This window comes from Electrona antarctica (genome assembly GCF_951216825.1).
Source record: "Electrona antarctica genome assembly, chromosome: 17".
Taxonomy (NCBI): Eukaryota; Metazoa; Chordata; class Actinopteri; order Myctophiformes; family Myctophidae; genus Electrona; species Electrona antarctica.
The window spans coordinates 41,204,814-41,265,761 of record NC_136798.1 but is presented as its reverse complement, the minus strand read 5'-3'; the positions used below and the strand labels follow the sequence as shown (position 1 = coordinate 41,265,761).

At 41.2% G+C, this 60,948-nt stretch overlaps 2 protein-coding genes and 1 long non-coding RNA gene across 4 annotated transcripts; all 3 read right to left on the bottom strand.

The window, feature by feature from the left end:
* Positions 1-1,053: 1,053 nt before the first annotated feature.
* On the bottom strand, positions 1,054-12,930 carry LOC306940904 (uncharacterized protein). Of its 2 annotated transcripts, none has more exons than XM_079526152.1 (3): positions 12,855-12,930; positions 5,819-5,941; positions 1,054-3,457 (listed from the first exon to the last, which is right to left on the bottom strand). In XM_079526152.1, exons 1-3 carry the CDS (start codon positions 12,865-12,867, stop codon positions 1,746-1,748), a joined length of 1,848 nt encoding a protein of 615 aa, XP_079382278.1. In that variant the 5' UTR covers positions 12,868-12,930; the 3' UTR covers positions 1,054-1,745. The 2 variants fall into 2 exon arrangements, with proteins under 2 accessions (XP_079382278.1, XP_079382277.1); XM_079526151.1 differs by lacking the exon at positions 12,855-12,930 and adding an exon at positions 11,440-11,505.
* A 2,036-nt stretch (positions 12,931-14,966) lies between these two features.
* LOC306941137 (interleukin-17C-like) lies at positions 14,967-16,590 on the bottom strand (the record flags this gene model as incomplete). The annotated part of the gene is made up of 2 exons (XM_079526450.1): positions 14,967-15,195; positions 16,394-16,590. 2 exons carry the CDS (start codon positions 16,588-16,590, stop codon positions 14,967-14,969), a joined length of 426 nt encoding a protein of 141 aa, XP_079382576.1.
* An 8,245-nt stretch (positions 16,591-24,835) lies between these two features.
* Positions 24,836-30,963, bottom strand: LOC306941231. The gene is made up of 3 exons (XR_013792111.1): positions 30,811-30,963; positions 29,414-29,536; positions 24,836-25,320 (listed from the first exon to the last, which is right to left on the bottom strand). It is a non-coding gene; the product is annotated as an uncharacterized lncRNA (long non-coding RNA).
* Positions 30,964-60,948: the final 29,985 nt, after the last annotated feature.

Genomic DNA, 60,948 nt, shown 5'->3' with positions numbered 1-60,948 from the left:
GTGTGAACTGGGTGACCATAGCAACCGTGCTCATTTTTTGTGCACAGACAGACAAACAAAGCCAGTTGTAGGAGTGGTTTACACCACTCAAAAAATAGTCTTGAGTTGATCTGAAATAAAATGTTAATAAAATAAAATCACACCCGTGTGAACCGAGTGGTGTAATATAGCCTGTCTGACGTAATGAAATCATGTCTGACGTAATGAAAGCACACCCGGGTGAACATAGCAACCATGCTCATTTTTTCTGCACAGAAAAAAAACCCTGTTCACCCGGGTGAACAGGGTGAACATAGCAACCATGCTCATTTTTGCTGCACAGACTAACAAAATCATGTCTGACGTAATGAAATCACACCCGGGTGAACAGGGTGAACATAGCAACCATGCTCATTTTTGCTGCACAGACTAACAAAATCATGTCTGACGTAATGAAATCACACCCGGGTGAACATAGCAACCATGCTCATTTTTTCTGCACAACAAAGCCAGTTGTAGGAGTGGTTTACACCACTCAAAAAAAGACAAGTACTGTAAAATCTTGTTTTGTTTTATTTGAAGAAAATGTCTCTTTCAATCAAGTACAGTAGCAAAAGAGTATAGATATTGTGAAATATGTGTTAAAGTGTGTCATTTATAAACAAAACTCAGTGCTACATTATGCCGTGTGAGTGAACTTCATCACCAAAGAAAAAGGTGCACAATATTCAGTGCTCAGCCCAGAGAAACCAATGTGTAATAAACAAACAATTAAACAAAATAAGTAAACAATTAAAAGCATGTGAGGCTTCATTAGTTAAGACGATGCAGCCCTCTGCACTAGGTTAGCATGCTTTAGCCCAGAGCCCAGTGATTTATTGCACAAGAGCAACAGGGAACCACAGCCGCTTGGCACAGACCGTGCTCAATCGGCCTATTCAAATGGTCAGAGATGCAGTTTAGAGCCCCAATAGCCTAGCCTGGCTTGGCCAGCCTCAAAGCAGGGATTCACTGAAGATTCCTCCGCGCATGTGAATCCCCGCTATGAGGCTGGCCAAGCCAGGCTACCAGTAGCCTCGATCAAAATTGAGGGGCCTCAAATATAAACATGTAGAAGCAACATCATTGGGCCATTTTAAACACTAATCATCGTGTCACCATGGCCATGTCTGCTGGACTGTGTCTATTGTTGCGTTATTGGTGCTTAGTCTCTGGCAGTGGAGAGCATGTGTTAAGACTCTGTTATTAATTATATCAACAAGGGTCACTGTGAACTGTCTTTTGAAAAACGAAAAATCTTAGGATCACAAACAAAACAATGTCAGAGGAGTGTCACATGAAGTCCCTAAAGGCTTTTATAGAGTAGGAAAGCAGGAAAATGTACGTCATATGTATAGACGAGGAAATCGGCTAACCAATCACATCAATTCAGTTGCATCATGAGATGATGTATAATGATAAGAGCGCCCGTCAACGTCACATGGGTGTGATTCTTTAGAGTTCAGACTGTCCTTTACAGCTCAAATGCAGAACGTGTGTGTGTGTACGTGTATGTGTGTGTGTGTGTGTGGAAAGTTAGAAATAACAGAGGATCTTTTACATTTGGTCAGTTATGCAAATTACTAGTCTATGTAAATGGAAATATTGGCAGCTTGGATCTGAGATAAAGAAACTGATTAGAAAAAAATTTACTGAAGTAAAGGTGGTCTTCAAGTTCCTCCTTTTGAATGGAGACAGATTCTTGGATTGGTCACAGTAGGAAGGCTTCACTCTCCAGGATGGATGCACAGATGAGTTTTTAATATTTTATACTGAGTAAAGAACTTTCCACATTTATCACACCCAAAAGGCTTCTCTCCTCTGTGAATTCTCTTGTGGGTCACAAGGTTATTCAGTTGAGTGAAGCTTTTCCCACATTGGTCACAGCTGTAAGGCCTCTCTCCAGTGTGAATTATCTTGTGGGTCACAAGGTTATTCAGTTGAGTGAAGCTTTTCCCACATTGGTCACAGCTGTAAGGCCTCTCTCCAGTGTGAATTCTCTTGTGTTTATCCAGGGTAGACATTTCAGCGAAGCTTTTCCCACATTGGTCACAGCTGTAAGGCCTCTCTCCAGTGTGCATTCTCTTGTGTCTCTTCAGTTTAGACATTGTGGTGAACTTTGTCCCACATTGGTCACAGCTGTAAGGCCTCTCTCCAGTGTGCAGTCTCTTGTGTGACTTGATGTGAGACATTTGAGTGAACTTCGCCCCACATTGGTCACAGCTGTAAGGCCTCTCTCCAGTGTGCATTCTCTTGTGTGTCTTCAGGGTAGACATTTCAGCGAAGCTATTCCCACATTGATCACAGCTGTAAGGCCTCTCTCCAGTGTGCATTCTCTTGTGTGTCTTGAGGTGAGACATTCGAGTGAAATGTGTCCCACATTGATCACAGCTGTAAGGCCTCTCTCCAGTGTGAATTATTTGGTGGATTTTGAGATTGTAAACTGAAGTGAAGCCTCTTCCACATTGGTCACAGCTGTAAGGCCTCTCTCCAGTGTGCATTCTCTTGTGTCTCTTCAGGGTAGACATTTCAGCGAAGCTTTTCCCACATTGGTAACAGCTGTAAGGCCTCTCTCCAGTGTGCATTCTCTTGTGTGTCTTGAGGTGAGACATTTGAGTGAACTTCGCCCCACATTGGTCACAGCTGTAAGGCCTCTCTCCAGTGTGCATTCTCTTGTGTGACTTGAGGTGAGACATTTGAGTGAACTTCGCCCCACATTGGTCACAGCTGTAAGGCCTCTCTCCAGTGTGAATTCTCTTGTGTTTATCCAGGGTAGACATTTCAGCGAAGCTTTTCCCACATTGGTCACAGCTGTAAGGCCTCTCTCCAGTGTGCATTCTCTTGTGTGTCTTCAGGTTAGACATTATGGCGAACTTTGTCCCACATTGATCACAGCTGTAAGGCCTCTCTCCAGTGTGCATTCTCTTGTGTGTCTTCAGGTTAGACATTGTGGTGAACTTCACCCCACATTGGTCACAGCTGTAAGGCCTCTCTCCAGTGTGCAGTCTCTTGTGTGTCTTGAAGTGAGACATTTGAATGAAGCTTTCCCCACATTGCTCACAGCTGTAAGGCCTCTCTCCAGTGTGCATTCTCTTGTGTCTCTTGAGGTTAGACATTCGAGTGAAATTTGTCCCACATTGGTCACAGCTGTAAGGCCTCTCTCCAGTGTGCATTCTCTTGTGTGTCTTGAGGTGAGACATTTGAGTGAACTTTGTCCCACATTGATCACAGCTGTAAGGCCTCTCTCCAGTGTGCATTCTCTTGTGTGTCTTGAGGTGAGACATTGTGGTGAACTTCACCCCACATTGGTCACAGCTGTAAGGCCTCTCTCCAGTGTGAATTATTTGGTGGATTTTGAGATTGTAAACTGAAGCGAAGCCTCTTCCACATTGGTCACAGCAGCGTCTTGGTTTAGGTAGGTCCTGGTCTGGACAGGTATCTGAGGTAGAAAACATAATCTGATTATGGATTCGTGCATCAATCTGCCTTCAAGTTCAGACCCAACTTTATACACTTCACACTAATGTATATATTTAGTTCACCAGGGTCCCCCAGGAGTCTATACTTTTTCCCTCTACGGAAAGTCTTTTGGCCAAAAATAGCCGATCTACAAGCTCAAATCGTGCGAGTATTGTGAGCTTGTAGATCTGCTGTTAGTCAAATGTTCACCCGTAGATAAACATGGTGAGGACCGAAACGGACCCGTGGATGAATGAAACCCAGAGGTTTTATTTATCTAAAACTAAAAACAGGTGGTCATGTCATGTCTTGGGTCAAAGTCAAAGTCGTACACGTTAGTCACACACGTTACCGCAGTGAAATTTGTTCTCCGCAATTGACTCAAAAAAGACTCCATTTGGGGTGGACCCATGCTACCCTCTAATCTGCGTGGCAATTCGTAACGTGGTGCTAGACTTCACTTTCAAACATGTTTGTAATTTCAAACTCCATTTTAACCATGATAGATTAATTGAAAACACACGTCATTGGTTCAAGTGAAGTTCTAATGATTATAAAAAAGAAAATCACACCTGTGTGAACTGAGCGGTGCACCTATGCCGTTATTGTTATAGGTACTGTACTGAACTCTAGTGCAAACCCAAGGTCACAGATATTTAAAATAAAAATCACACCCGTGTGAACTGAGTGGTGTAAGGTATTATATAGCCTGATCAGCTCTGATCTGACGTAATGTCTGACGTAATGAAATCACACCCGGGTGAACTGGGTGACCGTAGCAACCATGCTCATTTTTTGTAGCACAGACAGACAGACAGACACGTAAACTAACTAACCAGTCGTAGGAGTGGTTTACACCACTCAAAAATAGATGCCTCATTGGCCGCTGCAGTTCGTTGGACTGATGTGTGAAGGAGGGGCGCAATAATTTACACTGGGGGATGAAGTACGCCAGAAGTGTGGAAGGCACGTTACATCACGCTGCCACTCAAGTGATTACTGGTCAATCACAGGGCATCTTTTCCGGGACTAATCAGACCCGAACATGAGCTCTGTGACGCACGCTTATGCTTCCGCGGTGCTTCGCAAGGAATGTCGGGAAAGTTTTGCCCTCCCTTGAGCACATACGCTCCAGAGCCGGAAAGGGCATCTACCTTTATATGTCATATATCAGTATGACTACTCTGTGACGTTAGTGGCTCTCAACCTTTTCAGGCCACGACGCCACACAATAATCATATTTGAACTGTGTCTTAATTTCACACATCTATTTGCAACACCAACTGAAGCAATGCAAAAAAAAATTACCGACATACAATAATATTGCTTCAATAATATATAAACATAATATAAGTACAACGCCCACTCCAGAGTTAACTTTGTACACACCAATAAATAATTGAATTTCTTGTGGAGATTCAAAATCACACCCGTGTGAAGTGAGGGGCAGCAATATATTAAATTAAAGTCTAACTCATGTTGATTAGGTGATGTAATGGTAAAACAAACTGTGCCAAACATTTATGCCATTAACAATAAAGAGACAATATGACGTAATGAGTTACAAAATGACATAAGTTTTCCATTCATTGTCAATGGTGTTTATTAAACAAACATTGAACTAAAGACAAACATTAAAACTGTATATAGGAGCCCCTCAAAAATACGCCGGCAAAGTTCTTTCCCCCCGACTTTACAAGACTCAACTGGGTCTTTCAAAGCGATCGGCGGGTGGATAATATTCTATGAGCATTTGAAAACGCTCTGATCCTTGGCAAGGGCAGATTTTAACTCTGGCGGTTAACGCATTCTGAACGGGAACCCCTTTTGGTGTTTTAAGCATTATGTTATGCTTCAGCTATTGAAAAATAGCAGATCTACAAGCTCATTGACATAGTAGTGTAGGTTAGAGTATCAGGATCAGGATAGAGTAGACCAGCATACTCGCTGATACAGAAAACATTTTAGGCAGTATCGGCAGCTTTTCTGATACCGGGACAACTCTACCAATAAACAGTGATCAATAGTTTTATCCATAGTTTAGGAGAGTTGGTCCTCCACGTTTTCATGTCAAGGACGCCCAAGTTGAAACCCTGAAAACAGTGTGCTAGTACTGTAGGAACCCCAGAAGAGAACATTTGTGTTAAAATTGTACACATGACATCCAAGGTGTTGTGCAGTAATCCACCACACAGCTTTGTCACTTACCAAAAAGAACAGATCTACATGCTAATAATTGTAACAGTGAAACATAGTTAAATGTTTACAGTCACATAGTATTAAAACAGTACCTATTAGACTAAATGTTTACAGTAGCATACAGTAGTAAAACAGGTCATACCTATTCTGTGTAACTTGATCACTGGTAACATGGCGGCCTGCATCACTGCTGGTCTTCTCTTGAGATGTGATGATGAACCATCCAGACCTCTCAGGTCATCTGGGGAAGCTCTGCTTCCTGGCCCTGGAATCAAAACAGACATTTAGTTTATGCACCACCACATACCTGAACAAACTGAAGAAAACGGCAGGTCTGCTACAACTAAAGAATATGTACATATTGCCATGCTGTATTGATGTTGGTTAAAAAGGTTATCTTTGAAAAACAAAGAAGGGTCCCGCACACCGTCAGAAAACTTGCCAAAAATGTTGCTCTTTATTCAACGTTTCGGTCTATTCGACCTTCATCAGGACAGACAAATTGTTGATATTGATGTTGGTACCATAGGAGATAACAGCCAAACGTTGAAAAAAAAATCTTCTACATTCTCTAATTGTGTAGACTTCTTGGAAATTAACTTAAGTAATGCAGATGTTAAAACAATAATTTAACTTTTACCGAGCGTAAAATAAAAACCAAATGGTCCCTTTAAGTATTGGTTTCATTTTACAGTCTCAAGGGTCCATTTGGTTACCAACTCTCCATCATTTAGCTCGCTCAGGGGACCACCTGGAACCCCCTCAAGGACCACTGGTTGAGAACCACTGTTCTACATCTATGATTAATTAATTAAAAACATATGGCACTTCAATGGAGAAAATTAATTGGGGAACCCTGCTATAGTTTGTTCAGTTAAATTAACAGGGGTCTCCTCTTCCCTCCAGCTCTGTAACAGGAAATACATTTCCAGGTAGGCTTTTAGGTTGAATAATGTTCAGCCAGGAAAGAGTACCCACTTGTCAATGTTAAGTAGCCTCGGTCCCAGGCTTGATTTTATAGTGCTCACACTACACACACACACACACACACACACACACACACACACACACACACACACACACACACACACACACACACACACACACACACACACACACACACACACACACACACACACACACACAATTTTACTGACAGAACTACACCGTTTTCATTTTCAAACGAGCAATATTTCATACTCCAGCTTCCAGCATCATTCATAAAGTCTTACCATGTTGTCTGTGCATGGTCAGAGTTTAAAACACGCTAAAAGAGCAGGCTACTTCACTTATTACACTACTACACGTATTAAGGCTGCAATGGATCAACAGAGAGACTATCTGCACTTCTGCAGACGGCAGAAAGGGGGCTGACCAGAGGGGGGGCAGTATAAAGGGTATGCGCGTGACATCATCAAACACGGTTATGCGGGAATGCCTATAGATCCTACTCAGAGTGTAGAGTAGCGACACGCTTTGATCTCTGGAACTATCCTATGGAACTATCCCATTGAGATAGCATGAGCACTTCCGCATTCCATGTTACAATGGGAGTCAACGCTAGTGTCGCCACTCTCTTACTATATTACTCTGGGAATAATTTGATTCGAAGATGCTACTGAGTGGCAAAAACAACAACTTTCTGGCCTTGACAGCCCATACATCCAAACAGAAAGTTTATTTGATTGCATTAAACTGACTATGTCACTCATGATCACTTTGCCACTTGATTTGCCATTCACTGTATGCATCATGTGCATACCTAGCCGCAATTTGCAACTCTATATTTTTTTACAATGGGATGAATATAGAGTTGCAATACCCTCCATTAGGCACGTTTACATGTCACGTTCTAATCGGGTTAAAACAAGGTTTTAAATACACCCGATTTAAAATATCCATGTATACACCTAAATAAACCCGATCAAGTCCGACCCGATTTAAATTCTAATCGGGTGCAGAGGGGTGGTCTAGACTTTTTTTAAACCCGATCAAGAGGACATTTCTTCCATGTATACACCTTAACCCGATTAGAATCTGATATGTTCTTTCTGCACATCAAATCGTCGGTAATTTCTGTTGCTTAACCTCCTTGTTTTTGGCAGTGCGATGAGGCGGTATTCCTCTCTCGTTCCCTCTCCCCCCTCTCTCTCTGCAAGCGCACGTGCGCGCACACACGGCACTATTGCCGAAAATCTCCCATGCAAATAAAAAGTATAAATAAATAAAAGTGTTGCAGCCACTGAGATAATGGATGATGAGAATCACTCGTAGGCTACCTGAAGTTGCATGCGCTGCCCCCCCCCCCTGCCTCTGTGATCGCAGATCTGTTTCTGTTTGGCTGAAGAAAGTTATATCCAATACTATGCCTACATGCCATTATGGTTTAAACTTGAAGCCGTGCTGGTCAGTTTAGTGTGCTTCAAGTCAGAGTCGGACCAGCTCCGCTGCTTCAAGTCAGAGTTGGAACAGCTCCGCTGCAGCTACAGTAATTGATTTGACCTAGTTTCACGTCTTTTGCTAGTGCTGTAATCAATTCATCATTTGGAACCACCTGCGTAAAATTCCACATTAGCCTATTTGACATTTGAAATGGCTTGCATGCCATGTACTCTTAATATTTTTCATTGTATATAGATATTTAATATAATATTCTTTCCATTGCAACTATAGGGTAGGGTAAAATGTGAAAGCTGAATTAATAATAAATAGTATAAAGACGAGCCGACTCAGACCATAAGGGTTATTAATTACTAGCCACAAAATAAGCTGGAAATCAATCAACTCCGCTGAAGGCTCTATCATTCAGTAGCCTACCATTGCTAAACAGACACAGTCCAAGTAGGCTAGTTGCATTCTCGACAGAGATGAGAGATGTAACCCAGCCAGCACGCCCATGGGTCCCATGTGGTTTCAATGCGGGATACATGGGTACAAGTGGGAATGGGCTTGAACTGGGAACATGTTGTTCCAACATGGTCTACATGTGGGCTAACTTGCATGGGTTGGAAGTGGGCAAGCCTATATAGGTCCCACGTGGTCTACACAAGGGCTAACTGGCATGGGTTGGAAGTAGGCAAGCCCATATTGGTCCAACATGGTCTACATGTGGGCTAACTTGCATGGGTTGGAAGTGGGCAAGCCCATGTAGTTCCAACATGGTCTACATGTGGGCTAACTGGCATGGGTTGGAAGTGGGCAAGCCCATCTACAAGTAGGGCTGTAGCCTGTAGGCCTACACAAACAGCAGCGTTGTAACAGTAGGCCTATAGAGCGTCGCAGTCCCGCCCCCTACCATGGCCCAGGAAATGATTCTCCGTTCATTTTCCTCAGACATTTCAGAAAGTATTTATTTAAAGACGTTTACGCCGCGGACAAAGCCAACTCGAGTCGTGACAAATCATGACAACAAACACAATTTTTTGGGCCGAACAAATAATTAGAAAGAAGAAAAAAACAGCAGGTTACAACACTTTTTGTTGTTTTTCTTCTTTGTAATTATTTGTTTGGTCCAAAATATTGTTTGTGTTGTCATGAGTTGTCACGACTCGAGTTGGCTTTGTCCGCGGCGTAACCGACTTTAAATAAATACTTTTTGAAATGTCTATGGGAAAAATGCATTGGGATTCATTTCCTGGGCCATGGTAGGGGGCGGGACTGCGACGCTCTATAGCCTATAGGTATTAGGTAGGCCTACCATTACAATCCCTTTGTTCTTCATGCTCATCTTCTCCATTCATTTTCCCCATCAGAAAAGTTGAAGTCAAACTGCTCTGCTGCTTCATTAACAAAACAAATCCAAATACATCCAGTGGCGGCCTTATATATGTTTCAATCGTTTGAATTGTAAAGGCGGGAGGGAAGAATGGGTAAAAGTGGGAAAACACATGTGGTGACCCATTTTATAGTAATAATAAGCCTATTAATAATAATAGGGTTAGCTGTGTGTATAATAATAATAATGTATTATTGAGTGGTGCAGCCACTTAAGGAACGGCAATGTGTGTCCCTATGTCTGTCTGTATCTATGTCTGTCCGTCCGTTTAGGGTACCAACAGGTGACAAAGTGGCGCTGTCGAGCTTCACACCGTGCACAGGTGCATGATGGGAAGTTGAGATTTTTTTAGTGGAGTGTACTCGTAGCCTACTGTACTGTACTGTACTTTTACATAATAGGTAGTTAATCAACTAGTCGACTAGTAAACTAGGCAACTAGTCAACTAGTAAAAATGACTAGAAGTGAATGCCCTACAGTACAATGTAGTACAGTATGAGTACAGTATAGTACAAGTGCATTACAGTACAAGTAAAGTACAATGTAGTAGGCTACAGTACAAGTATGGTATCAGTACAGTACAGTACAATGTAGTAGGCTACAGTACAAGTACGGTATCAGTACAGTACAATGTAGTAGGCTACAGTACAAGTACAGTACAGTATTAGTACGAGTACAGAACGAGTACAGTACACCCAGTGGCGGCCTTATATATGTCTCAATCATTTCAATTGAATTTAAAAATTATGTAATTATTATTAGTAGTAGTAGTAGTAGTAGTAGTAGTATTGCATTGCATCACATCCTTCCAATCAGCCTAGTCAATTATTCATCCTCCTCCTGTACGTCCACTTACCACTAGTTGGCATCAGCTAATAATCGCTGCAGGTACTTGACCTGTCATGTGTTGTTTGTTTGTAATTGTTCCCACTCCCACTAATAATTATTAATTATTAAAATGATGACGTCATGAACGGGGCGTGCACTCACTGCACTAGCAGCGCTGAGACACTGACAAAAAGAGGGAAAAAAACATTTTTTATTTTTTTTGATAATAATTATTAATTATTAAAATTATGACGTCATGAACGGGGCCTCCCGATCTCTAAGGCTGCCCCTGAGTACATCACCACTCTGTTCAGATGGGTCTGATTTCATTATACAAACAGCAGCTAATCTGATTAAAAGTGGGCACATGTAAACACCTGATCGGATTGAACTTGCCCCATGTAAACACTTCAAATCAGGTTTATTTTAATCAGATTGGAAGAAAGGTGTCCATGTAAACACACCTACTGACTCCCCACTCATCATATTGCGTTTGCGATCTGCTGGTCTTAAACGACGTTAAACTCACCAACATTGCAGCTGTAGTCCAAGCTTGAATTATGCTCTTTCAATCTGCGGAGCTTGTTTTTCATAAAAATCCCCCGTAGACATGTTATGAGCTACTTGTTTAATAGAAGCCTGTGCATGACGGGGCGTCGCGCTGCGTCGGCCTCTTCTTTGGGTGTCTTACCCATAGAGTATATCTTCTATTAAACAAGCTCTCCCCCTCACGTCTTGTTTTACGGCCTGTCGCAGAATTACAAAATGGCGGCTCGGAATATCACTTGTGGAATATTTTGGACAGAAAGTAGCTCACAACATGTCTACGGGGGATTTTTATGAAAAACCAGCTCGGCAGATTGAAAGAGCATAATTCAAGCTTGGACTACAGCTGCAATGTTGGTGAGTTTAACGTCGTTTAAGACCAGCAGATCGCAAACGCAATATGATGAGTGGGGAGTCAATGGAGGGTATTGCAACTCTATATTCATCCCATTGTAAAAAAAATATAGAGTTGCAAATTGCGGCTAGTGCATACCCTCTATATTGCTCACACACTTGACTAAACACCCACACAAAGCCCATTTTACTGACAATTTTCATTTTCAAACGAGCAATATTTCATACTCCAGCTTCCAGCATCATTCATAAAGTCTTACCTTGTTGTCTGTGCATGGTCAGAGAGTTTATCGGGCGTCCACCCACTTCTAAAAGTACCACTACAACACTGCATAGGCTACCGTAAATCCTCATTTATAATCCGGGGCTTTTATTTGTCTCAACCGATTCTGATACCGGGCTTTTATTGGAAGGAGGCAGCTATAAGAAGGAGGCCTATATTTCTACTTTTCAAACTGATCATAATGAATAAATCACATTTTGGGTCTGTTAGACAGTTCGAACCCTGTAAAATGTACTGGACTCATTTATTGAAACCAAGTCCTCATAAAATATTAAAAGCTGCAGTTGCGGGTGCTCACTGGTTATTTTAACTTTTTATAACAATAGAGGGTATGCGCGTGACATCATCGTACCTGGAAGTTATGCGAGAACGCCCACTGAGTGGCAAAAAACTACTTTCTGGCCTTGACAGCCCATTCATCCAAACAGAAATGTCCTGTCTGATTGCATTAAACAATGTTAAACTCACCAACATTGCAGCTGTACGAAAAGCTTGAATTATCCTCTTTCTATCTGCAAAGTTTTTGTTTCATGAAAATCCACCATAGAAACGTTATGAGCTACTTTCTGTCAAGAAATGCCCTGCATTTGATTATTTTTCTAAGTGTCAGAGTTTGGAAGTGCTTGTTTTCAATAACACAACAGTTTGCTGCCTCCTGCATTATGTGACATTTAGAAACAGGTGGTACGCAAGACGATTGAGTGATTTCCAACGAGCGCTTCCAAACTCCAACACTCCATGCTGCTCAATGTTTTGCCACTCAGTCTAGATGAGGGGGGCGTGTCCTGATGGGAAAACCATGCATGTGCATACTCTATATTGGCATATTGCCTATGGTAAATACCATAATAAAATCAACACATCAATTGTAAACTAGGATTCCCTGCTTTCATATGACATGAAAAAAGATCCAATGGCAGTCCCTCAGTCAAATCTGGTTACAGTACTATTTACTATCCTATTTACTGCAGTTTAGATGCAAATAACACAAACATAATGTATGGTGTATGGTAGGCCATTTCCTATAATATCAAAGCAGCTAATATGAACAGTGCAACACTGCAGTGATCCAACTATTGCAACTTCAACGGGGGAGAGAGAGAGCCGCGTTAGAGAGAGAGAGAGAGAGAGAGAGAGAGACGCAGAGAGAGAGAGAGAGAGAGGAGGGGGGTCACGTTAGCAACGTTAGCAACAGGCTAAGCTCACAGCATATCGGTACGTTCGTTCTATAAAAGGGTAGATCCGCTCCCGTTTGGGGGCTGCTCCCAGCCCCCAAACGGTAGCGATCTACCCTTTAATAGAACGAACGTACGGTACATTCGTTGCATGAAGCGTAGATATGCGAGCTCGCAGCACGTCATGTCACAACTCACAAACAGAAACAGCTCTCACTTGGTTTTGTCATTTTCCTCCCTCCGCAGTTTAGACTGCTGCTCTGTGCTGAGTGCTCTCGTTAGTTGTATTGTCCGTGGCCATGTGCGTATAGTGGCGTTCTCTCCCGAAGTTTGTTTGTTGCGTTGTGCACGAGCGCGACAGATGTGGGATAGAATGTATTATGCCCACGAGAGGGCCGTCCCTAGCTTTTCAGACGTCGCCCTCCTCTTGGTGACGTACACGTTTTCACACGCTTAAAGCAACAACAAAGCCCATTTAAAGTAAACTGGTCACAACTTTTAAAATGAGGTAATTATCTGGTCCACTCACTGCACTGGTAAATCTGCAGTGGGGAACCCATTTCACCTGATGGAAGAGAATCAGTGGTTTCAGCATGGTTTGAACTTGTCTAGGAACTTGTGAATCAACACCGCCCCCATCTGGCGGAGTCAGGTTAGAACCCATTTGCCAGAGTTAACTTCTGAGACAAGTACTGTAAAATCATTTTGTTTTATTAAAAATGTCTCCTTCAATCAAGTACAGTAGCAAAAGAGTATAGATATTGTGAAATGTGTGTTAAAGTGTGTCATTTAAAAACAAAACTCCAATATTACAAACAGTGCTACATTATGCCACGAGTGAAAAGAGAATCACCAAAGAAAAAGCTGAAAACCACAATATTCAGTGCTCAGCCCAGAGAAACCATTAACCAATGTGTAATAAATAAAACAAAACCTATTTAATTCAGTTCAGATACAGTACATATACAAAGTGCAACATACACAAATACCCTTTATATCATTACATTATACATTATTAGTTAATAATATGCACAACATTTTGTAATGCTGGTTCCAAAGGAGACAGTGGTGTAAACACATTAAGACATTTTCTTCAGTTTGGTCGAAAAATGTTCCGACATACGTGTCAATAATATTGCATCAATAATATATAAACATACAACGCACTCCAGAGTTAACTTATTTGTACAGACCAATAAATAATAGAATTTCCTGGCTCGTGAAGATTAAGACCAAATAATGCCCAAAGAACTACCGGGACCGATTCAGATGGGATAGTTCCATAGGATAGTTCCACAGACCGCGCTCAATCGGCCTATTCAAATGGTCAGAGATGCTGTCAGTGGACAGTGAAACACCATGTCTGCTGGACTATGTGTCTATTCGCTTGTCACTTGATTCTTGCTTGTTTCTGTGGTGCATATGGTGCTCGAACTATAATCTGTAGGCCTACTCTGTATCCACAACCATGCCTATGGCTTAGACTAGAGGAAAGGGAGGGTTTTTGATATGGCTTAGACTAGAGGAGAGGGTTTTGATGTGCGTTCACGCATGAATGATTAACTAGGTTGATCATTACTTGCGCACGCAGAGCGTGCAAGTAATGTTATCAGTCAGGTGCTACGATGTGTATGTCCCTTAGCAGCATAATTCTGATATGACGTTATGCTTGCACGGTACATACGGAAGCAGACAGTGCAGGTAGGTTTTCTGTCATGCTATGAAGCGTATGTCCCATGACGTGATGAAGATATGTCCCTTAGCAGCGTATGATATGACGTAATATGTACTGTATTTATTAAACCTGTAAAGCACAAATACCTCAAAATTGTACTTAAATACTAGATTGACTCCACTTTGCAAGTTTGATAAACTTTATTAAATACCCACAAGTTGCAAAATATGAATGACACCAGTATAAATCTATACATACATAAATCACTGCAGACAAAATAAATAAATACCACATACATAACTATACTATATAAATAATATAAATAATATTACTTTTTAAAACATTTAAAAACTATACAATAGTGAATAGTAAAATGTTTTAGAATAGATGACAAAGCCTTCAAGCCATATAAATCTTGTAGCTAGATTTATAGCAGTAAACAGAAGGTGATCTGATAATATTTAAAACGGGACAGAATGAGGCCTTTATCGACCTACTACAAAACAGACGCATGTTGGCGTTACAAAATCACAATATGTGACAACAGGGTTAGACGATTAACTCATGAGAACTTAAGTGTGTTTTAAAACAAACACAACACAATGGATGTGACACATGCCACTATTATGGTCTATTAAGAATGTGTGTCTTCAATTAGAATCTGGGCTTGACACACGTGCAGCCAACCGCCACCAGCTCATTCTCCGGTACGAGGCGATACCGTTTCCCGTCCTCACACAGTTCCTTTTTAAGAACCACCCTGCTTTGCCTGACTTGTGCAGAGTTGTAGGAACTGTCATGGATCCCTCCGATGATGCATCCCTTGCACAGGCACTGGGCGACAACCAGCGTCCGGGGGAAGCGGTCTTCTTTGGTGTCACGGCTGCAAAGCGACCACACAATTTATGTCAGTACACATCATCGAGCCATGTCGTTGAATGAAAATAAGGAGACATGCGATAATCAACCTGTATAGGACTGTGGTTCTCAAAGTGGGGTCTGGTGAGTGGTGACCCCCAAAGGGGTTCTGTGGGGTCCCCAGACAAATGAAGAACAATGGAACAGTGCCAAAGAACAGTGCCTTGTGAATCTTTTTCTTTGCAATTCTGCATTTTACACCTTTTGGGAATTAAGCAGTACTACTTTGGAAAAAAAAGAAAAAAAACTTTTTTGTCTTTTTTCTTTTATTTTACCATCTAGTCTAGACCGGATCACGCGGCGATTTATAAACATCAAAGCCTGTTGGCGGGTGGTTAATCATTGGTAACACCTGGAGGAAGTATAGGGAAGGGGCCCGGAAGTATAGGAAGAGTTATTCTGTCTGCATAGAGCCCATTTGGGGGTCCCTGAGAAGAAAACGTTTGAGAACCACTGTTCTACAGGCTAATATCACAGTCTCACAGAGAAACAATCAGCAATAACCACTTAAAGCATCCCCCAGCATCCGTTATAGTGGGGAACGCTTCCGCGGGAAAATAGCCGATCTACAAGCTTGTCCATCAGCTATTTCCACCGGCGAAAGTTTTTCCCACAATTACAGAAAACAGAAAAGATACTAGTAGGCCTATAGCGCCCTGAGGGACTCACTCCGGTCAACCACATGGGGTTCAAGTGGTTAGTGTCCCTTGAAACTATAGGGTTGGGCGATGAATATCGTATCGGGAGGTATATCGTATATACAGTGAATGTGCATTCTATGATGTGCAGTTATACATTTTTTACTTTGGTCTAAATGTTCTGTTACTCCATTTTATTTTAGTTTTTTGTTACCTTGTACCGGTAGGTAGTTGTACCGTTAAGTAACTTTAACAATAATAACCCTAACAAAATATATATATCGTGATACTGCTTGAAAAATATATTGTGATATTATATTTTTGAGAACAAATAGAACATGATTGACATCTCAATTCTGATCAGAATGGAGCATCATTAACTTTATTTTCATTGTTCACTGTCTTGTTTCTACAGTTTTGGCTCAGCACCAATGGAGGATGTGCGTTGCTTCTCTTACCCTGAAAGGATATTATATTTTTCCCATATCGCCCACCCCTAATTCAAACGAGTCACGCGCCACTTACATGTATCTCCAGGGTGAGACAGAGCGGTTGCTGATGGCTCCGTTCAGTTGCTCGTAGAGTTTAACGGGACACTCTGCATCGCCAGACTCTGCAACGGCCGCCGGCCCAAAGGAGGGCGCCGGGTAGTGGTGTTTCAGCTTCCTGTCGGCTGCATCCTCCAGCTTGTCCTCGTCAAAACACGGCAATTTGGACGTCATCGCGGGGACAACAAGCAGTCCCAGGAGGAGAATCTGTGCAAGGAAAGAACGACAAGAAGACACATTTTAATTCATTGCATTCTTTAGAGAATCAAAGTTATTTTTTTATTATTTTTATAATTTTTTTATTAAGTTTCACAAAATGATTGAATTGTTAATGATGATTAGAATTGAAGGGAATAATATTGTACTTAAGTTAAATCAAAATAAAAACAAACTTTATGAAGGCTTCATGAAGAAATGATAACTACCTGAAATTGTGTTTACAAAATAAAAATATAATAACATAAAATGTCCTTATTTTTAGTCAGTATCCAATGTTTCTTTAAAAATAGCAAAAATAGCATGATGCAGTCAGTGCATTGTGAGCTTATTGTAGATCTGCTATTTTCATATACTTTTTATAAGCATTTTCATTCATTACAATGAATGAATGAATAAATAAATCCTAAATAAATAAAACCAAACCTAATAAAAAAAAACCCTAAAAGTAAGCAACAAAATAAAAAACTAAACGATTAGCCGCCCTTTAAAAAACAAACTAAAGCTATAACTGAAATTGAAAACTTGCCAAGTCAAATTGAAATGAAAACTTCAACACAACATTGCACGGTCCTTCTCACATACCTGTACTTTGTATAGTCCGAACATGTCCATGTTGAATGGTAATCTTCTGTGCCTGATAATAACCAAAGGACTTCTCTTGTTTGCTATGATGCTCAGGCATTGTGGCCGTCACTATTTATGCACACTTTCACCTCCCTCACTTCCTCTTTCTCAAAGTGACAGTAGTGGGTGGTATAGGTAGGTGTAGCTTATTACCTGTCATTGCGTTACATGTACCTGGAATTTTTACACATGCTTGAGGGAGTGAATATCGTCACTCTTATCTCCATATTTTAACTTTTTGTGTTTTGGGTGGTTCCCAAACTTTTTCATGTCAAGGACCCCCTAAATGATACTCATTAGCCCGCGGACCCCCATTTTAAAATATATGCCAAGGACCCCCATAAGAGAAGATTTGTACAGCTCTAGCAGTGATTCTCAACCATTTTCATTTCAAGGGCCCCCGGTTTGACATGAATTAGGCTACGGTCCGCTATTTAATGGCATTTCTATCTCTGGGACCCCACTTTATATTGTAAAATCAAAGTAGCCGGGGAGCCAGAGGCCCAAACGCTCAAGGAATAGAGATTAACCTGTGATGTCATGACATACTTTTTATTTTTGTTTATTCTATTCACTTGGTTATTAAGGTCCACAGAATGAGAGGTCTGCTCTGCCGGAAACATTGCGAAAGAAATAAAGTTATGGCCATTTTTGAGGGGCAGGTTAATGTTTGTCTTTAGTTCAATGTTTGTTTAATAAACGCCATTGACAATGAAGGGAAAACTCATTTTGTAACTCCTTACGTCATATTGTCTCTTTATTGCATTTAATGTTTGTGTTGGCACCCTTTGTTTTATATTGCCTTATATTGGTGTGGTATACAAAAATGGACATAATGTTTCCGGCGGAGCAGATCTCTCATTCTGTGGACCTTACCAAATGAATAGAAAAAACACAAATAAAAAGTATGTCATGACATCACAGGTCCTCTCAAATTTTGGGTGACTGGCTCCCCGGCTGAAGTTAATTTAACTCAGTGAGTGTACAAATGGTCCCTGGACCCCACTTTGGGAACCACTGCCCAACATGATCATACTACAGTATCAAAAATAGCAGATCTCTTGTCGATCTGCTACTTTTGTTATTTCTTTATTTGAATCCTGAAAGGTTTTGTAACAGTTTGTGACTCTATGGCGATGTATTATGCTAATTAATCCAATTTGTCACTGTCAGGTGTAAACCTCAGTCATCATCTAATGACTTACTTGCTGACCCCTACAGCCTATAAGCCGATCTACAAGATCACAACGCGTTGCATCACGCTGCATTGTGAGCTTGTAGAGCTTGTAGACTTTCGAAAAAGCAATCTTGAAAATTTCTCTAGCTGTCACAACATATTTTCAGATGGGGGGACACACCATCCCTATAAATAAAAAAATCACACCCGTGTGAAGTGAGCGGAGCCTTATCATCATACTACATCATCATGCATTATATACATCACATTCCATGCTCAGCCAATCAAATCATCACAAATGTCATTCCGGCCAATCACAATTTGCTTCTTCACTTTTCTGTCCTCACTTTTGTGTTCAAATGTTTGTGTTTACACAAGCACGAAAAGCTGGGCATAGGAGGGTCTATTGCGTTGGGCCCCAGAGCCATTTGGGATCCACGGCCACCCACCCATGCCGTTGGTAAACAACACTATACTGCTGGAAACCAAAACCTATACAGCACAGTATAGTCATCGGATTCCCCTCTTCCGAGGATTCCCCTCAGAAGAGGGGAATCCTATACGCCCACCGCTATGGATACTATGCAGATATAGCAGGAAGATACGATGAGAGCACTTTATTGTCCGTTAGATTTGCATGAAATGGAAATGTGTCGGCACTCCGGCAACAACACTGTGTAGTGTGTACACAGTAGGAAAACACAACTAAAATACATAAACAGACACGAAAAACGAAACCAAAAACATACACGTATATAAGTTATACCAGTGCTTCTCAAAGTGGGGTCCGGGGGGGGGGGGGGGGGGGGAGTGTACAATAATTGTAAAATTAACATTATATAAATTGGGGGTCCCAGAGATAGAAATGCCATTTAATTAGGGTCCGTAGACTAATGCGTGTCAAACTGGGTTTAAACGGGTTGAGAATCACTGCTAGAGCCGTATAAATCTTCTCTTATGGGGTCCCCATGCGCATATCTTTTCAAATTGGGGTCCGTGGGCTAATTAGTGTCAATTTGGGGGTCCTTGACATAAAAAGGTTTGGGAACCACTGAGCTATACTGTATATGTATACACACTGTACAGTATATCCTTGCTGTTGCGTGGAAACCTCCAAGACTGTTACTTTTTAACATTCAAATTCTGCCCACCCTTAAGCAAAAATGTTGTCGAATCGTGACACATATTTTGTCATTTTGTCATGACTCATTATACTGTATTGAGCCATCTGAACAAGTCCTCTCTTTATAGTAGTCAATAGTCAATAAAAAAATCACACCCATGTGAAATGAGGGGCGCTCTTTTGTCGGCGTACATCATCCAATTAAAAATGAATATACTTCTTCATGAATTAATTCGTCAACTTATGTTATTATCATTTAACCATGATACAATGTTTTAAAAAAATCAAACCTGTGTGAAGTGAGGGGCGCTAATATATTAAAGTCTAACTCATGTTGATGGTGATGTAAAACAAACGTTGCCAAACATAAAATTATCTTTATTGTTAATGGCATTTAATGTTTGTGTTAGGGACAAGATGACGTAAATTTTCCCTTCATTGTCAATGGCGTTTTTAAAACAAACATTGAACTAAAAACAAACATTAAACCTGTATATATCAGTTTCTAAATGGTAAATGGTGCATTTATAGGCTTATAGCGCTTTTATCCAAATCTTTAGACCAGCCTATTTATATTAGACCAGCCTATTTATTTGTTAACACGCAGCACCCCTCTCCCTCTCTCTCGTGTGCGCAATGTCTGTGACTGTGAGACTGTGACACAGACGCGGTCAATAATATATAGCATAAATAATAGGCAAAATATAACACTTTCCCTCTATCTGTGACTGTGATCAGCTCCTCACACACATACCTGGCAGGTTAAGCACCCAGATTAGCATTTCAATGCCTGATCTGCATGTGTACAAGGGACAGGCAACGCGGTCCACCCCCGCCTTTGAAAAGGGCAATGCCTCTTTCTTTATTACAAAACTAGGGAGCACCGTTATTGAAATGTTGGCTCATATCCCAACATAAACAGCTTGAATGTGTATATATTTTAATGTTCCAACTATTGACTCTTTCGAAAGCTTCCCCAGAAAACATTGATATAATTTGCAGCCTTCATCATCACAAAAGGCTTTTTCAGGCTTTTTTTTTTTAATTTGTTTTTCAACATTTAAAGATCTATACGATATACACGTCTATGAAGGAAAAAAAACCATCATATGTACGGTTAGAAAATAAGGGAAAATATGTTGGCCTACATTATAGAAAAATAGCTGGGGCACTTAAACTTTTTTATATATTTTTGAGTGGTGCAAACCACTTCAATAACCAGCTTTGTCTGTATCTGTGTATGTGTCCGTGTACGTGTGTACCTGTATGTGGCCCCACGTACATGTGAGCATGGTTGCTATGGTTAGTGCGTGACGTCACTGCACCACTCAGTTCACACGGGTGTGATTTTGTTTTTAAAGGGGCCAGTTTTAAATTAGAGTAGTTCCCTAGCTTCACACCCTGATGTCTGCTTTTTTTTGTTTTATCCTTGTAGCAGTTTTTGTATTGACCTGTACTTTTGTGTAACTGTACCCATTCTACAAACTGAATACAATTTATAATCAATCAATCAATCACATAATCACCAGGAAGCAGTGTAAATATATTTCCTAGGCTACCGTAACAAATATGATGGGAGATTAATCGGCAAACACATATATAGGCCGATATTGGCAATTAATCGGTAATCGGTAGCCTATCGGTAAAATAAAATATCGGATTTAGCAGAGATTTAATTCTATTATGTTGAAAAACAAATTTAAAAAAAAAGCCTGAAAAAGCCTTTTGTGATGATGAAGGCTGCAAATTATATCAATGTTTTCTGGGGAAGCTTTCGAAAGAGTCAATAGTTGGAACATTAAAATATATATATACACATTCAAGCTGTTTATGTTGGGATATGAGCCAACATTTCAATAACGGTGCTCCCTAGTTTTGTAATAAAGAAAGAGGCATTGCCCTTTTCAAATTTAGCCTTTTTTCAGAATGGCCAAAATAATTATATTTTTGAGTGGCGCAAACCACTCCAACAACTGGCTTTGCATCCGTGTACCTGTGTTTGTTCGTACCAAAAAAACGAGCATGGTTGCTATGGTTCTAATGTACAGTAACTAACAATAAATGTGTAGTTGCACCACTCAGTTCTTTTTTAATACAGAATGAGATCATATCGACTATCGGCCATAATAGCAAGTCATTACATTGGATATCGATATTGTCCAAATTGTCTCATCGGTAGATTCGGTACATCCCTACTACCAATGTAACCAATTATATTTTGACTTTTAAATTGCACTTTAAATCAAGTTTGGTGCCGGAAAACAAATTGTAAATCTATTTTTCCCAGTCTTATTTATTGAAAAGGCCTTCTATCTCTGGGACCCTCAATTTATATTGTGAAATCAATGTTAATTTAACTCTGAGAGTGTACAAATGTACATTACATACATCTGTACACTCTCAAGAGTTACAGACCCATATAAGGGTCCATTTGGTCCCTCAAGGACCCCTGGGACCCCCCCCCCCCCCCCCCCCGACCCCACTTTGGGAGCCACTGCAGTACATTACCCGTTAGTAAAAAATCACACCCGTGTGAACTGAGTGGTGTAAGGTCTTATATAGACTGATCAACTGTGGTCTGACGTAATTAAATCACACCCGTGTGAACTGGGTGACCATAGAAATGGGTGACCATAGAAACCGTGCTCACAGACAAACAAAGCCAGTTGTAGGAGTGGTTTACACCACTCAAAAAATAGTCTCGAGTTGATCTGAAATAAAATGTTAATAAAAAAAGACAAGTACTGTAAAATCTTTAACAGAAAATGTCTCTTTCAATCAAGTACAGTAGCAAAAGAGTATAGATATTGTGAAATATGTGTTAAAGTGTGTCATTTATAAACAAAACTCAGTGCTACATTATGCCGTGTGAGTGAACTTCATCACCAAAGAAAAAGATAAAAAGCACAATATTCAGTGCTCAGCCCAGAGAAACCAATGTGTAATAAACAAACAATTAAACAAAATAAGTAAACAATTAAAAGCATGTGAGGCTTCATTAGTTAAGACGATGCAGCCCTCTGCACTAGGTTAGCATGCTTTAGCCCAGAGCACAGTGATTTATTGCACAAGAGCAACAGGGAACCACAGCCGCTTGGCACAGACCGTGCTAAATCGGCCTATTCAAATGGTCAGAGATGCAGTTTAGAGCCCCAATAGCCTAGCCTGGCTTGGCCAGCCTCAAAGCAGGGATTCACTGAAGATTCCTCCCCGCATGTGAATCCCCGCTATGAGGCTGACCAAGCCAGGCTACCAATAGCGGGGGCCTCAAATATAAACATGTAGAAGCATCATCATTGGGCCATTTTAAACACTAATCATCATGTCACCATGGCCATGTCTGCTGGACTGTGTCTATTGTTGTGTTATTGGTGCTTAGTCTCTGGCAGTGGAGAGCATGTGTTAAGACTCTGTTATTAATTATATCAACAAGGGTCACTGTGAACTGTCTTTTGAAAAACGAAAAATCTTAGGATCACAAATTAGGATCACAAACAAACAAAAAAAATGTCAGAGGAGTGTAACGTGAAGTGAAATGAAGCTACTTTGCAGTGTGTGTCCCTAAAGGCTTTTATAGAGTAGGAAAGCAGGAAAATGTACGTCATATGTATAGACGAGGAAATCGGCTAACCAATCACATCAATTCAGTTGCATCATGAGATGATGTATAATGATAAGAGCGCCCGTCAACTTCACATGGGTGTGATTTTTTAGAGTTCAGACTGTCCTTTACAGCTCAAATGCAGAACGTGTGTGTGTGTGTGTGTGTGGGGAAAGGTAGAAATAACAGAGGATCTTTTACATTGTCAGTTATGCAAATTACCAGTCTATGTAAATAGAAATATTGGCAGCTTGGATCTGAGATAAAGAAACTGATTAGAAAAAATGTACTGAAGTAAAGGTGGTCTTCAAGTTCCTCCTTTTGAATGGAGACAGATTCTTGGATTGGTCACAGTAGGAAGGCTTCACTCTCCAGGATGGATGCACCGATGAGTTTTTAATATTCTATACCGAGTAAAGAACTTTCCACATTTATCACACCCAAAAGGCTTCTCTCCTCTGTGAATTCTCTTGTGGGTCACAAGGTTATTCAGTTGAGTGAAGCTTTTCCCACATTGGTCACAGCTGTAAGGCCTCTCTCCAGTGTGAATTATCTTGTGTTTATCCAGGGTAGACATTTCAGCGAAGCTTTTCCCACATTGGTCACAGCTGTAAGGCCTCTCGCCAGTGTGAATTATCTTGTGTTTATTCAGGTAAGACATTGTGGTGAACTTTGTCCCACATTGGTCACAGCTGTAAGGCCTCTCTCCAGTGTGCATTCTCTTGTGTGTCTTGAGGTGAGACATTGTGGTGAACTTTGTCCCACATTGGTCACAGCTGTAAGGCCTCTCTCCCGTGTGCAGTCTCTTGTGTGTCTTGAGGTGAGACATTTGAATGAAGCTTTCCACACATTGCTCACAGCTGTAAGGCCTCTCTCCAGTGTGCAGTCTCTTGTGTGTCTTGAGGTGAGACATTTGAATGAAGCTTTCCCCACATTGCTCACAGCTGTAAGGCCTCTCTCCAGTGTGCATTCTCTTGTGTGTCTTCAGGTTAGACATTTCAGCAAAGCTTTTCCCACATTGGTCACAGCTGTAAGGCCTCTCTCCAGTGTGCATTCTCTTGTGTCTCTTCAGTTGAGACATTTGGGTGAAATTTGTCCCACATTGGTCACAGCTGTAAGGCCTCTCTCCAGTGTGCATTATCTTGTGTCTCTTCAGGTGAGACATTTGGGTGAAATTTGTCCCACATTGGTCACAGCTGTAAGGCCTCTCTCCAGTGTGCATTTTCTTGTGTGTCTTGAGGTGAGACATTTGAGTGAACTTCGCCCCACATTGGTCACAGCTGTAAGGCCTCTCTCCAGTGTGCATTCTCTTGTGTGTCTTCAGGGTAGACATTTCAGCGAAGCTATTCCCACATTGATCACAGCTGTAAGGCCTCTCTCCAGTGTGCATTCTCTTGTGTGTCTTCAGGGTAGACATTCGAGTGAAATCTGTCCCACATTGATCACAGCTGTAAGGCCTCTCTCCAGTGTGCATTATCTTGTGTGTCTTGAGGTGAGACATTTGAGTGAACTTCGCCCCACATTGGTCACAGCTGTAAGGCCTCTCTCCAGTGTGCATTATCTTGTGTGTCTTGAGGTGAGACATTTGAGTGAACTTCGCCCCACATTGGTCACAGCTGTAAGGCCTCTCTCCAGTGTGCATTCTCTTGTGTGTCTTCAGGGTAGACATTTCAGCGAAGCTATTCCCACATTGATCACAGCTGTAAGGCCTCTCTCCCGTGTGCATTCTCTTGTGTGTCTTCAGGGTAGACATTCGAGTGAAATCTGTCCCACATTGATCACAGCTGTAAGGCCTCTCTCCAGTGTGCATTCTCTTGTGTGTCTTGAGGTGAGACATTTGAGTGAACTTCGCCCCACATTGGTCACAGCTGTAAGGCCTCTCTCCAGTGTGCATTCTCTTGTGTGTCTTCAGGGTAGACATTTCAGCGAAGCTATTCCCACATTGATCACAGCTGTAAGGCCTCTCTCCAGTGTGCATTCTCTTGTGTGTCTTAAGGTGAGACATTTGAGTGAACTTTGTCCCACATTGGTCACAGCTGTAAGGCCTCTCTCCAGTGTGAATTATTTGGTGGATTTTGAGATTGTGAACTGAAGTGAAGCCTCTTCCACATTGGTCACAGCAGCGTCTTGGTTTAGGTAGGTCCTGGTCTGGACAGGTATCTGAGGTAGAAAACATAATCTGATAAGAGCTGGATTCGTGCATCATTCAAGTTCAGACCCAACTTTATACACTTCACACTACTGTATACATTTAGTTCACCAGGGTCCCCCAGGAGTCTATACTTTTTCCCTCTACGGAAAGTCTCTTGGCCAAAAATAGCCGATCTACAAGCTCAAATCGTGAGAGTATTGTGAGCTTGTAGATCTGCTGTTAGTCAAATGTTCACCCGTAGATAAACATGGTCAGGACCGAAACGGACCCGTGGATGAATGAAACCCAGAGGTTTTATTTATCTAAAACCAAGTTTACCCAAAGAGGGCATGCCATTGAAAACGTTGAGAAAGCATATACATTGGCTCTACAGAAGCCCCTTACAGAACTGTTGACAAAAACAAAAAAGGTTTTCGGTAACATGTGTCACCACATATTCTCCTCACTCTCGTGAGATAAAGGCTATGTTCAAAAAGCACTGGCACATTTTAACCTATGACCCTGAATTAGTGTCACTATTTAAGTACCCTCCCTTGTTTTCTTTTAAACGAGGAAAAGATTTAAAAGATCAACTTGTACATTCTGACCTAAGGTTTCACTTAGACAGACCTTATTGAGTCCTCTGCCACAGGGCAATTATCCATGTGGCCATTGTGCCCAGTGTGGCAATACACACAAGACGTCCTCTTTTAATCACCCCCATACTGGCAAGAAGTTCAAGATTAACAGCATTATAACTTGTGTCTCAACCCATGTGGTATACATGATCAAATGTCCCTGTGGTTTAGCATATATTGGGAAAACTACTAGACAGTTAAAACAGAGAATGAGTGAACATAAGAGCTCTATTCGAAGAAATGACCGTGAATATCCTGTTGCCATTCATTTCAATGATCTTAAACATGACATCTCCACTTTATTGGTATATAGAACAAGTCAAACTACCAGCCAGAGGTGGTAACCATGATGTCCTGCTCAAACAACGCAAGGCTTACTGGATACACACATTGCAAACCCTCTACCCGAAAGGGTTGAATGATGAGTTATTATTAAATGTTATGCTGTAATCCATAAAATGTATTTATTATAGGCCTGTCAGTCGATTAAAATATTTAATCGCGATTAATCGCATGATTGCCCATAGTTAATCGCCGATTAAAAGCAAATTAATCGCATATTTTTTATCTGTTCTAAATATACCTTAAATCAGTGGTTTTCAAGATTTTTCATATCAAGGTCCATTATTTATTCTGCATTTGAGCCACGGACCACCATTTGATGACATTTAGCCTTCCAGACCCAAACTAAAGAACTGTATTGATGTTGGTACCATTAGGAGAGATAACAGGCTATATGTTGATCAAAATAACATGTTTTCTAAGTTCTCTAATTGTGTAGACTTCTTGTAAATTAACTTTAAGTAATGCATTTGTTTAACAATTATTCAACTCTTGAGAGTTAAAGATCTATAAGGGTTCATTTGGTTACCAACCCTCCATCATTTAGCTGTGGGCCACCTGGAATCCCCTCAGGGACCACTGGTGGTCTTTTCAAGTTTTAAATTCTCAACATGGGAGAATGCTTGCTTTATTGCAAATGCCATGGGAGAGGGAAACAAAATCATAAACTCAACACACACACACGAGAGCCCCTGTCCCTCTCTCCTGCAAGTCAACATTAGCTTTAGCACTCATTAGCATGGTCTGTGTAGCATGATTAGCATCAAGCTTTCACAACTAACTAACTATGTTTGTCAACCAAAACGGCCAGAGTTTTGCTTTTGCCCAATGCCCACTTCAAAGAGCTTCTGATCTAACACATTGTGAAGCAAATTCATTAATAACGAGCCCAACGGAGCCTACGGAGGCATTCAGCCTCTGCTCACAGCTCAACTGCCCTATAGCACTGACGGTCCGGAGTCCGGACTGAGTGTGGGAATGGTAGAGAGAGTGGGGGAGGAATGAGAGAGAGGTGGGGCTATTGGAATCTGCCTGCCTGCATTCAGATGCATGCGTCTCTCAACCGTTCTGTCAAACTTCACCGTGCGTTAATCGCGCGTTAATTAAATTAACGCCGTTAAAAGGACGTTGAGTTAACGCACGATTAACGCGTTAACTTTGACAGCCTTAATTTATTATATTATTAATTTGAACTTCATGTCCAGTGGGGTACTAAAAGCACCATGTGTCTTCTTTTTTATCCTTTATGTCCACTCTTGGACCTTTTTGACATTTATTTACTTATTCAATTGTATGTTGATTTCCTTATGTATTATGGCATGACTTATTATTCCCTGTATTGTTGTAATTGGTGACTTTCAATAATATACTAGGAATGTTCTACAGAAGTACTGCACCTTTAAGTCACATGACTGGGTTCTTCACAGCTGCTATCTGATGAATGATTACTATATACAATTTGATTGGTTGTCTAAACCTACTGTTGTGTATTTAATTTCCGAAACGTTGTTATGACTCTTTAAAATAAAGTTCTTGAACCAGCAAGTGGCGGTGTGCGGGTCTCTCCTCCTTCCTCATAACGTTTGCTGTACTGCCAGGACCTATACGCACCTGCTATAAAATTGAACCGGGTGTGCGGAAGTCATCCCTTGAATATTTATCTAAAACTAAAAACAGGTGGTCATGTCATGTCATGTCTTGGGTCAAAGTCAAAATCGTACACGTTAGTCACACACGTTACCGCAGTGAAATTTGTTCTCCGCATTTGACTCATCTCTTGGAGCGGTGAGCCACAGCGTGCGCCGCGCTCGGGAATCATTAGTTGATTTGACCCCCAATCCAACCCATTGATGCCGAGTGCCAAGCGGGGAGGCATTGGGTCCCATTTTTTACAGTCTTTGGTATGACCCGGCTAGGGATCGAACCCCCAACCTTCCAGTTTCAGGGCGGACACTCTAACCACAAGGTCACTGTCTGGTTACCCATACCGTCCGTACATAGGTATTATGACATGACCACCTGTTTTAGATAAATGCACGTGAATGAACCTGCACTAAATAATGTCTGAAATGGGACAGGAAAACCAGACCTGGTCCGAAATAAACCGAGGATAATTAAAATGTATTAGACCCGGTCTGACTGCCCGGTCTCGGCCGGACCCGATGCTCAGTTAACGCCAAAATAACCGTGGTATTCAGATTAGCAATTATGTTTGTCAGTCACTCCGCTCGCACCGCCCCGAGAGTGTAATCACAGAGGAGCTGCGTTGTGTGTTCTGTTGCAGACAGACTGAAAACATTTTCGACTTTACATATACGATATTACTGCCCTTCCCACAGATAACGACATGCTCTACACAGATGATATTCCAACTTGCATCTTCCCACTGGCTTTTGGATGCGTTTCACTTTGCTAAAAAAAAATACTCCATTTAGGGCGGACCCATGCTACCCTCTAATCTGCGTGGCGTAATACAAATCTTTGAATATATATTCTTTCAGAGCCAACGTTTGTTTTTATTTTTTTTATATATAATTTTTATCCCACGACTTTGTAACCCATTTTTCACCCCTGTGTCAATTATCTAATGTGATCCAGGGTCTTAATTTGGGTCTTAATTTCACACATCTTATATTTAATAGTGCAACACAAACTGAAGCAATCAAAATGTATTACTATTCTGAAATATCATGTTGTGATAAATAACGTGGTATCGGATCAGGATAGAGTAGACCGGCATACTCGCTGATACAGATAAAAACATTTTAGGCAGTATCGGCAGCTTTTCTGATACCGGGACAACTCTACCAATAAACAGTGATCAATAGTTTTATCCATAGTTTAGGAGAGTTGGTCCTCCACGTTTTCATGTCAAGGACGCCCAAGTTGAAACCCTGAAAACAGTGTGCTAGTACTGTAGGAACCCCAGAAGAGAACATTTGTGTTAAAATTGTACACATGACATCCAAGGTGTTGAGCAGTAATCCACCACACAGCTTTGTCACTTACCAAAAAGAACAGATCTACATGCTAATAATTGTAACAGTGAAACATAGTTAAATGTTTACAGTCACATAGTATTAAAACAGTACCTATTAGACTAAATGTTTACAGTAGCATACAGTAGTAAAACAGGTCATACCTATTCTGTGTAACTTGATCACTGGTAACATGGCGGCCTGAATCACTGCTGGTCTTCTCTTGAGATGTGATGATGAACCATCCAGACCTCTCAGGTCATCTGGGGAAGCTCTGCTTCCTGGCCCTGGAATCAAAACAGGCATTTAGTTTATGCACCACCACATACCTGAACAAACTGAAGAAAACGGCAGGTCTGCTACAACTAAAGAATATGTACATATTGCCATGCTGTATTGATGTTGGTACCATAGGTCCTATGGCATAGGAGATAACAGGCAAACGTTGATAAAAAAAAAAAAAAAGAATTATTCTACATTCTCTAATTGTGTAGACTTCTTGGAAATTAACTTAAGTAATGCAGATGTTAAAACAATAATTGAACTTGTGAGCGTAAAATAAAAACCAATGGTCCCTTTAAGTATTGGTTTAATTTTACAGTCTCAAGGGTCCATTTGGTTACCAACTCTCCATCATTTAGCTCGGTCAGGGGACCACCTGGAACCCCCTCAAGGACCACTGGTTGAGAACCACTGTTCTACATCTATGATTAATTAATGAAAAACATATGGCACTTCAATGGAGAAAATGAATTGGGGAACCCTGCTATAGTTTGTTCAGTTAAATTAACAGATGTCTCCTCTTCCCTCCAGCTCTGCAACAGAAAATACAGGTAGGCTTTTAGGTTGAAGAATGTTCAGCCAGGAAAGAGTACCCACTTGTCAATTTTAAGTAGCCTCGGTCCCAGGCTTGATTTTATCACACACACACACACACACACACACACACACACACACACACACACACACACACACACACACACACACACACACACACACACACACACACACACACACACACACACACACACACACACACACACACACACACACACACACACACACACACACACACAATTTTCAAACGAGCACTATTTCATACTCCAGCTTCATTCATAAGTCTTACCATGTTGTCTGTGCATGGTCAGAGTGTTTAAAACACGCTAAAAGAGCAGGCTACTTCACTTATGTCTTAACGCTGCAATGGATCAACAGAGAAACTATCTGCAGACGGAAGAAAGGGGGCTGAGGCGGGGGCAGTATAAAGAGTATGCGCGTGACATCATCAAACACGGAAGTTATGCGGGAATGCCTACTCAGAGTGTAGAGTAGCAACACGCTTTGATCTCTGGAACTATCATATGGAACTATCCCATTGAGATAGCATGAGCACTTCCGCATTCCATTGTTACACTGGGAGTCAACGCTAGTGTTGCCACTTCCTTACTATATTACTCTGGGAATAATTCCTACTAAGATGCTACGAAGTGGCAAAAACAACAACTTTTCAAACGAGAAATATTACATACTCCAGCTTCCAGCATCATTCATAAAGTCTTACCTTGTTGTCTGTGCATGGTCAGAGAGTTTATCGGGCGTCCACCCACTTCTAAAAGTATCACTACAACACTGCATAGGCCTATACTTTTATGTGAGGTAATTATCTGGTCCACTCTGCACTGGTAAATCTGCAGTGGGGAACCCATTTCACCTATTGAAAGAGAATCACAATCACATTGGTTTCAGCCGGGGTTTCAGCATTGTTTGAACTTGTGAATCAACACCGCCCCCATCTGGCGGAGTCAGGTTAGAACCCATTTGCCAGAGTTAACTTCTGAGACAAGTACTGTAAAATCATTTTGTTTTATTAAAAATGTCTCCTTCAATCAAGTACAGTAGCAAAAGAGTATAGATATTGTGAAATGTGTGTTAAAGTGTGTCATTTATAAACAAAACTCCAATATTACAAACAGTGCTACATTATGCCGCGAGTGAAAAGAGAATCACCAAAGAAAAAGCTGAAAACCACAATATTCAGTGCTCAGCTCAGAGAAACCAATGTGTAATAAATAAAAGAAAACCTATTTAATTCCGTTCAGATACATACAAAGTGCAACATACACAAATACCCTTTATATCATTACATTATAATTATTAGTTAATATGCACAACATTTTGCAATGCTGGTTCCAAGGTGAGACAGTGGTGTAAACACATTAAGACATTTCTTCAGTTTGGTCGAAATATTTACAGACAATGATAATATTGCATCAATAATATATAAACATAATATAAGTACAACACCCACTCCAGAGTTAACTTATTTGTACACACCAATAAATAATAGAATTTAAAAATTAGACCAAATATGCCCAAAGAACTACCGGGGCCGATTCAGTTTTAGCAGCATAATTGGCATTCCTCATCACAGGGAGACACCCCTGATATTTATTTTATTAAAAATGCTAAAAGTAAAAACCAAGCAATTAAAATAATATGAGGCTTCATTAGTTAAGACAATAGAGCCCTCTGCAGTAGGTTAGCAAGCAGAGCCCAGTGATTTATTGCACAAGTGCAACAGGGAACCACAGTCGCTTGCGGCACAGACCAGTGAAACACCATGTCTGCTGGACTGTGTCTATTCGCTGTCACTTGATTCTTGCTCGTTTCTGTGGTGCATATGGTGCTCAAACTATAATCTGTAGGCCTACTCTGTAGGCTTAGACTAGTAGAGGAAAGGGAGGGTTTTGGATATGGCTTAGACTAGAGGAGAGGGTTTTGATGTGCATTCATGCATGAATGATGAACTTGGTATGTTTTCATTTTTCTTGGCACAGACTGTGCTCAATCGGCCTATGCAAATGGTCAGAGATGCCTAGGGCACAGTTTAGAACCCCAATAGCCTAGCCTGGCTTGGCCAACACGAATCGGCCCTAAGACTAGTAGAGGAAAGGGAGGGTTTTGGATATGGCTTAGACTAGAGGAGAGGGTTCTGATGTGCGTTCATGCATGAATGATGAACTAGGTTGATCATTATTGTATGTTTTTATTTTTCGTATTTACTGCACATACAGTAGGCCTACCTATGTTTTAATTTGTCTACTACTTGATGTGCTCAAAATATATAGGACATTTCCAGCAGTCATTTTGTTCAATTCTGTTATTAGCAGATCTTGAACTTTTGCACTTCCTCTGTTGCACTCCTATTACTCTGGACAAAAACCTGTTTGGAATGTAAAGGGAATTGTTATCAATTACTAGTTAATGTACTAGAATGGTATATCCACAAGCACAGTATACCATTTGTAGGTTTTACTATACTAATCAATTTATTGAATTGAGTCATTGCCAGTGTTAATGAAATTACATACTTATGCTGGAAAAATGCAGAGCAAACAGTCTTTTATCGTTTCATCTCATCAGGTCAGATCATACAGAACCTTAATAAGTCAAATAATTTGGTACAAACAGACACACTTTTGCTTTATTCAAATCAACATCATTCAGGACTGAGTGAAGGCCAAGATACAATCTATGCAATCAATCAATGATATTGTTGTTAATAGACAAAGATCAATCAAGCAGATGTACAGTAAACATGACATTTTATCAGAATTTACATTGCAGCAAATGGCTTGTTTAGGCCATTTAGGGCCTACTAGTGCGCGCAAGCAGAGCGCACAAGTACTGTCAACCGCTACAAACTGTCAAATATCAGCTTCTCTTTTAAAGAACGATTGAAATATTGAATTATTAGGTTTAGCTATTTGCTACGTACCTACTTTTTGCACGTAAAAAAGTGGTATTATGAAGTATATCGTAATAAAGATGTGGATTAAAGGACCCAATGCCTTCGATGGTGACGTATATCTCGATCAGTGTCGGGTGTTTTAAAGGAAATGCCTCCATGTATATGTAATTTGTAAGTTGATTAGCGGTATACTGTGGTTACTTTTGATGCGTATGCACCATCCCAGCATATGACGTCAGGGTATAACTGGTATAGCTGGCTCTCAATGATGACGTAATAAAGATGTGGATTAAAGGACCCAATGCCTTCGATGGGGACGTATATCCCGATCAATGTCGGGTGGATTACAGGAAATGCCTCTATGTATATGTAATTTGTAAATTGATTAGTGGTATACTGTGGTTACTTTTGATGCGTATGCACCGTCCCAGCATAATTACATCAGGGTATAACTGGCGTCATATGCTAACTCTCAATGAGGACTAGCTCTCAATGATGACGTAATAAAGATGTGGATTAAAGGTCCCAATGCCAGAGTGTAATTGGTTTTCGATGGTGACGTAATGACGATATGTTTTAGTGTCGGGAGGATTAGAGGTAATGCTCCTATTTATACATGTATGTCTGGCACCACTGCCGTATCAGGCACAAGTAGTCATTACGTTATTTGCTGGGACGGTGCATATGCATCGTCCTGGCACGCTCTGCTTGCGCAAGTAATAAACTCCTTTGCCTGAAAATATTGCCCATATAAATTTAGCACAACGGGCAGCATGAAGCTGTTTAAAATGTGGGTACATTTCGAGGCAATAGCAATGGGCACTTTAACTTGCAAAACAAATATAGCTATACAAACCTCAGCAAACACTTGCTGCTATTGATTGATACCAGACAAAATGCACCATTTCAGAGACATCACAAACTAAGTTTTACTTACAGAATCTAATCCCCTGAAACAACACTCATAACTGTGAGTGACTGTGAACAGTCTTTTGAAAAACGAAAAATCTTAGGATCACAAACAAGAGAAATGTGTCAGAGGAGTGGATGTAGAGAGCAAACAATTTCCAAAATTGTGTAAATAATATTTTCCACACTCATTTCACTTTGGTCAAGTGAAATGAAGCTACTTTGCAGTGTGTGTCCCGGCCTAAAGGCTTTTATTTAAAGTTTTAAACATCAAGGGGGAACAACACAAATCTAAATGCACTTTAAGAATAATACAAAGTGTCATAACAAGCACCAAATCATTCCTGACAAACTGATGGATCCATCTCTAAAGTCAGTAAACCTGAGTTGAGATTCACGATCCTATTTCTAATACAGCTTTTGTCCTCACACGTCTCAAGAATTGCCATTGACAATGAAAGGAGAAATTAGGTCAAATGTCCGCCAAATATGACATAAGTTTGTGGCAACATGAACAAAGAAAATGTACGTCATATGTAGACGAGGAAATCGGCTAATCAATCACATAAATGTTGTTCATGAGATGTATAATGATAAGAGCGCCCGTCAACTTCACATGGGTGTGATTTATTAGAGTTCAGACTGTCCTTTACAGCTCAAATGCAGAAAGCGTGTGTGTGTGTGTGCGCGCGCACGCGCGTGCGTTCGTGTGTGTGTGTGTGTGTGTGTGTGTTGGGGGAGGGGGAATGAAGAAAGGTAGAAATAACAGAGGATCTTTTACATTTGGTCAGTTATGCAAATTACTAAGAAAATGGAAATATTGGCAGCTTTGATCCGAGTTAAAGAAACTGATTAGAAAAAACATACTGAAGTCAAGGTGGTCTTCAAGTTCCTCCTTTTGGATGGAGACGGATTCTTGGATTGGTCACAGTAGGAAGGCTTCACTCTCCAGGATGGATGCACCGATGAGTTTTTAATATTCTATACTGAGTAAAGAACTTTCCACATTTATCACACCCAAAAGGCTTCTCTCCTCTGTGCATTCTCTTGTGTGTCTTGAGGTGAGACATTCGAGTGAACTTCACCCCACATTGGTCACAGCTGTAAGGCCTCTCTCCAGTGTGCATTCTCTTGTGTGTCTTCAGGGTAGACATTACAGCAAAGCTTTTCCCACATTGATCACAGCTGTAAGGCCTCTCTCCAGTGTGCATTCTCTTGTGTGTCTTGAGGTGAGACATTCGAGTGAAATTTGTCCCACATTGGTCACAGCTGTAAGGCCTCTCTCCAGTGTGCATTCTCTTGTGTGTCTTCAGGGTAGACATTTCAGCAAAGCTTTTCCCACATTGATCACAGCTGTAAGGCCTCTCTCCAGTGTGCATTCTCTTGTGTGTCTTCAGGTTAGACATTCGAGTGAAATTTGTCCCACATTGGTCACAGCTGTAAGGCCTCTCTCCAGTGTGCATTCTCTTGTGTGTCTTCAGGGTAGACATTTCAGCAAAGCTTTTCCCACATTGATCACAGCTGTAAGGCCTCTCTCCAGTGTGCAGTCTCTTGTGTGTCTTGAGGTGAGACATTTGAATGAAGCTTTCCCCACATTGCTCACAGCTGTAAGGCCTCTCTCCAGTGTGCATTCTCTTGTGTCTCTTGAGGTTAGACATTCGAGTGAAATTTGTCCCACATTGGTCACAGCTGTAAGGCCTCTCTCCAGTGTGCATTCTCTTGTGTGTCTTGAGGTGATACATTTGAGTGAACTTTGTCCCACATTGATCACAGCTGTAAGGCCTCTCTCCAGTGTGCATTCTCTTGTGTGTCTTCAGGTTAGACATTGTGGTGAACTTTGTCCCACATTGATCACAGCTGTAAGGCCTCTCTCCAGTGTGCATTCTCTTGTGTGTCTTCAGGTTAGACATTGTGGTGAACTTCACCCCACATTGGTCACAGCTGTAAGGCCTCTCTCCAGTGTGAATTATTTGGTGGATTTTGAGATTGTAAACTGAAGCGAAGCCTCTTCCACATTGGTCACAGCAGCGTCTTGGTTTAGGTAGGTCCTGGTCTGGACAGGTATCTGAGGTAGAAAACATAATCTGATTATGGATTCGTGCATCAATCTGCCTTCAAGTTCAGACCCAACTTTATACACTTCACACTAATGTATATATTTAGTTCACCAGGGTCCCCCATGAGTCTATACTTTTTCCCTCTACGGAAAGTCTCTTGGCCAAAAATAGCCGATCTACAAGCTCAAATCGTGCGAGTATTGTGAGCTTGTAGATCTGCTGTTAGTCAAATGTTCACCCGTAGATAAACATGGTCAGGACCGAAACGGACCCGTGGATGAATGAAACCCAGAGGTTTTATTTATCTAAAACTAAAAACAGGTGGTCATGTCATGTCTTGGGTCAAAGTCAAAGTCGTACACGTTAGTCACACACGTTACCGCAGTGAAATTTGTTCTCCGCAATTGACTCATCTCTTGGAGCGGTGAGCCACAGCGTGCGCCGCGCTCGGGAATCATTAGTTGATTTGACGCCCAATCCAACCCATTGATGCCGAGTGCCAAGCGGGGAGGCATTGGGTCCCATTTATTACAGTCTTTGGTATGACCCGGCTAGGGATCGAACCCCCAACCTTCCAGTTTCAGGGCGGACACTCTAACCACAAGGTCACTGTCTGGTTACCCATACCCTCCGTACATAGGTATTATGACATGACCACCTGTTTTAGATAAATGCACGTGAATGAACCTGCACTAAATAATGTCTGAAACGGGACAGGAAAACCAGACCTGGTCCGAAATAAACCGAGGATAATTAAAATGTATTAGACCCGGTCTGACCGCCCGGTCTCGACCGGACCCGATGCTCAGTTAACGCCAAAATAACCGTGGTATTCAGATTAGCAGTTATGTTTGTCAGTCACTCCGCTCGCACCGCCCCGAGAGTGTAATCACAGAGGAGCTGCGTTGTGTGTTCTGTTGCAGACAGACTGAGAACATTTTCGACTTTACATATACGATATTACTGCCCTTCCCACAGATAATGACATGCTCTACACAGATGATATTCCAACTTGCATCTTCCCACTAGGGATGTTGAAAAAAGTTGAAAATCGACTCGATTTTCGACTCATGCCTTCCGCGACTCAAAAACGTATGAGTCGAAAAATCGAAGAAAAAAAAATGTAATGGCTTATTATAAAACGTTATAAACTTTACTGTTTCAAATGTTTTCCAAATGGGAGAGGTACGTGTTTGTCTGTGTGACACTGCTGTGCTGCGCCTGTCAGCGCCGCTCCTCACATGCATGCCCTGGCTGCAGTTAGAGCGCCATCGTCCAAGGGTGTGGGGTGAAGGGGAAGGGTATCTTAGCAACACTGAATGCTCTGTCCCATTGGTCGTGTGCTCGTATCATGAGCCAATGGCTGCAGCTCTGAGCCTCCCAGACCCCAGGTTCGCATCTCATTGCTCATGCTCAAAGACAGTGTTCCACAGGTCCGCTCTGTTCTGAGCTGTGAGCGCTCTTCTCTTCTCGTGAAGAAAGCAGGACAGCGTTGTCAAATAAATCCCGCCGTCATTCATACTGTATTTATTCCCCGACCCGACATTAAAATACGGAACAACGTGCGTCCCGTGTCAGTTCATTACGGGACTTGTGACAGGCTGCTGCAGACACTTGAGAGTTGGGACTAGCTGATAGCATAGCAGCCGATAGCACCGCTGCTCCTTCAGTGTCGTTGTTTACAAAATAAAGTTTATTTTTTATTATTGGGCTTTGATCATTGATGCAAATTCTAAACATATGGATGCAGCTGCAGAAGTTGTGTTGCTTAACCCTTAGAAGATGAAAGACGCCAATTGGCGTCTTCATCAGAATTCCGTAAATGATCAATGACGCCAATTGGCGTCTTCACAGTTTTTGATGAATCTAAACATATTAATATGCTCCGAAGCGCTGTTTAAATTCCTGAGCTTATATTCCAACTACATTACCCAGAAAACCCGTGTCACGTGACACACGTGTACGTGTTGCCATTGGAAGCTGGTCCCACCCCCTGTAAACAGTGGGGGCAGAGGGAGTCTTCATAGTTTTCATTGTTTTGCCTGTTTGCCGTCTCGCCCGAGCGATTTTCTAGCAGAAAAAGTTGAAAGCAGTACTATTTATTTGAGCGAGTTTTGTGGTAGTAGTATTGATCCATACGCGTCCCAGTCGCCTTCTCCAGGCGGAGTAGCCCTGGTCCAGTGCTTACAGCGAGACTCGCTGCTCCCTCCCTCCTTTTTTCATTGTCTCCCCATCGTCGTCCGATGAGCTATACCGGGAAACCATTGAAGAAGACGATCAACCCGGAATGTTTTGAGGTAATCTTATTGTAGAAAATGCCCTTCTATAGTGATCAGAAATCATAAGATGATCGCTACAAATAGATGCTTGGATAATTACTACTACTAGTCAGATCATGACGCCAGAATGACTCACCACGATGGCCCCCAGCCATTAGCCAGCACCGAAGGTGCTGGCTAATGGTGTTGGTCGGTGCATTGGTGCTGGCTAAGGGCTGGAGGGGGGGGTTGGTGTCGATCGGTTGGTTGGTGCAGTACAAATGTATCGTAGCAGGCATGCACGCATGGCAGTACAAGTATTTTATATTGTAGCGTGCCTTATAGGCGATCTGATCTTTAGAGTAATGTTCGCTCCTTTTATTTACTGTCTACAAAGACGGAGAACAAACATGCATCGTTTACTGAAGCAACGCGTGGTTATGATGACGTTGCTACAAGGATCGGAGGGGGGACGGGGAGTGAAGCTAACAGTAGCGTATTATATAAGATCTGTATGACGTTTCATTGACGTCTGAGCTTGCATGATAATTGCATTCATTGTATATTGTATACAATCATGATTGTACATTGTTTAGTGTGTCTCCGTGTGATGATGATGATGACGATGATGTCAGATAGCCTACGTCCCCCCCCCCCCAACTGGCTATTGGCCGGGCTGACTACAGCTAAATGTTTATTTTTTATATATTTAGAACTGGCATCGGAGGAGGAGGATGATGATGATGATGATGATGATGATGAAGACGAAGAGTCAAGACTGCGATGGAGTTCTCCGACACTGAACCGGATGCATTCATTCATTTCAGTTGTTGTTTTTTTTAAATTTAGCCTACACACACACACACCGTCAAGAACAACTGGAATGCAGTGGTTTGGGGACACTGGGGAGTTTGGGGACAACTGTTTTGTATGTAGGCCTATTTATTTTCTGTAATATTTATTATAATTGTATTATGTTAGTAGTCATAAAAAATAAAAGACAAGCTTTTACAATGAGTTAGACCTGTCATGGCTATTTTGTTCACTAGTCTGAGGTTTATGGTTTGACTAAGCGAGTTTCAACTGTGATTTACTCTGTAACGGTAGATGGTAAGAACCAATTTTTTTTGTTATAATACAGTATACATTCAAGTCTATATTTTGATACATATCATGGGCACAAAGTCATATCAAAACAATGTCCTTGGATGAGTTTTTTTATCAAAACTGTTTCTTCACAACAGGTTTTTGAGATACATGCATGAATAGACACGGTACTGGTAAGACTATGTAAACATGGTATATATCAAAATGTGCGTTAGAATGTCTAATTTTACCCCAAAAAAGAATTGAGTTTATATGATGTTCCATTTCAGAGCTAGGGGGACTTTTAGCTGGATAGGTCAGATTGATCATGACTGACCATGCTATTTATAGATGGCAAAATATCTACAGTGGTACATGTGAGAAACTTTTTATTTTATTTTAATTGAACTAGACAACTCACCCTTTAAAATGAGATATTGCATGGCTATGTACGCCCAGCAGAAAAAAAGTTATTTAGAAAATAAAACTTCAACCGGTCATAACTTTTTTTGTTGTCCTAGAAACACTACCCAGTGTAAATGCAGGCTCTTTTAAATGGCTTCCAACACCACAACTAAACATTTTATCAACTCAGTTCATTTTTTTCCTGGAAGCAGACAAGCCAAGCTTTCTCTGAAGGTCTTTCGTTGTCACACATTCACAGCAGAGAATTTTCAATAAATCATTCAAAAACGCCATTCTGCCATAGAGAAGTCTAAAAACTATATAGAAATCCTTGAAACTCTCAAAGAGTTAAGGAATGCATAGTTGCGTTCTCCTCAACTGCTGCGCAGCAACAACAAAAATAAAAAAATGAAAAAAAAATAGGAAAAAAGGCGATCGACTCGTCGATTTGCGGCCTCGATTTATTGATTTGCCAAATATGAGTCGTTTGACATGACTACTTCCCACTGGCTTTTGGATGCGTTTCACTTTGCTAAAAAAAAAATACTCCATTTGGGGCGGACCCATGCTACCCTCTAATCTGCATGGCAATTCGTAACGTGGTGCTAGACTTCACTTCCATTTTAACCATGATAGATTAATTGAAAACACACGTCATTGGTTCAAACTAAGTTCTAATGATTATGAAAAAGAAAAAAAAATCACACCTGTGTGAACTGAGCGGTGCAACTATGCTGTTATTGTTATAGGTACTGTACTGAACTCTAGTGCAAACCCAAGGTCACATAGATATTTAAAAAAAAAATAGATGCCTCATTGGCCGCTGCAGTTCGTTGGACTGATGTGTGAAGGAGGGGCGCAATAATTTACACTGGGGGATGAAGTACGCCAGAAGTGTGGAAGGCACGTTACATCACGCTGCCACTCAAGTGATTACTGGTCAATCACAGCGCATCTTTTCCGGGACTAATCAGAGGCAGGGGTGGCCGAACGGATTGCGGAGCGGTCTTGATACCGGAAGGTCGCCAGTTCGAATCAGCGGTCCGACACGTTCAAATTACCACCGCTGAAGTGCCCTTGAGCAAGGCATTGAACCACTACCATGAAATGTTCTATGAGCAGGGCCTGGCTGGAAACAAGTTCTTGAGCTTAGCCCAGATACCCTGGGTAAATATAGTAACTTTGCTTTGACCCGAACATGAGCTCTGTGACGCACACTTATGCTTCGCAAGGAATGTCGGGAAAGTTTTGCCCTCCCTTGAGCACATACGCTCCAGAGCCGTAAAGGGCATCTACCTTTATATGTCATATATCAGTATGACTACTCTGTGACGTTAGTGGCTCTCAAACTTTTCAGGCCACGACGCCACACAATAATCATATTTAAACTGTCTTAATTTCACACATCTATTTAATAGTGCAACACCAACTGAAGCAATGCAAAAAATTTACCAACATACATGTCAATAATATTGCTTCAATAATATATAAACATAATATAAGTACAACGCCCACTCCAGAGTTAACTTTGTACACACCAATAAATAGAATTTCCTGGCTTGTGGAGATTCAAAATCACACCCGTGTGAAGTGAGGGGCGCCAATATATTAAATTAAAGTCTAACTCATGTTGATTAGGTGATGTAATGGTGATGTAAAACAAACGGTGCAAACAAACATTTATGCCATTAACAATAAAGAGACAATATGACGTAATGAGTTACAAAATGACATAAGTTTTCCATTCATTGTCAATGGTGTTTATTAAACAAACATTGAACTAAAGACAAACATTAAACCTGTATATAGGATTCCCTCAAAAATACGCCGGCAAAGTTCTTTCCCCCCGACTTTACAAGACTCAACTGGGTCTTTCAAAGCGATCGGCGGGTGGATAATATTCTATGAGCATTTGAAAATGCTCTGATCCTTGGCAAGGGCAGATTTTAACTCTGGCGGTTAACCCATTCTGAACGGGAACCCCTTTTGGTGTTTTAAGCATTATGTTATGCTTCAGCTATTGAAAAATAGCAGATCTACAAGCTCATTGACATAGCGCGGCACAGAGTGCCACGCTACGAGCTTGTAGGTTAGAGTATCAGGATCAGGATAGAGTAGACCAGCATACTCGCTGATACAGAAAACATTTTAGGCAGTATCGGCAGCTTTTCTGATACCGGGACAACTCTACCAATAAACAGTGATCAATAGCTTTATCCATAGTTTAGGAGAGTTTGTCCTCCACGTTTTCATGTCAAGGACGCCCAAGTTGAAACCCTGAAAACAGTGTGCTAGTACTGTAGGAACCCCAGAAGAGAACATTTGTGTTAAAATTGTACACATGACATGCAAGGTGTTGTGCAGTAATCCACCACACAGCTTTGTCACTTACCAAAAAGAACAGATCTACATGCTAATAATTGTAACAGTGAAACATAGTTAAATGTTTACAGTCACATAGTATTAAAACAGTACCTATTAGACTAAATGTTTACAGTAGCATACAGTAGTAAAACAGGTCATACCTATTCTGTGTAACTTGATCACTGGTAACATGGCGGCCTGCATCACTGCTGGTCTTCTCTTGAGATGTGATGATGAACCATCCAGACCTCTCAGGTCATCTGGGGAAGCTCTGCTTCCTGGCCCTGGAATCAAAACAGGCATTTAGTTTATGCACCACCACATACCTGAACAAACTGAAGAAAACGGCAGGTCTGCTACAACTAAAGAATATGTACATATTGCCATGCTTTATTGATGTTGGTTAAAAAGGTTATCTTTGAAAAACAAAGAAGGGTCCCGCACACCGTCAGAAAACCTGCCAAAAATGTTTCTCTTTATTCAACGTTTCGGTCTATTCGACCTTCATCAGGACAGACAAATTGTTGATATTGATGTTGGTACCATAGGAGATAACAGGCAAAAGTTGATAAAAAAAATCTTCTACATTCTCTAATTGTGTAGACTTCTTGGAAATTAACTTAAGTAATGCAGATGTTAAAACAATAATTTAACTTTTACCGAGCGTAAAATAAAAAACAGTCTCAAGGGTCCATTTGGTTACCAACTCTCCATCATTTAGCTCGCTCAGGGGACCACCTGGAACCCCCTCAAGGACCACTGGTTGAGAACCACTGTTCTACATCTATGATTAATTAATTAAAAACATATGGCACTTCAATGGAGAAAATTAATTGGGGAACCCTGCTATAGTTTGTTCAGTTAAATTAACAGGGGTCTCCTCTTCCCTCCAGCTCTGTAACAGGAAATACATTTCCAGGTAGGCTTTTAGGTTGAATAATGTTCAGCCAGGAAAGAGTACCCACTTGTCAATGTTAAGTAGCCTCGGTCCCAGGCTTGATTTTATAGTGCTCACACTAAAACAAACACACACACACACACACACACACACACACACACACACACACACACACACACACACACACACACACACACACACACACACACACACACACACACACACACACACACACACACACACACACACACACACACACACACACACACACACACACACACACACACACACACACACACACACACAGCCAATTTTACTGACAGAACTACACTGTTTTCATTTTCAAACGAGCAATATTTCATACTCCAGCTTCCAGCATCATTCATAAAGTCTTACCATGTTGTCTGTGCATGGTCAGAGAGTTTAAAACACGCTAAAAGAGCAGGCTACTTCACTTATTACACTACTACACGTATTAACACTGCAATGGATCAACAGAGAGACTATCTGCACTTCTGCAGACGGCAGAAAGGGGGCTGACCAGAGGGGGGGCAGTATAAAGGGTATGCGCGTGACATCATCAAACACGGTTATGCGGGAATGCCCATAGATCGTACTCAGAGTGTAGAGTAGCGACACGCTTTGATCTCTGGAACTATCCTATGGAACTATCCCATTGAGATAGCATGAGCACTTCCGCATTCCATGTTACAATGGGAGTCAACGCTAGTGTCGCCACTCTCTTACTATATTACTCTGGGAATAATTTGATTCGAAGATGCTACGGAGTGGCAAAAACAACAACTTTCTGTCCTTGACAGCCCATACATCCAAACAGAAAGTTTATTTGATTGCATTAAACTGACTATGTCACTCATGATCACTTTGCCACTTGATTTGCCATTCACTGTATGCATCATGTGCATACCTAGCCGCAATCTGCAACTCTATATTTTTTTACAATGGGATGAATATAGAGTTGCAATACCCTCCATTGACTCCCCACTCATCATATTGCGTTTGCGATCTGCTGGTCTTAAACGACGTTAAACTCACCAACATTGCAGCTGTAGTCCAAGCTTGAATTATGCTCTTTCAATCTGCGGAGCTTGTTTTTCATAAAAATCCCCTGTAGACATGTTATGAGCTACTTGTTTAATAGAAGGCTGTGCATGACGGGGCGTCGCGCTGCGTCGGCCTCTTCTTTGGGTGTCTTACCCATTGAGTATATCTTCTATTAAACAAGCTCTCCCCCTCACGTCTTGTTTTACGGCCTGTCGCAGAATTACAAAATGGCGGCTCGGAATATCACTTGTGGAATATTTTGGACAGAAAGTAGCTCACAACATGTCTACGGGGGATTTTTATGAAAAACAAGCTCGGCAGATTGAAAGAGCATAATTCAAGCTTGGACTACAGCTGCAATGTTGGTGAGTTTAACGTTGTTTAAGACCAGCAGATCGCAAACGCAATATGATGAGTGGGGAGTCAATGGAGGGTATTGCAACTCTATATTCATCCCATTGTAAAAAAAAGATATAGAGTTGCAAATTGCGGCTAGTGCATACCCTCTATATTGCTCACACACTTGACTAAACACCCACACAAAGCCCATTTTACTGACAATTTTCATTTTCAAACGAGCAATATTTCATACTCCAGCTTCCAGCATCATTCATAAAGTCTTACCTTGTTGTCTGTGCATGGTCAGAGAGTTTATCGGGCGTCCACCCACTTCTAAAAGTACCACTACAACACTGCATAGGCTACCGTAAATCCTCATTTATAATCCGGGGCTTTTATTTGTCTCAACCGATTCTGATACCGGGCTTTTATTGGAAGGAGGCAGCTATAAGAAGGAGGCCTATATTTCTACTTTTCAAACTGATCATAATGAATAAATCACATTTTGGATCTGTTAGACAGTTAGAACCCTGTAAGATGTACTGGACTCATTTATTGAAACCAAGTCCTCAAAATACTGGTCATTTTAACTTTGTATAACAATAGAGGGTATGCGCGTGACATCATCGTACCTGGAAGTTATGCGGGAACGCCCACTGAGTGGCAAAAAACTACTTTCTGACCTTGACAGCCCATTCATCCAAACAGAAAAGTCCTGTCTGATTGCATTAAACAATGTTAAACTCACCAACATTGCAGCTGTACGAAAAGCTTGAATTATCCTCTTTCTATCTGCAAAGTTTTTGTTTCATGAAAATCCACCATTGAAACATTATGAGCTACTTTCTGTCAAGAAATGCCCTGCATTTGATTATTTTTCTAAGTGTCAGAGTTTGGAAGTGCTTGTTTTCAATAACACAACATTTTGCTGCCTCCTGCATTATGTGACATTTAGAAACAGGTGGTACGCAGGACGGTTGAGTGATTTCCAATGAGCGCTTCCAAACTCCAACACTCCATGCTGCTCAATGTTTTGCCACTCAGTCTAGATGAGGGGGGCGTGTCCTGATGGGAAAACCATGCATGTGCATACTCTCTATATTGGCATATTGCCTATGGTAAATACCATAATAAAATCAACACATCAATTGTAAACTAGGATTCCCTGCTTTCATATGACATGAAAAAATATCCAATGGCAGTCCCTCAGTCAAATCTGGTCACAGTACTATTTACTATCCTATTTACTGCAGTTTAGATGCAAATAACATAAAAATAAAATGTATGGTGTATGGTAGGCCATTTCCTATAATATCAAAGCAGCTAATATGAACAGTGCAACACTGCAGTGATCCAACTATTGCAACTTCAACGGGGGAGAGAGAGAGAGTCGCGTTAGAGAGAGAGAGAGAGAGAGAGAGACGCAGAGAGGGAGAGCGAGAGGAGGGGGGTCACGTTAGCAACGTTAGCAACAGGCTAAGCTCACAGCATATCGGTACATTCGTTCTATAAAGGGTAGATCCGCTCCCGTTTGGGGGTTGCTCCCAGGCTCCCAGCCCGCAAACGGTAGCGATCTACCCTTTAATAGAATGAACGTACGGTACATTCGTTGCATGAAGCGTAGATCTGCGAGCTCGCAGCACGTCATGTCACAACTCACAAACAGAAACAGCTCTCACTTGGTTTTGTCATTTTCCTCCCTCCGCAGTTTAGACTGCTGCCCTGTGCTGAGTGCTCTCGTTAGTTGTATTGTCCGTGGCTATGAAAAGTGCTTATAGTGGCGTTCTCTCCCGAAGTTTGTTTGTTGCGTTGTGCACGAGCGCGACAGTGTCAAAAACATACCACCGTCACTCTATTCTGAGTGATGTGGGGACGGCCCTAGCTTTTCTGACGCCGCCCTCCTCTTGGTGACGTACACGCTTAAAGCAACAACAAAGCCCATTTAAAGTAAACTGGTCACAACTTTTGGTCCACTCACTGCACTGGTAAATCTGCAGTGGGGAACCCATTTCACCTGATGGAAGAGAATCATTGGTTTCAGCATGGTTTGAACTTGTCTAGGAACTTGTGAATCAACACCGCCCCCATCTGGCGGAGTCAGGTTAGAACCCATTTGCCAGAGTTAACTTCTGAGACAAGTAGGCTACTGTAAAATCATTTTGTTTTATTAAAAATGTCTCCTTTAATCAAGTACAGTAGCAAAAGAGTATATTGTGAAATGTGTGTTAAAGTGTGTCATTTAAAAACAAAACTCCAATATTACAAACAGTGCTACATTATGCCGCGAGTGAAAAGAGAATCACCAAAGAAAAAGTTGAAAACCACATTCAGTGCTCAGCCCAGAGAAACCATTAACCAATGTGTAATAAATAAAATAAAACCTATTTAATTCAGTTCAGATAGACAGACATTTTTTTCAGTTTGGTCGAAAAATGTTCCGACATCAATAATATTGCATCAATAATATATAAACATTTATAAGTACAACGCCGTCGCCCACTCCAGAGTTAACTTATTTGTACACACCAATAAATAATAGAATTTCCTGGCTCGTGAAGATTAAGACCAAATATGCCCAAAGAACTACCGGGGCCGATTCAGTTTTAGCAGCATAATTGGCATTCCTCATCACAGGAAAGCACCCCTGATATTGTTTCTTTTAGTAAAAATGTTAAAAGTAAAAACAAAGCAATTAAAATAATCTGAGGCTTCATTAGTTAAGACGATGCAGCCCTCTGCAGTAGGTTAGCAAGCAGAGCCCAGTGATTTATTGCACAAGAGCAACAGGGAACCAGCGTAATATAGTAAGAGAGTGGCGACACTAGCGTTGTGATACTAGCGTTGACTCCCATTGTAACAATGGAATGCGGAAGTGCTCATTCTATCTCAATGGGATAGTTCCATAGGATAGTTCCACAGACCACGCTCAATCGGCCTATTCAAATGGTCAGAGATGCTGTCAGTGGACAGTGAAACACCATGTCTGCTGGACTATGTGTCTATTCGCTTGTCACTTGATTCTTGCTTGTTTCTGTGGTGCATATGGTGCTCGAACTATAATCTGTAGGCCAACTCTGTATCCACAACCATGCCTATGGCTTAGACTAGAGGAAAGGGAGGGTTTTTGATATGGCTTAGACTAGAGGAGAGGGTTTTGATGTGCGTTCATGCATGAATGATGAACTAGGTTGATTATTACTCGCGCAAGCAGAGCGTGCAAGTAATGTTATCAGTCAGGTGCTACGAGGTATGTCCCTTAGCAGCATAATTATGATATGACGTCATATGCTTGCACGGTACATGCGGAAGCAGACAGTGCAGGTATGTTTTCCGTCATGCTACGAAGCGTATGTCCCATGACGTGATGAAGATATGTACCAATGTCCCTTAGCAGCGTATGATATGACGTCATATGTACTGTATTAAACCTGTAAAGCACAAATACCTCAAAATTGTACTTAAATACTAGATTGACTCCACTTTGCAAGTTTGATAAACTTTATTAAATACCCAAACCAAGTTGCAAAATATGAATGACACCAGTATAAATCTATACATAAATATCACTGCAGACAAAATAAATAAATACCACATAAATAACTATACTATATAAATAATATAAATAATATTACTTTTTAAAACATTTAAAAACTATACAATAGTGAATAGTAAAATGTTTTAGAATAGATGACAAAGCCTTCAAGCCATATAAATCTTGTAGCTAGATTTATAGCAGTAAACAGAAGGTGATCTGATAATATTTAAAACGGGACAGAATGAGGCCTTTATCGACCTACTACAAAACAGACGCATGTTGGCGTTACAAAATCACAATATGTGACAACAGGGTTAGACGATTAACAATTAACTCGTGAGAACTTAAGTGTGTTTTAAAACAAACACAACACAATGGATGTGACACATGCCACTATTATGGTCTATTAAGAATGTGTGTCTTCAATTAGAATCTGGGCTTGACACACGTGCAGCCAATCGCCACCAGCTCATTCTCCGGTACAAGGCGATACTGTTTCCCGTCCTCACACAGTTCCTTTTTAAGAACCACCCTGCTTTGCCTGACTTGTGCAGAGTTGTAGGAACTGTCGTGGATCCCTCCGATGATGCATCCCTTGCACAGGCACTGGGCGACAACCAGCGTCCGGGGGAAGCGGTCTTCTTTGGTGTCACGGCTGCAAAGCGACCACACAATTTATGTCAGTACACATCATCGAGCCATGTCGTTGAATGCAGTTTAAAAAAAATAAGGAGACATGCGATAGTCAACCTGTATAGGACTGTGGTTCTCAAAGTGGGGTCTGGTGAGTGGTGACCCCCAAAGGGGTTCTGTGGGGTCCCCAGACAAATGAAGAACAACCACTATAACCCTATTTTATAGATTGTCTATTCCGGGGGAGATATCGAACCACTGTACACTAAATGGAACAGTGCCAAAGAACAGTGCCTTGTGAATCTTTTTCTTTGCAATTCTGCATTTTACACCTTTTGGGAATTAAGCAGTACTACTTTGAAAAAAAAAGAAAAAAAAACTTTTGTCTTTTTTCTTTTCTTTTACCATCTAGTCTAGCACGGATCACGCGGCGATTTATAAACATCAAAGCCTGGTGGCGGGTGGTTAATCATTGGTAACACCTGGAGGAAGTATAAGGAAGGGGCCCAGAAGTATGGAAGAGTTATTCTGTCTGCATAGAGCCCATTTGGGGGTCCCTGAGAAGAAAATGTTTGAGAAGTGTCTATTTGTACGTCTCTAAATGTTTTGATGATTTGAACATGGTGGACCCAATTGGAAACAAGTGTAATGCTTAATTGGGTCGTCCACTCACAGTTAACAGCCTTTGTATAGAGCGTCGCAGTCCCGCCTCCTACCCTGGACCAAGGACTGTCTAAGAAGGACGAGACGCGAAGACAACATGGCGTCGTACGGGCGACGCCATGTTGCTCCATGGAAGGAAAGAAACATGCGCAATGGGCTATATGCAGCCAACACTTCCGTGTTCAGCTTCCTTGGTCTCAACTGCGCATGTTTCTTTCCTTCCATGGAGCACCATGGAGCAACATGGCGTCGCCCGTACGGTCTTCGCGTCCCGTCCTCTTTAGACAGTCCTTGCCCTGGACCAGGAAATGAAACCCAATGCATTATTCTCATAGACATTTCTTAAAGTATTTATTTAAAGACGGTTACGCCGCGGACAAAGCCAACTCGAGTCGTGACAACTCATGACAACACAAACAATATTTTGGACCAAACAAATAATTAAGAAAAACAACAAAAAAAGTGTTGTAACCTGCCGTTTTTTTCTTCTTTCTAATTATTTGTTTGGTCCAAAATATTGTTTGTGTTGTCATGAGTTGTCACGACTCGAGTTGGCTTTGTCCGCGGCGTAACCGTCTTTAAATAAATACTTTAAGAAATGTCTATGAGAATAATGCATTGGGTTTCATTTCCTGGTCCAGGGTAGGAGGCGGAACTGCGACGCTCTATAGAGTTTGTGCTTGAAATGTACTGTAATTCTGCAAACTGTTAATAAATTCTTCAATCAATCAATCAATCAAAATAACCACTGTTCTACAGGCTAATATCACAGTCTCACAGAGAAACAATCAGCAATAACCACTTAAAGCATCCCCCAGAATCCGTTATAGTGGGGAACGCTTCCGTGGGAAAATAGCCGATCTACAAGCTTGTCCATCAGCTATTTCCACCGGCGAAAGTTTTTCCCACAATTACAGATACTAGTAGGCCTATAGCGCCCTGAGGGACTCACTCCGGTCAACCACATGGGGTTCAAGTGGTTAATGTCCATTGAAACTATAGGGGTGGGCGATGAATATCGTATCGGGATAAAATGTCTCCACTTTTCAGAGGTATATCGTATATATCGTGATACAGTGAATGTGCATTCTATGATGTGCAGTTATACATTTTTTACTTTGGTCTAAATGTTCTGTTACTCCATTTTATTTTAGTTTTTTCAACTTTTCTGTTACCTTGTACCGGTAGGTAGTTGTACTGTTAAGTAACTTTAACAATAATAACCCTAAAAATATTTATCGTGATACTACTTGAAAAATATATTGTGATATTATATTTTTGAGAGCAAATAGAACATGATTGACATCTCAATTCTGATCAGAATGGAGCACCATTAACTTTCATTTCATTGTTCACTGTCTGTTTCTACAGTTTTGGCTCAGCACCAATGGAGGATGTGCGTTGCTTCTCTTACCCTGAAAGGATATTATATTTTTCCCATATCGCCCACCCCTAATTCAAACGAGTCATGTGCCACTTACATGTATCTCCAGGGTGAGACGGAGCGGTTGCTGATGGCTCCGCTCAGTTGCTCGTAGAGTTTAACGGGACACTCTGCATCGCCAGACTCTGCAACGGCCGCCGGCCCAAAGGAGGGCGCCGGGTAGTGGTGTTTCAGCTTCCTGTCGGCTGCATCCTCCAGCTTGTCCTCGTCAAAACACGGCAATTTGGACGTCAGCGCGGGGACAACAAGCAGTCCCAGGAGGAGAATCTGTGCAAGGAAAGAACGACAAGAAGACACATTTTAATTCATTGCATTCTTTAGAGAATCAAAGTTATTTTTTATTATTTTTATTAAGTTTCACAAAAGTTAAAGGTGTAAAAATGATTGAATTGTTAATGATGATTAGAATTGAAGGGAATAATATTGTACTTAAGTGAAATCAAAATAAAAACAAACTTTATGAAGGCTTCATGAAGAAATGATAACTACCTGAAATTGTGTTTACAAAATAAACTAAAATGTCCTTATTTTTAGTCAGTATCCAATGTTTCTTTAAAAATAGCAAAAATAGCATGATGCAGTCATGGTGCATTGTGAGCTTATTGTAGATCTGCTATTTTCATATACTTTTTATAAGCATTTTCATTCATTACAATGAATGAATGAATAAATAAATCCTAAATAAATAAAACCAAACCTAATAAAAAAAAAACCTAAAAGTAAGCAACAAAATAAAAAACTAAACGATTAGCCGCCCTTTAAAAAACAAACTAAAGCTATAACTGAAATTGAAAACTTGCCAAGTCAAATTGAAATGAAAACTTCAACACAACATTGCACGGTCCTTCTCACATACCTGTACTTTGTATAGTCCGAACATGTCCATGTTGAATGGTAATCTTCTGTGCCTGATAATAACCAAAGGACTTCTCTTGTTTGCTATGATGCTCAGGCATTGTGGCCGTCACTATTTATGCACACTTTCACCTCCCTCACTTCCTCTTTCTCAAAGTGACAGTAGTGGGTGGTATAGGTAGGTGTAGCTTATTACCTGTCATTGCGTTACATGTACCTGGAATTTTTACACATGCTTGAGGGAGTGAATATCGTCACTCTTATCTCCATATTTTAACTTTTTGTGTTTTGGGTGGTTCCCAAACTTTTTCATGTCAAGGACCCCCTAAATGATACTCATTAGCCCGCGGACCCCCATTTTAAAATATATGCCAAGGACCCCCATAAGAGAAGATTTGTACAGCTCTAGCAGTGATTCTCAACCATTTTCATTTCAAGGGCCCCCGGTTTGACATGAATTAGGCTACGGTCCGCTATTTAATGGCATTTCTATCTCTGGGACCCCACTTTATATTGTAAAATCAAAGTAGCCGGGGAGCCAGAGGCCCAAACGCTCAAGGAATAGAGATTAACCTGTGATGTCATGACATACTTTTTATTTTTGTTTATTCTATTCACTTGGTTATTAAGGTCCACAGAATGAGAGGTCTGCTCTGCCGGAAACATTGCGAAAAAAATAAAGTTATGGCCATTTTTGAGGGGCAGGTTAATGTTTGTCTTTAGTTCAATGTTTGTTTAATAAACCATTGACAATGAAGGGAAAACTCATTTTGTAACTCCTTACGTCATATTGTCTCTTTATTGCATTTAATGTTTGTGTTGGCACCCTTTGTTTTATATTGCCTTATATTGGTGTGGTATACAAAAATGGACATAATGTTTCCGGCGGAGCAGATCTCTCATTCTGTGGACCTTACCAAATGAATAGAAAAAACACAAATAAAAAGTATGTCATGACATCACAGGTCCTCTCAAATTTTGGGTGACTGGCTCCCCGGCTGAAGTTAATTTAACTCAGCGAGTGTACAAATGGTCCCTGGACCCCACTTTGGGAACCACTGCCCAACATGATCATACTACAGTATCAAAAATAGCAGATCTCTTGTCGATCTGCTACTTTTGTTATTTCTTTATTTGAATCCTGAAAAGTTTTGTAACAGTTTGTGACTCTATGGCGATGTATTATGCTAATTAATCCAATTTGTCACTGTCAGGTGTAAACCTCAGTCATCATCTAATGACTTACTTGCTGACCCCTACAGCCTATAAGCCGATCTACAAGATCACAACGCGTTGCATCACGCTGCATTGTGAGCTTGTAGAGCTTGTAGACTTTCGAAAAAGCAATCTTGAAAATTTCTCTAGCTGTCACAACATATTTTCAGATGGGGGGGGGACACCATCCCTATAAATAAAAAAATCACACCCGTGTGAAGTGAGCGGAGCTCTTATCATCATACTACATCATCATGCATTATATACATCACATTCCATGCTCAGCCAATCAAATCATCACAAATGTCATTCCGGCCAATCACAATTTGCTTCTTCACTTTTCTGTCCTCACTTTTGTGTTCAAATGTTTGTGTTTACACAAGCACGGAAAGCTGGGCATAGGAGGGTCTATTGCGTTGGGCCCCAGAGCCATTTGGGATCCACAGCCACCCACCCATGCCGTTGGTAAACAACACTATACTGCTGGAAACCAAAACCTATACAGCACAGTATAGTCATCGGATTCCCCTCAGCAGAGGATTCCCCTCTTCCGAGGATTCCCCTCAGAAGAGGGGAATCCTATATGACGCCCACCGCTATGGATACTATGCAGATATAGCAGGAAGATACGATGAGAGCACTTTATTGTCTGTTAGATTTGCATGAAATGGAAATTTGTCGGCTCTCCGGCAACAACACTGTGTAGTGTGTACACAGTAGGAAAACACAACTAAAATACATAAACAGACACGAAAAACGAAACCAAAAACATACACGTATATAAGTTATACCAGTGCTTCTCAAAGTGGGGTCCGGGGGGGGGGGGGAGTGTACAATAATTGTAAAATTAACATTATATAAATTGGGGGTCCCAGAGATAGAAATGCCATTTAATGGGGGTCCGTAGACTAATGCGTGTCAAACTGGGGGTCCTTGAAATTAAACGGGTTGAGAATCACTGCTAGAGCCGTATAAATCTTCTCTTATGGGGCATATCTTTTCAAATTGGGGTCCGTGGGCTAATTAGTGTCAATTTGGGGGTCCTTGACATAAAAAGGTTTGGGAACCACTGAGCTATACTGTATATGTATACACACTGTACAGTATATCCTTGCTGTTGCGTGGAAACCTCCAAGACTGTTACTTTTTAACATTCAAATTCAGAAATAGCAAAAAGAGCAGATTAAGCAAAAATGTTGTCGAATCGTGACACATATTTTGTCATTTTGTCATGACTCATTATACTGTATTGAGCCATCTGAACAAGTCCTCTCTTTATAGTAGTCAATAGTCAATAAAAAAATCACACCCATGTGAAATGAGGGGCGCTCTTTTGTCGGCGTACATCATCCAATTAAAAATGAATATACTTCGTTGTGAATTAATTCGTCAACTTATGTTATCATTTAACCATGATACAATGTTTAAAAAAAATCAAACCTGTGTGAAGTGAGGGGCGCTAATATATTAAAGTCTAACTCATGTTGATGGTGATGTAAAACAAACTGTGCCAAACATAAAATTATCTTTATTGTTAATGGCATTTAATGTTTGTGTTAGGGACAAGATGACTTTTCCCTTCATTGTCAATGGCGTTTTTAAAACAAACATTGAACTAAAAACAAACATTAAACCTGTATATATCAGTTTCTAAATGGTAAATGGTGCATTTATAGGCTTATAGCGCTTTTATCCAAATCTTTAGACCAGCCTATTTATATTAGACCAGCCTATTTATTTTTTAACACGCAGCACCCCTCTCCCTCTCTCTTTCTCTCCCTCTCTCTCGTGTGCGCAATGTCTGTGACTGTGAGACTGTGACACAGACGCGGTCAATAATATATAGCATAAATAATAGGCAAAATATAACACTTTCCCTCTATCTGTGACTGTGATCAGCTCCTCACACACATACCTGGCAGGTTAAGCACCCAGATTAGCATTTCAATGCCTGATCTGCATGTGTACAAGGGACAGGCAACGCGGCCCACCCCCGCCTTTGAAAAGGGCAATGCCTCTTTCTTTATTACAAAACTAGGGAGCACCGTTATTGAAATGTTGGCTCATATCCCAAAATAAACAGCTTGAATGTGTATATATTTTAATGTTCCAACTATTGACTCTTTCGAAAGCTTCCCCAGAAAACATTGATATAATTTGCAGCCTTCATCATCATCACAAAAGGCTTTTTCAGGCTTTTTTTTTTTAATTTGTTTTTCAACATTTAAAGATCTATACGATATACACGTCTATGAAGGGAAAAAAAACCATCATATGTACGGTTAGAAAATAAGGGAAAATATGTTGGCCTACATTATACAAAATAGCTGGGGCACTTAAACTTTTTTATATATTTTTGAGTGGTGCAAACCACTCCAATAACCAGCTTTGTCTGTATCTGTGTATGTGTCCGTGTACGTGTGTACCTGTACGTGGCCCCACGTACATGTGAGCATGGTTGCTATGGTTAGTGTGTGATGTCACTGCACCACTCAGTTCACACGGGTGTGATTTTTTTTTTACAGGGGCCAGTTTTAAATTAGAGCGGTTCTAGCTTCACACCCTGATGTCTGCTTTTTTTGGTTTTATCCTTGTAGCAGTTTTTGTATTGACCTGTACTTTTGTGTAACTGTACCCATTCTACAAACTGAATACAATTTATAATCAATCAATCACATAATCACCAGGAAGCAGTGTTGTAAATATATTTCCTAGGCTACCGTAACAAATATGATGGGAGATTAATCGGCAAACACATATATAGGCCGATATTGGCAATTAATCGGTAATCGGTAGCCTATCGGTAAAATAAAATATCGGATTTAGCAGAGATTTAATTCTATTATGTTGAAAAACAAATTAAAAAAAAAAAGCCTGAAAAAGCCTTTTGTGATGATGAAGGCTGCAAATTATATCAATGTTTTCTGGGGAAGCTTTCGAAAGAGTCAATAGTTGGAACATTACAATATATATATACACACATTCAAGCTGTTTATGTTGGGATATGAGCCAACATTTCAATAACGGTGCTCCCTAGTTTTGTAATAAAGAAAGAGGCATTGCCTTTTTCAAATTTAGCCTTTTTTCAGAATGGCCAAAATAATTATATTTTTGAGTGGTGCAAACCACTCCAACAACTGGCTTTGCACCCGTGTACCTGTGTTTGTTCGTACCAAAAAAACGAGCATGGTTGCTATGGTTCTAATGTACAGTAACTAACAATAAATGTGTAGTTGCACCACTCAGTTCTTTTTTAATACAGAATAAGATCTTATCGACATCGGCTATAATAGCAATTCATTACATTGGATATCGATATTGTCCAAATTGTCTCATCGGTAGATTCGGTACATCCCTACTACCAATGTAACCAATTATATTTTGACTTTTAAATTGCACTTTAAATCAAGTTTGGTGCCGGGAAAAAAAATTGTAAATCTATTTTTCCCAGTCTTATTTATTGAAAAGGCCTTCTATCTCTGGAACCCTCAATTTATATTGTGAAATCAATGTTAATTTAACTCTGAGAGTGTACAAATGTACATTACATACATTTGTACACTCTCAAGAGTTACAGACCCATATAAGGGTCAATTTGGTCCCTCAAGGACCCCCCCCGACCCCACTTTGGGAGCCACTGCAGTACATTACCCGTTAGTAAAAAAATCACACCCGTGTGAACTGAGTGGTGTAAGGTCTTATATAGACTGATCAACTGTGGTCTGACGTAATGTCTGACGTAATGAAATCACACCCGTGTGAACTGGGTGACCATAGCAACCGTGCTCATTTTTTGTGCACAGACAGACAAACAAAGCCAGTTGTAGGAGTGGTTTACACCACTCAAAAAAATAGTCTTGAGTTGATCTGAAATAAAATGTTAATACAAAAATCACACCCGTGTAAACTGAGTGGTGTAAGGTCTGTCTGACGTAATGAAATCATGTCTGACGTAATGAAATCACACCCGGGTGTGATTTCATTACCTGGCTTTGTTTGTGCAGAAAAAATGAGCATGGTTGCTATGTTCACCCTGTTCACCCGGGTGTGATTTCATTACGTCATTACAACAGGGTGAACATAGCAACCATGCTCATTTTTTCTGCACACAAAAGCCAGTTGTAGGAGTGGTTTACACCACTCAAAAGTACGGTAAAATCTTGTTTTGTTTTATTTGAAGAAAATGTCTCTTTCAATCAAGTACAGTAGCAAAAGAGTATAGATATTGTGAAATATGTGTTAAAGTGTGTCATTTATAAACAAAACTCAGTGCTACATTATGCCGTGTGAGTGAACTTCATCACCAAAGAAAAAGCACAATATTCAGTGCTCAGCCCAGAGAAACCAATGTGTAATAAACAAACAATGAAACAAAATAAGTAAACAATTAAAAGCATGTGAGGCTTTATTAGTTAAGACGATGCAGCCCTCTGCACTAGGTTAGCATGCTTTAGCCCAGAGCCCAGTGATTTATTGCACAAGAGCAACAGGGAACCACAGCCGCTTGGCACAGACCGTGCTCAATCGGCCTATTCAAATGGTCAGAGATGCAGTTTAGAGCCCCAATAGCCTAGCCTGGCTTGGCCAGCCTCAAAGCAGGGATTCACTGAAGATTCCTCCCCGCATGTGAATCCCCGCTATGAGGCTGGCCAAGCCAGGCTACCAATAGCCTCGATCAAAATTGAGGGGCCTCAAATGTAAACATGTAGAAGCATCATCATTGGGCCATTTTAAACACTAATCATCGTGTCACCATGGCCATGTCTGCTGGACTGTGTCTATTGTTGTGTTATTGGTGCTTAGTCTCTGGCAGTGGAGAGCATGTGTTAAGACTCTGTTAGTAATTATATCAACAAGGGTCACTGTGAACTGTCTTTTGAAAAACGAAAAATCTTAGGATCACAAATTAAGATCACAAACAAAACAATGTCAGAGGAGTGTCACATGAAGTCCCTAAAGGCTTTTATAGAGTAGGAAAGCAGGAAAATGTACGTCATATGTATAGACGAGGAAATCGGCAAACCAATCACATCAATTCAGTTGCATCATGAGATGATGTATAATGATAAGAGCGCCCGTCAACTTCACATGGGTGTGATTTTTTAGAGTTCAGACTGTCCTTTACAGCTCAAATGCAGAACGTGTATGTGTGTGTGTGTGTGTGTGTGTGTGTACGTGTGTGTGTGTGTGTGTGTGTGTGTGTGTGGAAAGGTAGAAATAACAGAGGATCTTTTACATTTGGTCAGTTATGCAAATTACTAGTCTATGTAAATGGAAATATTGGCAGCTTGGATCTGAGATAAAGAAACTGATTAGAAAAAATGTACTGAAGTAAAGGTGGTCTTCAAGTTCCTCCTTTTGAATGGAGACAGATTCTTGGATTGGTCACAGTAGGAAGGCTTCACTCTCCAGGATGGATGCACCGATGAGTTTTTAATATTCTATACTGAGTAAAGAACTTTCCACATTTATCACACCCAAAAGGCTTCTCTCCTCTGTGCATTCTCTTGTGGGCCACAAGGTGATTCAGTTGAGTGAAGCTTTTCCCACATTGGTCACAGCTGTAAGGCCTCTCTCCAGTGTGCATTCTCTTGTGTGTCTTCAGGTTAGACATTGTGGTGAACTTCACCCCACATTGGTCACAGCTGTAAGGCCTCTCTCCAGTGTGCATTCTCTTGTGTGTCTTCAGGGTAGACATTACAGCAAAGCTTTTCCCACATTGGTCACAGCTGTAAGGCCTCTCTCCAGTGTGCATTCTCTTGTGTGTCTTCAGGGTAGACATTTCAGCAAAGCTTTTCCCACATTGATCACAGCTGTAAGGCCTCTCTCCAGTGTGCATTCTCTTGTGTGTCTTGAGGTGAGACATTCGAGTGAAATTTGTCCCACATTGGTCACAGCTGTAAGGCCTCTCTCCAGTGTGCATGCTCTCGTGTGTCTTCAGGGTAGACATTTCAGCAAAGCTTTTCCCACATTGATCACAGCTGTAAGGCCTCTCTCCAGTGTGCATTCTCTTGTGTGTCTTCAGGTTAGACATTGTGGTTAACTTCACCCCACATTGGTCACAGCTGTAAGGCCTCTCTCCAGTGTGCATTCTCTTGTGTGTCTTCAGGGTAGACATTTCAGCAAAGCTTTTCCCACATTGGTCACAGCTGTAAGGCCTCTCTCCAGTGTGCATTCTCTTGTGTGTCTTCAGGGTAGACATTTGAGTGAACTTTGTCCCACATTGATCACAGCTGTAAGGCCTCTCTCCAGTGTGCATTCTCTTGTGTGTCTTGAGGTGAGACATTGTGGTGAACTTCACCCCACATTGGTCACAGCTGTAAGGCCTCTCTCCGGTGTGCAGTCTCTTGTGTGTCTTCAGGGTAGACATTTCAGCAAAGCTTTTCCCACATTGGTCACAGCTGTAAGGCCTCTCTCCAGTGTGCATTCTCTTGTGTGTCTTCAGGGTAGACATTTGAGTGAACTTTGTCCCACATTGATCACAGCTGTAAGGCCTCTCTCCAGTGTGCATTCTCTTGTGTGTCTTCAGGGTAGACATTTCAGCAAAGCTTTTCCCACATTGGTCACAGCTGTAAGGCCTCTCTCCAGTGTGCATTCTCTTGTGTGTCTTCAGGTTAGACATTGTGGTGAACTTCACCCCACATTGGTCACAGCTGTAAGGCCTCTCTCCAGTGTGCATTCTCTTGTGTGTCTTCAGGGTAGACATTTCAGCAAAGCTTTTCCCACATTGGTCACAGCTGTAAGGCCTCTCTCCAGTGTGCATTCTCTTGTGTGTCTTCAGGGTAGACATTTGAGTGAACTTTGTCCCACATTGATCACAGCTGTAAGGCCTCTCTCCAGTGTGCATTCTCTTGTGTGTCTTGAGGTGAGACATTGTGGTGAACTTCACCCCACATTGGTCACAGCTGTAAGGCCTCTCTCCGGTGTGCAGTCTCTTGTGTGTCTTCAGGGTAGACATTTCAGCAAAGCTTTTCCCACATTGGTCACAGCTGTAAGGCCTCTCTCCAGTGTGCATTCTCTTGTGTGTCTTCAGGGTAGACATTTGAGTGAACTTTGTCCCACATTGATCACAGCTGTAAGGCCTCTCTCCAGTGTGCATTCTCTTGTGTGTCTTCAGGGTAGACATTTCAGCAAAGCTTTTCCCACATTGGTCACAGCTGTAAGGCCTCTCTCCAGTGTGCATTCTCTTGTGTGTCTTCAGGTTAGACATTGTGGTGAACTTCACCCCACATTGGTCACAGCTGTAAGGCCTCTCTCCAGTGTGCATTCTCTTGTGTGTCTTCAGGGTAGACATTTCAGCAAAGCTTTTCCCACATTGGTCACAGCTGTAAGGCCTCTCTCCAGTGTGCATTCTCTTGTGTGTCTTCAGGGTAGACATTTGAGTGAACTTTGTCCCACATTGATCACAGCTGTAAGGCCTCTCTCCAGTGTGCATTCTCTTGTGTGTCTTGAGGTGAGACATTGTGGTGAACTTCACCCCACATTGGTCACAGCTGTAAGGCCTCTCTCCAGTGTGCATTCTCTTGTGTCTCTCCAGGGTAGACATTTCAGCGAAGCTTTTCCCACATTGGTCACAGCTGTAAGGCCTCTCTCCAGTGTGCATTCTCTTGTGTGACTTGAGGTGAGACATTTGAGTGAACTTCGCCCCACATTGGTCACAGCTGTAAGGCCTCTCTCCAGTGTGCATTCTCTTGTGTGTTTTCAGGGTAGACATTTCAGCGAAGCTATTCCCACATTGATCACAGCTGTAAGGCCTCTCTCCAGTGTGCATTCTCTTGTGTGTCTTGAGGTGAGACATTCGAGTGAAATTTGTCCCACATTGATCACAGCTGTAAGGCCTCTCTCCAGTGTGAATTATTTGGTGAATTTTGAGATTGTAAAATTAAGTGAAGCCTCTTCCACATTGGTCACAGCAGCGTCTTGGTTTAGGTAGGTCCTGGTCTGGACAGGTATCTGAGGTAGAAAACATAGATCTGATAAGAGCTGGATTCGTGCATCATTCAAGTTCAGACCCAACTTTATACACTTAAAATTATTACACACTACTGTATACATTTAGTTCACCAGGGTCCCCCAGGAGTCTATACTTGGTCCGCTCCTTTTTCCCTCTACGGCAAGTCTCTTGGCCAAAAATAGCCGATCTACAAGCTCAAATTGAATTGATTTTGAATCAAATCGTGACCAAGAATCGGAATCGAATCGTGGGACACCCAAAGATTCAC

Bases quoted from the DNA above. Each gene is read 5' to 3' on its own strand.
- LOC306940904 (XM_079526151.1), bottom strand. The intron at 3,458-5,818 runs GTATGACCTGTT...TTTCTACCTCAG, and splicing joins GATCAAGTTACACAGAATAG to ATACCTGTCCAGACCAGGAC.